The sequence below is a fragment of the Dipodomys merriami genome, unplaced genomic scaffold (genome assembly GCF_024711535.1).
Source record: "Dipodomys merriami isolate MVZ:Mamm:240054 unplaced genomic scaffold, mDipMer1.0.p SCAF_7, whole genome shotgun sequence".
NCBI lineage: Eukaryota > Metazoa > Chordata > Mammalia > Rodentia > Heteromyidae > Dipodomys > Dipodomys merriami.
The window spans coordinates 21537367-21609455 of record NW_027206290.1 but is presented as its reverse complement, the minus strand read 5'-3'; positions in this window follow the sequence as shown (position 1 = coordinate 21609455).

The following is a 72089-nucleotide window of genomic DNA, read 5'->3' as shown; positions in this document are numbered from 1 at the left end:
TGTTATTGTATAAGGCTATGGGGAAACACATATGTGTAACTAAGCCTTATGAGCACACTTAGACAATGATATTCACAAGGACCAGCTGTGACCTTGATTGTCATGAGGCTTGCTCAGCCTCTGGAACTTATAACCATCGATGGGACTCCAGTCCTGGAACCAGTCCTGTTCAGAAGTGAGGAACCAAGAGGAAGGATACATAAAACTAAAACAAGAATCGTATTTGTGGATGGAAGATGACACCATATGTTTAAATGTTTCAAAATGCACTAAGACAGCAACAATAAAAATCATGTCTTATAAACTGCCAGAAAAGGACATTCTATGTCCTGTGGAGAAGGCATAAAATCAAATTTTGACGTGACAAAAATGTGGATTTTTTTTTGTCCTATAGTTGGCAAATCAAGCAGCAAGCAAATGTCTGTGGCTGGAAGAAGGGATGGACAGATATACATGGAGGGCTTCAGCAGACACTTGCCAAGGCCCCACTCTGAGCAGGAGTTTCCAGATGCTTCCAGATGTTGTGCAATAGGGACTTCCTTAAAGACAGCTGCTTGCTGTCAAGGTGGAAGCATGTTGGGCCTTCTTGGAGTTTAGGATGGCTTAACCATGAAGGGGGACAACTATCTTGATAGGCTTCTCCAGATGCTCAGGGGATAATAACAAACATAGAAGGCTTAGATATTAAAATGGGTTTCTAGGTCTGTTCATATAAATGAATTCTGTCTCAGAAGGAGATCCTCTTATACAAAAGTTTAGAAGAGATAGTTATTGTGGCTTTCCACTTTCTGTTTTATGATGAATTCCATCTCTGTGCTTTACGGATCCTTTGTCCCAGGTTACCGCTCTGGTATTTGTTTTTTTTCTAGGTTGTGATCTCTAGTTAATTAAAATTTAAATATGCTAAAGTATTCTTTAAATGCCACTGATGATAAAGGATTCAATAGTAGTAGAGATGAGTAGATGGATAGATAATAGATAATAGATAGAGCATACATACACACATAAATACATATATATATATAACATACATATATACATAAATACATACTTACATGGATTGACATAGGAACAGGATGCCCCAAACAGATAAATATCTACCTATCCTTTCTCTTTTGTGGCTTCATTCCCACAAACCAGCCTACTAGATAACTTTATCAAGAATATGAGCTTAATATAGCTGTTCAGAAAGCCATCACCATCCTGTTTACTGAGTTTATCGACAATTCGTGAAGGGAGAGACCAGAAATCAGTCTAATTACCAGGTCCGGTTGTGCTTGTTAACACAAGCTTTGCGACCAAATGTTATCCCACAGTTGTCACATCACACGAGGGTTTCATTACTAACATAATAGTGAACAAGATCACATGAAAAGCTATTGATTGATCTGCCACACAAAGGAAAGACACACTTGTCTCTATTAAAACACATTACATCTTTGACTACATGCAGCTCAGATGTAGCCTGGCAATTCTGGTGAAATGCAATTTCAGTACCATCCTGCTTTTTCTTTAAGTGTTTGCCCCAAAGCATCCTCCTTTCTATTTGCATATATCATCAATGGGCTGAAGAAACGAGAAATTATCTTGCCCTTCCCGATCTTTAACCAAAGCTCAATCGATTCTCTTGGATTGATTCCAGGGGAGGCTTAGATTGTGCCGTGTTTGCTTTTATCAGTGATCATTTCTGGCAATAAAAACAAATGACGACTTTGTGTTAGTTTGGTGTCATGTGTTGTCTGAGAGACTCGGCTATAATTAGGCTGCCCACAAAGGATCATAACAGAGAAATCCAGCCTGTCTTGATGACTCTCTGCCCCAAATTGTCAGAGGTACGAGACAGCAGGGACCCTGATCCCAAATACAGTGACCCACAGCTACCTCAGCTGTCCTGCAATTTGGGTTGTTTCACAACAGCTCCATCCATTCTTTCACTCTCCATTATTTCAAAGACGCTGCTGCTTTTACTTTTAAATCAGCTCGGTGAATGCTGTAATGTGGAAGCAGATCCGTTTATCACAGGAAGCGAACATCTAAACCAGCAAGAGGTACCCTCGCATCTGATGCTGAGCGACTGATCCAGCCCAATGTGGGTCTGCTCCTCACCAACTCCATTTTCCCGTTTATGCTTGTTGAACAGATACAATTTCATGAAGGCTATGAAGTACTTAAAAATCTGTCTACCATTAATAGTTTAATTAAACTGACGCATACTTCAAAAACAGAGCGACGGAAAACATTAATTTTGGTTATAAAGGGCATGGCATTATTAAAGTACAATTAAAAACAACATTCACTTACAGTGAACAGCTAAAACAATTTAATTAGTTAACACTGGATTGTCACTTGTGACTAACTTCACCTCTTTGATGTGGGGACACTCTGACTCCCTGTTGAGTGTGAGGGTTTGTTCTCTCGAATTTCAAGTAGAGTGGCATTCTAGGAGCATCAGAATCTACATGCAGAGGCAGTATGCATGGCAAAGGATGACAATTTTACCAACAGACTGCCTGCTAGTAAATCGTGATTATGCAGCACGTGTGAAACTTTCACCTCCTCTGGAAACATTAGCTCAGGTTGAGAAACTCTGAACAGTAAAACACAAAGTCAAATGAACACAGGAGTGCTGGACCTGTGCTGCCTGAATTCCAATTAAAACAAAAATCTCGAACCTCTGGCTAGGTGTTCTTAGGCCAGGGTTTTAGGGTCTCTGGTCCTCAATAAATGGTCAAGAGACGGAGGTAATTGACATCTTGGATAAAAGGATTGCTTTGGGATTAAATGACTAAAAGATCCCAGGATGTTTCACAAAAAGTGCTCAGATAATGTTAACTCTGATTATGATTACAATTTTGATTATGATTTTTGATGATGGCTCTAGGGCTTGAACTTGGGGTGTCACACTCTCACTTGGTTTTTCCACTTAAGACTGGAGTTTTGTTCCACACCTCTACCTTCCAGCTTTTTGCTGGTTAACTGGAAATAAGAAATTAATTGGAGATCTAAACTACAAACAGTATGACTAACAGCATATAGGAAGCTATATATCATACACCTGGATCAGAGGTAAGCCTTGTAAAACATCCCATTGAACAAAATGACAAATGACATGTGAGCAGCAGCAGAGTTCTACCAAGCAGTGCTGGTCACTTCCAAATGAACTTCCCCAGATGGCCACTGGACTTGGGCTAAAATTTCAAAGTGTTCAAGTTTCTAGGGAGACCAGAAAAATGGTAGGTATTAATGTATTAGTTGAACGGAATACATGTGAGAGGAATAATATACAAAATAAGGCTCAAAGAAAAAGGTGGGGAGAGAAAAAAATGAGATATCCAAAACAAAGCCCAAAATTGATACTAAAAAGTATGATTTAAAATTGGACAGGTTATATGAAGCAGTATAAGGATATATGAAGCAGTCTTTTAAATCTCATCTCCATATTATATAATCTAAGACAATAGTAAGATATCAGAAGAACTGGCATCATTGCATTTCTCTTACAGACCTGGCTTTGATCTACACAGTTACTCTACATAATGACAAAGGCACAGTAATCTTGGAGAACAAGACGCACTTTCTGGAGCTTCCTTGCTGTGCTGTCTTTTCCTGCTTTGCCTTGTGATGTATATGGAGCTGTTAGTCTTGCAGAACCCAAATGCTAGCAAAGGAGACTAGGTCAACAGATTCAATTTCACCCAGACAATTTCACCCAGCTCATTCAGTGGATCAAACAATAATCCTTAAGTTAGTAGATCAATAAGAAATTAAGAAGCAATTAAAGGGAAATGGAAAAAAAAAGAACTTTCAACATTTACATTGACCTGGCTTTGAGGTCTTTTTCCACCCAGAAAAATCAAGAATTGAAAATGATCAAACGTATCGCATGGACCTTGAATTCTTCCTAGGAGTTTGAAATTTTTCAAAAAAAAAAAAAATAAAAACAACAGTAAGAGGCATAAAGAACTGTGGATTGTAGAATCCAAACTACACATTTATACTAAGACATAAAGTATCTCCTCCTCCCACTGATTTAAGCAAATAGCTGAAAAGATACAACCCTAGTTTATGGGAATCGCTGTGACTATAAAGAATTGCAATTGAATAGGAGTCCGTTTTTCAAGCAATCATCTCATTTGCAACACTGAGGCATTTCAAAATTAAAAAGTCACTTTCAACTCAAGTTGCTTCAGTTCCAAAACCCTCCGAATAACTAAAGCATAGATAGTTTACTTCTTTACTTCAATTACAGAAGTAAAACAAATACAGGATTTCTTTTCAACAAGAACCCTTTGTATGATAGACGTTTATATCTTTCTCAAGTGTAGTAATTATAGCGTCAAACTGGGAAATAGAAGTACATGCTTTGGTCTGACTTTTTCCAACTGAAATATTGGCTAACCTTAGATAAATTGTGTAGCCCTTTGTGTCACTGGATCTACCCCTGTTGAAAAGGTGAGGAGATGTTGTTGCTTATCTATGGTAAGTGTCTGGGACAGATATCCAGAGTCAAACACCCAGAATAGAAATATGTTATAATGATGAAATAGTATGATTATTTTTTAATATTGAATCTTTGAGGATCAAACCTACTGAATCCTGATCTTCTAGAAAATATTCCCTGAGGACTGGGAAGGTGGCTCAGTGGTAGAGCGCTTGCCTTGCATGCATGAGCCCCTGGGTTCTATTCTTCAGCACCACATAAACAAAAAGAAAAAAGCCAGAAGTGGTGCTGTGGCTCAAGTGGTAGAGCGTTAGCCTTGAGCTGAAGAGCTGAGGGACAGTGCCCAGGCCCAGAGTTCAGGCCCCACAACCGGACCCCCCCCCCAAAAAAGAAAATATTCCCTGAGCAAAAGAAGTAACTAGCAGCTGGGCGCCAGGGGTTCATGCCTGTAATCCTAGCTACTCAGGAGGCTGAGATCTGAGGATCGTGGTTCAAAGCCAGCCTTGGCAGGAAAGTCCATGAGACTCTTATCTCCAATAAACCACTAGAAAACCAGAAGTGATACTGTGGCTCAAGTGATAGAGTGCTCGCCTTGAGCTGAAAAGCTGAGGAATAGCACCCAAGCCCAGAGTTCAAGCCCCATGACCGCCAAAAAAAAAAAAAAAAGTAACTAGCAGAAAAAAGGAAGAAAGAAAGAAACAAAGGAAGGTTGGAAGGAAGGAAAGGGAGGGAGGGAGGGATGGAGGGAGGAAGGAAGAAAGAAAAGGAAAGGAAAAAAGAATACTTCACAATAACAAACACAAAAGCAAGATGAGGTGGCAAGAAAGATAATGAAGTAATCAAAAGTACAGAAGGTTGGAGAAGTTGTAGATCTTGAGATTTATTCTCCAGCACACACACCCATTGTGTACTGCTGTCCTTGATTTCCTGCTGTGGAATCACATGACAGACATTACTGATCACCACCTTTCTTGATGGGCAGTGCACGCTGTGCTGTAGGGCACTGGCTCAGGGCAGGCGTGTGTTGTATCCTCTAAGCGACTGTATTTTCTCTTCTGATTTAAAAGTGTTTTTGTGAGACAATATATGCCATCTTTTCTTTATGTTTCACACTTAATCCCCCAAATAGAGAGGTATTATGTGAGGAACTGCGTGGGGCGCCTTAAAGACCTGCACGCTATTCAGTAATGCAATTAAAATTGGCATTTATAAAAGTATATTTTGATTCCTAATCCTGTTTTTACAAGTGCAGGAATCACATTAAGAAACAATGTGATGCTAATTAAAGCTTTGTCACCCATAAGACCTTAGTGAATTGTATTTGTAACAGGCTCTGATGCAGAAGCAATTTGTGCAGGAGAAACTTATGCAGAGTATGTGGCTGGTTCTCCTGTTCCTTTATTAAAATCCCTGCTACAATTCTGTATGCTACTGTCGGAGGTTTTAATCTCTAAACTGAGCTTGAAATGTCATGTCATCCGAAGTTAAATGCAGAAGCTGAAAAAAATTACTTTATATTTGCATATTTAAAAAGTAATCAAAAAGCCAGGGGCACTGTTGATCCTGGTGAAGATTAATATGACTCATTGATATATCAGCATATGAACATCAAGCTGGATATCACAGCTGAATCCTACCTTGCAAAAACAAGGTGGTTATTGGAGAAAGCAAAGGCATTGGTTCTTGTTTCTGGTCCCTGAGAAACTTATGTACACATTTATAAAGTAAAAATGAAAGGAAATTTTCATTTGAACATCATTTGAGGATATGAGTTTGTTTAGAAATCTTGAAGCCAACTCTAATGGACTCCTAACATGATAATTAGTAAAATTCCAGCCCTAATGGCACACAGGCCACAGTTCCTCTTGATTCCAGAGCCATCCCTATGGCTCTGATTATAGACTGATGATGAAACCACATAAATTGGAATCTGAAATCCATCCAGAGCTTGCCTTGACCTTTACAAATGGCTAATAACCTCACCTAACAACTACATTAATGTGGATGGCTCTGTGTGTGTGTGTGTATGTATGTATGTGGTGTACAATTTAAATGGCACTGAGTATAAAAATGTCCCATTTTTATACTGAAAATGCCATTTCAGTAACAAATAACGAAACCCAAAACATTTTTAATGACTTACCCAGGCATCCAAGTTTCCACCATCAAGGACTAACACATTTTGCTTAGAGGAAGCAAAACGGACATGGATAATTGAGACCTAGAAGAGCAATAAAAGTTTGAAGCTTTTGAACATTCTTAGAGAGTTATATTGCTTTAAAATATTCAGATTGAGTATTTGAGGTTTTTTTTTTTAACATGTATCTATAGATAGAGTTTATCTAAGTAATAAGACTCCAATCTGTCACTCTTGCCAAAAAAATCTATCTATCCTCCATTTATCTATCTATCTATCTATCTATCTATCTATCTATCTATCTATCTATCTATCTACCTACCTACCTACCTATCACCTATCATTTATTGGTTATCTACCTACCTGTCATCTATTATCTATCTACCATCTATCTATTTACTTACCCATCTACCTTTCCATCTATCACCATCTATCATTTCTTCTTTATTTACCTACTTACCTATCATCTATTATCTATTTATCTATTATTTACTTAGCTATCATGTATCTATCATCCATCTATCATCATCTTTTTATCATCTAACTATCTGTACAACCTAATTTTGATTAGACAGAAATATGGGTGAGATGGACAAAAATTGAAGGGAATAAAAATGTTTAATTTCCTACAAAAGAGTACTCATCATAGATACAACAGAAAACAAGTGACCTTTCCAAGTGACCAAGATATAAAAGACACAATGTATATGGCTACAGAACTGTAAATCAGAGAGTTGTACACAAGGAAAATAAAGAGGGGTCAGAGTCTTAACAGCAGCATATGAACAATAGGCGAGAAAGAAGGAAAACATCAAATGAATCCACATATTTGAGAGAAAGAAATGATCTATGGCAAATGAAGAGTATTTCAGGGAACCAGGCAGAAGACCAAAGGGGGGGGACGTATTTCATCGTGCAAGGGAGTGGCAGCCATTAGAAATGCAACCCATAATTACAGTAAATCCAATAAGCAAAGTAAATATGATGAAAAAGAGGACTGGGAATAGAAAAAGGAAATTACGTGGTTATTTTCTTCCTTTAAAGCTATACTGTACTTTCTTTTGTATGCTGTTCTTCTCATCCTTTTATTTCCCTTTGAGAGGCACAAACAAGCAAAAATAATTCACCATCATAGGTGATCAGTACCCTGGTCCATCTGTTTAGTTTCAACACAACAGAACGTGTGAGTGTTTGTACTGGAGAGGAGAGACGGGTGGGCACTAAGAGCCTCCAATGAAACGATCCAATGCATAAAACCCGGATTCGGCTTGGTAAAACATTCCACTGTCTGTGTTGTAATCCTGCTTAAAAAACGCTCCTAGGAATTCAACTTAAAGAATCCCTCCTTCTTCTTTTGATTTTTTTTGAAGAAGTCAATTGTTTCTGGAATGAATATTCACAACCCATGTCCCCCACAAAGGACAGTTAATGTATCCAAAAGGGAAAGCAGCAAACAGCCCCTGGCAGTGGAAATTTATGGAATTAGTAAAAACTGGACTGGGTAAAATACATGACTGCATTCATTGTTGCAAAAATGATTGGATTCGTGTCTCATCAAATTTACATTGTGAAGACTGAATATAGAATGATTAGGCATTATTTTAACAACTACATTAAAATACAATTTAAAATAAAATGGTCCTTCATATCATACTAATATCAGTGTTTTAAATAACAAAGGGGATTTTTTTTAAAAGAAAGGATTAGCATTTCGTTTCAATCAGTACAAGCAATGAGATTCCAGTTGGGGTCTCAAAGATTCAGGATTTTATTAATATTCCAGAGATGTTTGTGTTACCTCTGGGTACACTGAAAAGCCACTTAAACCTCACTTAAAACAGCACTACAGGACCAAATTGATGTGCATCAACCATTTACAATAAAACTTGATTATTATAAAGGCATACATATTTGCATAATTACATGTTTGATTTTTTTTGATAATGCAGCATGCAAGACAAAATGTTGCCTCATGTAGAAAGACATCATCAGAAAGCACCATCTGCTGTAGTATTAAATGCACTGCACGCTGATCAAAAAAATGTTGAAGATGGATTTCTGGATATCAAAAAGAACAGAGAGCTAGTGGTATTTACACAGGCAGTATGGCTCACTGGATCGTGTAGGAAGAAGAAATAAAATGCAGGCAAAATGGAGAAAATAAGAAGAGAAGAGAAAAGGACCCCCCCCCCACATACATACACCCACACACCCATCTTCACACACAGAAACACCCTCTTTTTGCGTGCATACAGCATGAGAGGTTTGGGTGTCGATTTGGATGATGTCATCTTTGCATTTAGTAAATTTTCAGATTCGAGATCCTATATTTAGAAATGAGACACTTTACAGTAATTGCTCCTGAAGAGGATTATCCTTGGAGAAGCTCCCATTGTGTGTGTGTGACAGGGCACAGGAAAAAAGAAGGCAAACATTTCCCATCGAGCACTAATCGTAAGGATGGTAACAAGCGCAGATTATCTTAGTCGAATCGCTAATGGTTTCTTTCTTTGTCTTTCATTGCGTTTGCTTATTGAATTTTGCTTCGATAACTTTCCAGATTTTCATAGCTTAGGAGTTTAAAGATGTACAGAATCCCAACTAGAATATAAAGACTAAAGATCCCCTTTTAAGGACTACTCATAGGAAAACAAAGCACAATCAAGAGATAGCCGCACAAAACATGCTAAAATGGCAAAAGATGTTTTGTGGAGCACTTGGTCTAGCAGAGGCCCCACACCTGTAAGACGGCTAGAAACCACACAGTTACAAGTTGTTGTGATTGTAAGATTGCCCCGGGAACAATGGTGACAATATGGTTGCAGCTCTCAGAAGGAAGGGAGAGAGGACTTCTTCATTAGAACCTAGCTTGGGGACAATGAGACTTATTTAAAACTACAAGTATTTCCATTCAGGTTTTATGTCACACGAATCTCAATGTGTCTAACTTAAATAAAGGTACCCTAGAAAGAAAGGAAAAATGGTGAATTCAGGAAATTGAGAAACAGCGAGTTTGAATTAAACCAGAGTCCGACTGTTAATGTTAAATAGATTAAAAAAATAGATATAAGCCAGGAGCTCTGGTGTCTCACACCTGTAATCCTAACTATTCAGAAGGCTGAGATCTGAGGATCCTGGTTCAAAGCCAGACATGTTTAGAAAAGGTTGTGAGATCCTAATGTCCAATTAATGACCAAAAAACCCTCAGAATTGGAGCTTTGGCTCAAATGATGAGTGCCTTGAGTGACAAAATGTCAAGTGAGAGTAAAGACTCTGAAAGCAAGCCCAAAGACCATATACACACACAGTCTCTGTATGTATATGTATATGTATCACACTATATATATATCACACACTCTCTCTATATATATGTATTACATTATATGTATCACATATCACACACACACTATGTGTGTGTGTGTGTGTGTGTGTGTGTGTGTGTATATATATATATATATATATATATATATATATATATATATTCCCTTCCTCTCTTCTTCCTAAAACAACTTCAACAGGTTTCCTTTTTCTATTTTCACACATTTAAACTATTTGGTTTATCCTCATCCACTCCCTTGTTATTCCTCTATGCCCCATTACCAGTTCCCCCCCACATCTTTTTCTTACATTTTTCTGAGTATGAAATAGCCTACATTTTAGAGTAGAAAAGTTCACATGATAAGAAATACTACTTTCCACTTATTTAACTGTTAACTTCCCATAGAGAAACTATAGTATATGAGGTTGAAATGTATAAACATCTGCCTGTTACCTTTTTATAGATCTTCATTTTAAACTCCATGAATCCATTATAGTCTAGGTACTTACATAGATTAAGACAATATTAATAGATTAAGACAATATTAATCTTTCAGCACACAGATAACCCAGATATTATTTCTTCTAAGAGTGAAATTTTTAAATGTCAAAATTCAGATATCATGATTCCAAGTCACTTTCTATTTTATTCTTGCTTTAAAAGGCCAGTCTGGGAAGACCTTAAGGTGCTAAGAAGACTACAGCAGATGACAGAGGAATCGTCCCAGAAATTCTGTAAATGTCTCTTGAGGAATTTCTGCCTTCCAACTTAAAAAAAAATGTATTCCAATAAGTTGCTATCTCTTACTCCTCATTTGTATCCTTCATGTCACCCCAGGCAATCTATGCTAAATCACTAAAAAAACCCCACTTATATGACTGCAACAATCATTAAGTTATTCAATAAATAATTACTTAGTTCTAGTTGGCAGCAAGCCTCTGACAAACACTATACATGTTGACCAAATACTGAGAACCTTCCACAGAGTCAATGAGAAGAAATGTCCAGAAAAACCAGCCACAAGGTAAACAAGACATACAATAGTAACAGATTGTGGGAACAACTGTTACATAGACATACAGGAAGGATGGGAAATTGACTACAATAAAATCATCAAGGAAGCCTCTGAAACAAACATGAGCGCTCAGACCTTAGGAGTCATTCAAAGAGAACATCAGAGAGGATAGAGTCTAGACACAAACTAGTTAGCATGGGTGAAAGACTCACATGAGAAGAAAATCAGCTTGCTGGAGAAGATGGCAAGAATCAGTGCACCAGGTGCATGATGGGAGAGGGAAGGCTGGTGTTAGAAAAGCTCCGTGAGCTGGGCAGAGACCCAGGTGCCCTGACTTCAAAGAGCTGCCGGGGTCAAGCTGAGGTTGACGATTTCCATGGGAGTGGCTGTGTTCTCTGTGCATGGAGATCCATTTAGAGACACAGTGGTAACTAAGTTTGAAAACATGGAGACTCACAGTGGAGTATGGCAGAGAGGACCAAAGAATATCGTCATAATGAGACACATTTAGGAAATGGAGATAGCTACATCAGCTGGCTCAGCAATGTAGTCCTGTAGAGAAAGAGGATAAAGAGGAATCATGGGAACTCCCAGGTTTCAGGCCTGAGCAACAAGGTAGAAGAGGGTGGTAATGAAAAGAAGAGGGAAGAATGATCAGATTTCCTGGGTAAAGCCTCAGTCTTGAATGCATCTTTGTGAGATACCATAGTGTGTGTGTGTGTGTGTGTGTGTGTGTGTGTGTGTGTGTGTGTGTGTGTGTGTGTGTGTGTGTGTGTGTGTGTGTGTGTGGAGGGATTATAAACAGGTAGATGAGTCAAGGTAAGACTGAAGACATAAAGGTGGAAGTCATTGGTTTGAATAAGATACTGTCAGCCAGCAGGATAGATAAAATTATTTATGGACACCTAAGGTTTAGGACTCAGACCAAAGTACCAAGGAATTGAAATGCCTCTATTTTTCCAGACAAAGGGAGAAAAGCTGCAAAGGAAACCTACAGGAGCAACTAGAGAAAATGGGATCCAGGGAAATATGGAGTCATGGGAGCCAGGAACAGACAATTTTGTAAGCAGACTGAGCCGTGAGTGAAAGTTCAATGAGATAAACATGAAAATGGCGCCACGCGGAGGTCACTAGGGACCAGGTCGGGTGTGATGGATATCGGTTGGAGAAGAATGGCAATAGTTTCTCACAGTGACCATGCCATGGACTTTTATTGTGGAAGGGGAAGAAGAAAGAGATCGCAGCTAGAGAGAGATGATGGATCAGTACAGAGTATAATTTTTTTTTAGGATTGTAATCATAGGTTATGTTCAAGAAAGTGTGATGCAGGGCCAGAGGTCTGTGGCTTCTACCTGTAATCCTAGCTATTCAGGAGAGATCTTGAGATCTCAAGATCATGGTTGGAAGGCAGCCCAGGCAGACAAATCCAAAAGACTCTTAACCAACCAAAAGCTGGAAGTGGAGGCGTGGCTCCAGTGGTAGTGAACCACTTTTTTGTTGTTGTTGTTGTTGTTTTTTGCCGGTCATGAGGCCTGAACTCTGGGCCTGGGTGCTGTCCCTCAGCTCTTCAGCTCAAGGCTAGCGCTCTGGAGCCACAGCGCCACTTCCAGCTTTTTCTGTTTATGTGGGGCTGAGGAATCGAACCCAGGGCCTCATGCTTGCAAGGCATGCACTCTACCGCTGAGCTACCTTCCCAGCCCCTAGTGAACCATTTTTAAGTGAAAAATCAAAATGAGAACTTAAGGATTAAGTTCAAACTCGAGTAGCAATCACACACACACACACACACACATACACACATACACACACACACACACACACACACACACACACACACACACACCACTAATGACAGGAGTATTGCAGAGCCTGGAAGAAGGAGAGAACAGCACAGAAAAGTCCATGTACTGAGGGGGGAGCCCTGGACTACAGGAGGAAACAGTGATAAGGGAAGAAAGCAGGCAGAATTCAGGGTAGGAATGTCTTTTTTTTAAAATGTGGAGTAGGGGTGTTACCTGAGCAGGCTAAAGGGAAGAGTTGTTCACAGGTCTGTGGAGGCTCATGGGATGGGGAGTGGGAAGAGCTAAAGGAATGGAATAATAACATCTCTGATGAAAAAAAAAATCAGCTGACAGAGGTACAAAGCTCCCACCATCTTGGAAGAGCAGAAAACATTAAAGTGATTAAATCAATTTATATCGTTCTAGCCAGAGCAAAAAGTGTGAGCTAGGATGGAAGATCTTGCATGCAATGCAATGTTAGATAATGTTCTCGAGTGAATATAGACCCACTGGAAATGGTGAAGAGCCACAAGAAAAAATATTACTCAGACCATGTGTCAGCCAGCTTTCTATTACTATGACAAATACCTAGATAATTCCATTAGAAATAGGCACAGTTTATTTGGACATGGTTCCAGAAATTCCAATCTACCATTAATTGGTCCTATTGCTTGCAGGCCTGTTGCTAAGTAGCAGATCACAATGGGAGCAGGTGCTAGAGCAGAGATGCTCTCCACAGGGCTAGGGGACAAAGAGAGAGGAAGAAGAGACAGAAGTCTGAAAATCTCCTGCAAGAGCACACCCCTAGCATAAGCACCTCCAGTTAATACTCACCTTCTAAGGGTCCCATCACCTCCCAAGGGTGCTACTCTTGGGACCAAGTCTTTAGCATATTAAGATGTGAGGACATTTATCTAAGATATAACAGAACCTATTGCAAATACAGTCATCCCTTGCATTCCTGGGGGGGGTTGTTTCAGAACCTCTGGAGATGCCAAAATCTACATGTGCTTAAATCCCTTCTAGAAAAAAAATGTGGTTTTATATATAACCCATGCACTGCTGCCTATGTATTTTAATTTTAGTTTCTAAATTATTTGTCTGGGCAGAAATTGGATCCCAGGGTTTTAGGCATGCTAGGTGACCAGTGTACTGCTGAGCTACATCCTCAGTCTTATTTTAGATCCTCTCTAGATTATTTAAGGAACCCAATAGATGATATAAATAGTTCTTACATTCCATGATTGAAAGCAATTATAAAAGTTGATAGATGCTGAGAAGAGACTAGATAGTTTTGACCTGCATGGCTGAGTCCTTTCCCTTGGAATCCCAAAGGTGGAGGCCCTACTGGGATGGATCTGAGGGACCCAGAATTGGTGGGAAACATGGATCATCACGGAGAGTATTAGACAGAGTTGGTGATCTCTGGTAATGAGGCAGTGGCTCAAGGACCAGAAAGCACAGATTAGAAACATAGTAAGATTTGTTTGACAAGACCTAGTTATCAAATTGTGATAATTACATAGGGAGAGTAAACAGTGCAGGGAGGGGAACGCACAGGGCATCGTTGTGGAGAGGAATTACAATTACAGTACAGAGATAAAAGAAACAGTTAGAAAATGAGAGAAGAATCAGAAGAAAGACTGGGTTACACAACTTAAGAATTCTAAGAGAATGAAAATGGGAGACAGCCAAGGACGTAGAGACAACCAGAATAAAATATTTTTTAAAGTATCTGCTGTAACTAAAAAGTAAAAACAAGACTTTGTGTGTGTGTGTGTGTGTGTGTGTGTGTGTGTGTGTGTGTGTGTGTGTGTGTGTGTGTGTGTGTGTGTGTACTGGGCCTTGAACTCAAGACCTATTCTCTGTCCCTTAGCTTTTTCATTCAATGCTGGCACTCTACCATGTAAGCCACCTCTGCTCCTGAATTTCTTTCTTTTTTATTTTCCTGGTTAATTAGAAATAAGAGTCTCTTAGACTTTCCTGTCTTGGCTGGTTCAAACCATGATCCTCAGATCTTAGCTTCCTGTATAACTAGGATCATGGGTGTGAGCTACTGGTTCCTGGCTCTTCAAGACATTTTTTTAAACATTTTTATTTGCATTACTTGCTATTATAAAGGTATACAGAGGGGTTACAGTTATGTACAGTTCATTTTCAACATAGCGTCTAGTGAGCACCACAGATTTTTTTAAACATATTATGTTGAGAGAGTGAATTGGGAATAAGGAATTCTGTGATGTGAATAAATCATTTTTATAGGCTCATAATCAAAAATAGAACCAGCACAAAATAACGTGGGTATCGTGACACCTGCATTATTTTCTCTTAGTAAACACAGAACTCAGATGATTGTTTTCTCAGATTCACTGACTGTCTGGCTTCCCAAACTCTGTTTTTTCATGTAAGGTCATAAGTCCCTCTAGGGTAATTTGTCCTTATCTGGACATTTTGGAGCATAACCCTCAAGTTTGAGAAGGGAGTGTGTACCTGAGACTAGATTCTGCATCAGTTAGCCCCCTAACCCTATTCAGACTTTTGTTTCCTCATCTGTAAAATGAAATGTTTGAATCAGATGACCTCTAAAGTCCCCTCTGGGGTGAGACACTGTGAGTCTGAATTTCACCATTATCTGCACATTTTTTTTCTGTGACTTTTGTAGCTTTTTTTGGCAATAGGACTCCAGGGGGTGGAGCTGCCATCCACAGCCTGCCTGGCTGCTTCGTTATTGACTTAAAATGAGTTCTTTTTCCTTTTTGCCTCTCCATTTTCAGCTATGGAAACAGGAAGATAGCTTTGCAAAAGACAAGCCCAGCCAAGTCTTCCTTGACTGGATGAACGTAGAAGAGATGCTCATACTAACATACCAGCAAACACTTGTTTCCATTCTCTAAGATGCACCCTGACCACCTACACATTACAAAATATCTACAGACATTTGGAACCTTGCCAAGGTGCTGGTGTCTCCTTGTACCTGGCATGAGGAAGGACAATACGTGCATAGAAGACTAGACACCCTAACCAGGTGGCCTGGGTATAGGTGGATGGCCATGTAAAGCTGAAATCATTGGGCTGAAAAGACACAAAGTAAAGAGAAAGTAATCACTGGTGACTACTGAGGTGGAAAGCTTTACAAGACAAAGAAGTTTTTCAAGATATGAGGAATTCTTGCTTCTAAGGGAAAGAGAAGTAAACTCATGCTTTATTTTGATACTGCTGAGGACCTTCTGTTGTGGAGAAGATGCCATTCGCTTTTAGATGTCCTCCTGGGGTTTTCCAAAGACTTCAATTTGTCTTCAGAAGAGCACTGCCCACTAGACCCAGCATATTTTCCATCATCCACAGACCCGATCTTCAAGTGTCTGAACATATCAGCGCAAACATTGACTGTGTTTTTGTTTTGTTTTGCTAATGTTTGCTTGTTTGTTTTCTTATAATTACAGCAGCCACCAAAATGTTCTGGGCACATGACCGCTTATGGATTGCCCTCTTTGATTTAAAGAACAAATTATTTCAGATTGGATCCAACTCTTACAACCTTTGTGATGCCATTTCTTTTTCTTCCTAAGGCAAGAAATGCCACCCAGCACCAATTTGCCTTTATCATCCTCATGTGTAGTTTGTATTTTTTCTGCATATGGATATTCCACAGAAGGAGATACATTAAAATTCATTTGAATACTTGACACACTCAGTGTTATGCTGCACCTGACTCTCTTCTTAAAATTCTGCCCCTGCTATTTATCCACATTGCTCCCTGTAGCCTGGGCATGTCCTTCTTCAGCTGGTACCCCTCACAGGTAATGATGTACAATTTATCCCTCTTGTTTCCCCGTTACTTACATGGATGGATTGCCATCTTGGAAGGTGGAAATCTTCAATTGCTTGAACATTCCTGAGTCTCAGAGTAATGTTTTCTCACATGGTGATTGGAAGACTTTGGCTAGAGAGATCTCATGTGTCGTCTTTGGTAAAGTAGAAAGACCATTTGGTGAAAAGTCTCATCAAAGACAGAGGCATTTCTATCTTTCCTTACACTTGTCAAATGGAAAAATTCAAGACTTACTGTAAAATGTAGCTATAGCTACCCTTAATCTTATTTGGGATCTAAAGGAATGTTTATTCTCAATGTGTATATGTGTGTGTGAGAGAAAAAGAGAGAGATTGTGAGAGAAAGAGATGAAGATTTGTGCTGCTAAATATAGCTTGAGTGAGATATAGTTAAGAAAGCAGCCTACCACAGAAAAGGAGGGAAAATGTGAAAAAGTATTTTCCCAAAAGTAACTAACATTATTTCAAGGCAGTTGTTGAATGATCCAACTTTGGGAAGTATAATAGCAAAGGCCTCAATGCCTGAGCTTCACTCATGTTGTATTTCTCAGGGATGTCCTAAAACAGCTGTTGGATGCTTTGCTTTGGAAATAAGCTCTGCATGCATATACTTTTGTGCATGTGTCCTTATATGTACATGATTGTAAACCAAGGTATCTAAAAATCAACTAAAAGCCCATTGAGATCATGGTGGGTTCCTGGCTGATTTAGTTCTTCACAGTCAACACTTGACCTCCTGTGAATTGGTGTTGAAGGACCGATTGGGGACCATACCAGAATGGTGCCGTCCAGCACCAGAATTCCTTAAATGAATTTCATCTGGGAATAAGGAAAGACCACTAAAAGTGAGTATCTTACAAGAATCCATCAATTATGCTCTATGAATCAAGCTATGAATAGAGAGATGATTTGTTTTCATCATAGCTACTGTACAGATAAAATTACATCATTTAAGGTATTAGGTAAGTTCTTTGGTTGGGACCATCAGAGCCACTGAAAAAGAGATCTTTTGAAGAACATAGTGATCATTACTGTAACTGCTTATCATCAGAGGCTGGAGGCAGGGTTGGGCTGGGCTGGAGGCTGGGCTAAATGATGGGAGCAGAGTTGTGTGGAGTCAATCCAGTGGCACTATACATTGTATTCCCCTAAGCCCTGCTTCTCCTGCTTCTCCTCTTCATTGATGATCACACTGCCCAACTTCATGTCCCTAGATCTTTTTATTGTGATTGTCTTTCTCTTTTCTCTGACTTCTTTGTCTTGGAATTTCATCACACCCATTGAATATAGAAACAAAAAATATTCTAATGTTATCTTATTATCTGCCTCCCCACCAAAACACTTGTCTAAGTGGCAGTTGCAGCTTCCTGCCTGTATTATGTATGCAAGATTTTTCTTTCTATGACCAGGATGTCTCCTTGAATCATGGAAACACCTGGGATAATATCATAGGCACCAGCTGTGTGTGATCCTATCCAAGACTCTTCCAAAGTGTGTGTCACAGCTATTAAGGACTATGAGACACTAGAACATTCGAGATTTTGATAATTCCAGTTTCTACCCTGGCAGCTGATCTTTGCCAAGGAACACAACTCATAAGGCAAAGCATTCTGAAAAAGGTAAGAAAATATCTAGCACCTCTTCTAATTTTAAGTTGCCTTGTTGCCAAGAATCTAAGCTTACTACTTACCTCCCAGCTGGCCTTAAGTGAGACTCTATCTATGAAATCACTAGGCCATCTGATCATGGCAGGGCATAAAAAGAAACTGCTTTTATGTTGTCTCACTCTCTGTCGTACTTGGTTGGGCTTCTCCTTGTATCTTCATATTTTGGGTGGATCCTAAACCTTTCAATAAGAGAAAGGAAGAGCTCTGGGGTGAACGAAGAACTCTCACCAAGAACAGGTAGGCAGGAGGAAGGGAAGGTCCAAAAGACTGATCCTGTACTGAGATCTGGTTTATTTCAGGGACACAGTATATCACAAAATGACATCATCACATCAACCTCTGTCCTTATCTTTCAACGGCTTCACCATAGCCTCCTTTGACCTGGTATCAGCAACATAGCCCATGATTAATTACTGGACCTGAGAAAAGGTATTCTTCCTTATATACCTAACACAAAGTTTATGTGCCTACCCACCTCTGCCTCTCTCATTGCTCACCATTTGTCTGCTTCTTCACATAGCCAGGGGAAGGGGTGGAGGAGGACAGGAGGACGCTTCCTATCACATAGGGGGACATTCAGTAAAGAGGTGAGGTGCTCTGTTTCCCTTGAGGCTGCCTGCCACACCACAGGCCTTGGCCTAGCTTTTCTCAGACCCCATCTTCTCTTTGTAGGGAGAAGATGCATCTTTTCCTGTCCTCCCAAATGGGAAGAGAAAAGCTATGACATAATTTTTTCCCCCTCTAGCTGCTAACTCCTTCCCTGAAGGACTGGTGGCTCACATTTCCATTCTTCTCTTTCTTCTTTTTGTTGCTCTGTAACTACTCGGCTCTCTCACATGGGACCCAGGCTTCTCTCACAAACTTTTAAGTTTTCCATGCAGACCTGCATCTTTTTGTAGGTAGGGCCCTTCCTTATCTACTGGCAGCTGGAGCTTCTCTGGGCTCTGTCTTTCACACAAATGAGAAAGATTCAGATTTATTGGGATTTCAGCCCCTTCTTATCACCGTATGGTGGCTGTAGCCCACCTTGAGACTAAAGCAGCAGAGATAAAACACACCCTATGCTGTCCCTCTTTAATTTTTCTCTGCACTGCAAAGTCATTGTCATTGTGTACTTTCCATCGGTTTCTGTTTTATTTTGTGTGTGTGTTTAACATATTTTTTATTATCTTTAAGTAGTTGTGCAAAGGAGTTGCCATTCAACAAAGTAGTTTATGAACATAATGCATCTTGGTGAATGCCACCCCTTTCACCATTCTCTTAATTTTGTATTTTTGCACACATTTGATCATTCCAGAATTGGTCTTCTGGGAGCTCATTCTCCCTTACCAAAAGTAACCAGGCTTGCCTATTTATATTCTTTCCTCCACCTCACCACAGTATTATATAGTTCGGCTCAGCCAATCAGGTGAATGAAGGGACAAAGTTGACTTTATCCTTCCTGCACCTCAAATCACTGTTATCACAGCTCTCTTCCAGATGTGCAATCCCTCTATTGTGGTTCACAATTTCTATTATCTGAAACGTCCTAACACTCAGGGATGAGAGAAAATGAGGATGAGAAATAATGTTTCTGTTGGCTAAGAACTTGTGGTACATGGCAGTGCATACAAAAGAAATCCTAAGGCAGGGCTAGCTCAAATCTGGCAGGAGAGAGAGACAGAGACAGAGACTCACACACACACACACACACACACACACACACACACACACACACACACACACACACACACACACACACACACACACACACACGGAGAGAGAACTTCTAGGCTGAATTGTCAAGAGTGTGTGTCTCAGCAGTACACAGTAGTATGATCAGGAAATGTAAAGAGAGGAAAGCATGGAAGACTAAGGTAGATTAAGTCATTCTCTGGTTGTTTTCTGCCTTTAACTGCAATCTCTTCTACAACAGTCTACTTCCTCTTCTAAACGTTTCCCAGTTTTGTATTCATATAATTCCAGAAAACTACCTCCTCAAAAAAAAAAAACCTCACCTCAAATGGTACTTCTCTCAATAACCTTCCTTTGACACAACCTGATCTTTTCAGAACTGATTTTCTTCCCACAGAGTTTTCTTTATTTCTTTTTTTCTTTTTCCCCCTTAAGAACCATTTCTTTATAATACTTTGAAGTAAGTACCTGGTTAATCAGAAAATCTCATTCAAACCAAATTGTTAATGTCAAAGCAAGGTTAGAGAGTGCTTACGCCACATATTATGTTTTATCAGTTACCCAAGGAGTTGGGCAGTTAGGATTAGACATGGGAGATTTTTAGGCATTGTTTACCTACTTTTCTCCTTGGCTCAACTAAACTTGAACATATATTTTATGCTGCAGTCATATGTCAATTTGCTATCCAAAACTATAATGGTAATTAATCTCAGGAGATCTTCAAATTCTTGTCATATGTAAGAAAATCTGTAAAAAACAAACAAATAATGATCTCAACCATAGAACTCATTGTGTATTCCTCTCATTTGAACATATCCAAAGAACATTTTCTATGCAAATGCTTTTCCATAATAGTTCAATGTTATTTTGCTCACTTTGTTTCATTTAATACCATGCCCTGGACATACCACAGAACTATGTCTTCAAAATCAGTTTAGATTTCTATCTTATTCTATTCTGTCTTATTCTTGTATTAAGGGGAGAGTGACTATATCAGATCATATCTCACAGTGAGGTTAGCACACGTTGGCTTATCCAACCTATTACTTGATTGAATTATGGCAACATGAAGAAAAAGACACTCATAGTTTGGGTTACTTTACATTTCGTTTGGACTAAGAGAAATTTCTACATTATTCCCAAAATTGGGTAATTACAGTAATTGAAAGATATCCCATAATAATTATTCAAGGGTTGTATTTACTGAACATTGCTAAGATTTTAATGCCAAAAGAACCTACAGGGCTTTTGAAATTTAAGTTTGAAGACAGAAGTAAGGGTTTCACAAGCCTAAATTATTTCTAGATTAGAGCTTGTGAACTACATAATTTGACTAAGGGACATAGGTTGCAGAAAGCTCCTGTTTACACTAGATTTTTTTAAATAGAGACTTACATAAATTAAAGAAGAAAGCATTCTGGAGTTGTGTTGTCACTGGTAACATCCATGTCTAAGCCTCAGATGTGATACTTGCTATTAGTAAGTGTAGTAATAATGTAATAACGTGTAATATAATAATGTAATAATGCACTTGGCTGCCCTGTTTCAAATGCATATGGGAATAAACTCCAAGGCATACAGGAATGAACTCCAGAGCATGAACCCCTTGCTCTCCAAATATAGCCTCAGCCTTTCCTTTTATACTTCAAGTGTCACCTCCAATGACAACTATGATAATAATAATAACATTCAGTAAGTACTTACTCTACATAGAAAATGTATTGCTTATTAAATCCTCTAAACTGCCCTTCGAGATAGGCACTTTAATTAGCACACTTTATAGCTCAGAAGATTGACATGCATAGAGGTTAAGAAAATTGTTCAAGGTCATCCAGGTGAAATCAAGGAGACAGGATTTGAATCTACACAGTCTGACTCCAAAGGCCATGCTCTTCACCTGAGCTAATCATTTAGAATAGTCCTAGCATGTTAATCAGTATTGTGGGGAGCTTAACTTTCAGGAATACATCAATTAAATTGTTTCTCAAATGAACATCTGACATATCTACTATTTACCAGACACTGTATTGCTTTATAAACAGCTTTGCATACAGTGATTCATATACAAAAATGGACCTCTGAGGAGTTAAATAACTCATCACAGACCATGTTACTAATGGGATAAAAAAATAAAAACAAGGTATTACTGACAAGATTTTTTTCTACTTTACTCACCTGCCCATCATGGAAGGAGCGAGCAATCAATGAGTAATGCCCTGGTCCAGCCATGCTATTGAGCTGGTTGGGATTTTCCTTCTTATGTGTAGATGACGTTAGGAGCTATAAGATACAGACCGTCTCAGCATTAAAATCTCACCTCAAGCTTCAGGAATATGGATGGCCAACCAACATTAAGAAAACTTAAGATATCTCCAGAGACATAAGACAGACAACATTAATCCTTCTGGTTGTACTTCCTTAGAGCCAAGGCCAGAAATGGCAATGCTGTCCATCCTCTGCAAGATTGAGGTGAGGTGTTTTCTGCCAATAGTACTTCCTTGAGGGGCTGGGAAGGTGGCTCAGTGGTAGAGTGCTTGCCTTGCATGCATGAGGCCCTGGGTTCAATTCCTCAGCACCACATAAGCAGAAAAAGCCAGAAGTGGCGCTGTGGTTCAGGTGGTAGAGCGCTAGCCTTGAGCTGAAGAGCTGAGGGACAGCGCCCAGGCCCAGAGCTCAAGCCCCATGACTGGCAAAAAAAAAAAAAAATAGCACTTCCTTGAACTCACCAGCTGGATGATTTTGGTGACAGGTTTTGGAAACTACCAGAGAGGGAGGTAGACTGACTCTCTCTCTCTCTCTCTCTCTCTCTCTCTCTCTCTCTCTCTCTCTCTCTCTCTCTCTCTCTCTCTCTCTCACACACACACACACACACACACACACACACACACGCGCACACACACACACACACACACACACACACACACACACACACACTGGCTCACACTGCAAAGTCATTAGCTGACAATGGTGGTCATTTCTCTGACTCCTTAACATCCTCCCTTTGGGGAAGCTCAAGCCTCTGGCAAATCTTCTGTAAGGACTTCAAAAAACTGCAGGTGAGAAGGGAGAAAATAATCTTGTTCTGTCTGAAAGTCCACTTTTATTAAAAAAAAAAGAAAGGAAAGAAATTTCATGATCTCCAATTCTGAATCAGACAAGAACAGGGCCCGCCTTGTACAGTCAAGTGCAAGTGTCTCTACCGACTGACTATTTCAGATTGTGTATCTATAAACGTCATTATAAATGTTGCAGGAGGTGTCACCGGTTTACACCATCATCTACACAAATGAATCAGAATCCCAATGAAAGCGTTTATTTTTACCTACGTGCTCCATTGGCTTTGACTTATTATTCTTGCCGAATTAAAAAGGAAAATGGCACATGTATTATTGAGTCACTGTCTATAAATGTGTCCCAAGTTTGTGGACAGAAGAGGATGTGGTTTTTGACACGGAGCATTTGTTATTTGAGGAACAGGCGTGTTTGTCACATGGGGGGGAAGATTTAATTTTTATTATTGCTAATAATGGTGCCTCCTTGGCTCCCTGGGGAAGTAACTAACTCCTGCTCAAGAGGAGTGAGACAAATGTGAAGAAAATTGAAAAACAGAGAGACAGAACATCATTCCCTTGAGTCTGTGTGAGCCGCCAGTGGAGTTTGTAGAAGCCTCCACGCAGGACGTTGCTGTCTCCACCAAGCTCGACTTTGTTCCTTGCTCTCTGAGCGTGAGGTGGGCAGGATTCCGTACATCACACGCAGCTGCATCGGAGATGGTGCAAAGACAGATGTCTGTAGAAAGTTAATGAATGGGAAACGTGCTGCTGCACTGCTTTCCTTCGGAGGAGTGATTGGAGGTCTGCCTACAGAGTCGAAGGCTGGCTACACCAAGCTGTTTTGCACGCACTTGCCACCACTGATTTCCTTTTCATTGCACGCTGCTGACAGGTTATGATAGCAAAGCCATTCATCTTAAGTTAATAAATCAGAAGGAGGGTTAAAAAAAAAACTGGCTGTGATGTTTCTTGCAGCAGCTTGGGGAAGTAAAAAGGACACTGGGGGTTTTTGCTTGATCTTGCTTGGTGCTAAAGAGTAAAATTATTTATCATCAAGTCATTAATTAAGAAAGAAAAGGAATAGTCTTTGTCTGACTATTCTAAAGTTTCCAAGAACCTTTTATAATAAGGAACTGCTCCGAGCTATTGCATCCGAAGCCATTCACTCACTCAAACATTTTTCCATCTACTACAGCAATTGTTCCCTCCTCCCCCAAACAGGAAGCACTTTGTGATTATTCCTGAAACCGGAAGTACTTTTCCGCTGATTGTCTGGACTAAGACTATTCAGAACACTGACAAATGTAGCCAAAGAAGAAAATTCCAAAGAAAGAGATTGAGCCAGATATTTTCACTTTTACTTTTAAAAAAGAAAATCTTATTCTTCTTCTTATTATTATCATTACCTTTGAGAGTAAGATTACTGCATTCTCCTAGTTTACTGAATGGGTACAAAGAGAAACAGTTGATAGAGGGACAGGTTTTTCATCCTCAATTTTTTATGATTCCTGGAAGAATTCTGTGTGTGCAAATCACACCTTCTACTTTCTTCACTGTAGCTCATCCTGCTATTATTTTTAACTAAACCCAACACTTGGAATGTGCCGTCTACTTCCAGGAAAAAAGAAGAGGGGGGCTGCTAAGTCACTACCTTGGTAAATCTGAAAGATATCAGAGCAAGTTCTTGCAGCTAAGCCTACAGCCTTGTGACACCAATGGCTCTTGGCATCATTGGCAGAACAATGTGTGTGGACAAGACAGAGGGAGAGAAATGAAATAGAATGCTGAAGCTATTGAGAGATATTCTGAAAACTGGCTTCCTTCAGTGAAATAACAGATCGCAGCTGGGCTGTCTACCACTTCTATTTCAGCAATTAACTTTATTATATGGAAATGATATTGTGCTTGAATTCAGGAGCACAGGGAGTTAGGCCCTCCTTCAATATCCTACAAATTCAGGGCAGACCCTGAGTATTAGGATGCTAGAAAATAGGGCAGGGCAGGAGCATGAAGTGAAAAGTCTTTTATAGCATTTTTGTTATGGGGACTCTAAGGGAAATGTGTATTTGTTAGAGCTCTGAGCTAGTTTCTGTCAGATGCTTGCCTTGGAAGCTCTCTAAATATAAGAAGAAGAAATCTATCTTGAATAAGTCCATGTTGTTTTGGAGGAACCTCACAAACTAAAAATTATTTATAATATGATTATAATGTGCTGAACTATAAGAAGTTATGATGAAAGCATTGATTTGATTGATAATACTCCTATTGATCTATAATACTATTGATTTATATTGATTTATAATACTCCTGTCTCATCTTTTCCTCCTTGCCCCATTTTTCTGCTTTTCTTATTTTCTCCCCTTTTCTTATTTTCTCTTTTGATTTCTCTACTATTAAATTCTAATCTCTGTCATTAAAATAGAAAAAAAGTCTTTGGGAACCATATTTTTAAGTAGGTACCAAAAGTGGGATACAGGGTAATATTGGTAAACAATATTTATAACTCCTTTGCATTGAAACAAATCATTAGAAAGTTCTCTGTAGAGAGGGGAAAAGGCCAATGATTTCAATCCTGCTGCTATGTGCTAGACCTTTTCCCAGTGGAGCCTTTACTCAGGCAAGTATGTTGTGTCTGCTTTATGGAGAATGAAGTCTTAGAAGTTAGACAATTAGCTCAAATGCAAACTCGGGAAGTTTGGGTACATTGGGGATGGTGAGGCAGGAGAATAGAGTTTCAAGCCAGTATGGGTTCTAAACAAGTTTAAGCAGAATAGGGCTGCCCAGTGAGACCTTAAGCCAAAAGAAAAGAAGCAAAGCAAAGAAGGGAGAAAGGAAAGAGGAAAAAGTGGGAGAGAGGGAAGAGACAGACTGAAAGAGTGAGAGAAAGAGGGAAAGGAAGGGAAGGGAAGGGAAGGGAAAAAGAGAGCGGGAGGGAGGGAGGGAAGGAAGAAGGGAGAGAAGGAAGGAAGGAAGAAGGGAGAGAAGGAAGGAAGGAAGGAGGGAGAAAGGAAGGAAGGGAGGGAGGGAGGGAGAAAGGAAGGAAGGGAGGGAGGGAGGGAGAAAGGAAGGAAGGAAGGAAGGAAGGAAGGAAGGAAGGGAGGGAGGGAGGGAGGGAACAAGGGAGGAAGGGAAGAAAAAAGAGAAAAAGAAGAAAACACACACCATACACATACACTCTTACTTCTGAACTCAGAACTGTGTAATTCCTAAATCTCTTCTTTGTTCTACAAGACCCATCACCCTGCTATTGCTTGTAAAATCTTCTTGCCAGTATGTGATAAATGCCAGTGAAGTTAATAAAGGATCACTTGATTCTTTCACCAAATGAGGGATTACAGTGGAGACTCACTGAAGAAAGGTGAGGGCAGATTCTATGGACAGAGCCACCTGCCAAACCTCTGAGTCTTCCTTGAAGCTAACTTCTCTGCAGTAATGCCCTCCCTCCCGTGGGCTTCCACAATGATTGCATGCAGATCTTTACACAACCAAGTGCCTGATTCTCTCAGAAAAGTCTGTCCACTGTGAGAGAATCTGGTGCCCTGCTTGCTGCTTTTTGAGACCCTATGTGAGCTATGACTGACAACTCACTTGCTAATTTTCCTATCTGAGATTTCCATCTTTAAACTGGGAGCTGATCCCTTCAGGACAGGGCCTGTGTCTTGTTTATCTCCTGCTTAGAAGCCATAGGGCACACCTACTGGGAGTTTCTCTGAGCTCTGCAATGATCGCTGACATTTAGTGATCTCTTCTACTACGTTCCAAACACTATTTTGGTACTTTTTGTGACTTAGGTTTTTAATCCTCTTGTTACTCATCAAGGCTTTTGTTAAACCCAGTTTACAGGTCAGGACCCTGAAGTACAGAATTAAATTGCTCAACTTCAGACAGTGAATGTAGATGGATTGAGACATGAACTTGTGCAATCTGACCCTGCGGTTTACATTTCTAACCACTGGTTTGAATTATGGTGACTTTCATAGAGGTGTAAAAACATTTGCTGAATTAATAAAAATCCTCCTTTAACAAACATTGGGCTGTAAAGGTTGAATTGGCAGGAGTAAGGATCTGAGCCCATCGGCATGGCTCACTACTGTAATCCCAGCTCCTTGGTAGGCAGGACTTCTATTCAAGACCAACTCAGGCAAAAAGGCAGGTGAAGAACCTACCTCCAGCACTGTCAGAGGTGGTGACTATGCTTTGATAAGCCCAGCTACTTGGAAGGCTGTAGGTAGGAGGATTGAGAAAAGGCAAAAAAAAGGAGAAGGTATCTGAAAAATAACCCAAAAGCAAAAAGGGCTTAGAGCATAGCTCAAGTGTTAGAGCACTTATATGAGGTCCTAGGTTCAAATCCTCGACCACCATCACCAAAGAAAAAGATAGTGGGGAAAAAGACCTTCATGATTGTTCTGAATTACAGTGAATAAACTAAATTATTGTGAATAAAGCTAATGTTTCTAAGTGTCTATGAGAAGCCTTACCCTCATGTTCCCCCACAGCCAATTATGAAAGAGAACACACCAAGAACATGCATCTACCCCTCTTCTTCACTGCTTTTGCAGATGCTTAGTGAGCTTTTGGCTTATACACTTTAGTTAGCCATGGAAATTGTATTTATTTGTTTATTATTGTTATTGTTATTATTATTATTATATTAGTAGTAGTAATAGTAGTAGTAGTAGTAGTAGTAGTAGTTTTCAGCCATGGGGCTTGAACTCAAGGCCTGGATACTGTCATTGAGCTCTTTTGTTCCACGCTAGTGCTCTACTACTTTGAGCCACAGCTCCACTGCTAGTTTTTCTAGTGGTTAATTTGAGATGAGTCTCACAGATTTTCCTGCCAAGGTTGGCTTTGAATAGCAATCCTCAGGCTCCTGAATAGCTGGAATTACAGGCATGAACCACCAGTACCCAGCAGATATATACATTTTAAGACAGCGCTAGTAGCTATAATAAAACTACACTGGTTCAAAGCAAAGACTAAGGTAGTAAATCAGCTTATCAGAATGCACAGGCTCCTCTGATGTCTGGGGATTCTGAGCCTCTCTTTCCACATCTCTCCACATTGTCAGCACATCAGTTTCTTGAAGACTCAGATGTCCTGGCTAAATGAACCTCTCTGCTCATCACAGCCATGGTCAAAGGACTAAAATGGAGAAGAGAAAATAAACTCAGCATCAATTCTTGCAGCCCCAACTTGAATTCTCCCTTTTTGTGTACATGACATGTATACATGTTTAGTGCTGAAATTGGGTTTTAGACCTCAGGGCCAAACCCTGGGATTCCTATCTGTCAGGGCCGGCCACTTGTCCTAAATGCCAAATAAAGAGAAATAGTAAAGAAAAGAAGAAGGAGGAGAAAAATGAGAGATTCCGCAGGCATGGGAAGACAGCCAGCCCTTCAGTACATCTTCAGTCATGGTCAGGGCTACAGACATTCACCTATGTTAAATGAGGATAATTGTGGGGGGGGAGGGTTGGGGAGGAGAGTATAAATGGCTAAAACAAGTTATTGTGTCAAGTGGATGCACTGACTGTTATTTCAGTATTTATCTGGAGGACTCCCAGAGTTGTAACCATTTCATCACTGGGAGGGACCAGGAGCTGGTCAGTCACTTCCTGATGGAGCTTTAGGCTTTTCTCTTATTTTGGAGTAAGTTTACTATGTGTGTGTTTGTATATTGCATGTGTGTGTGTATGCCAGTCTTGAGCTTGAACTCAGGACCTGAGTGTTATCCTTGATCTTTTGTTCTCCAAGCTAGCACTCTACCACTTGAGCCACAGATCCACTCCTGGCTTTTTGATATATTGGGGCAAGAGCCTCAGGAACTTTACTGCCTGAACCACCTTTGGACTTCATTGATGCTCAGATGTTAGCCTCCTGAGTTACTAGGATTCCAGGCATGAGCCATCAGCACTCAGCTGGTATTACCTTTTGCCACAAGATCATAAGAAGATGACTATTGTCTGTCTAAAAGGCCATTTGCCTTTTATCACAAGATTCTTTTTGTAATTACATTTTCATTATCATTAAATAGTGTACAAAAGGGTTACAATCCAACATCTTAGTATCTGGGTCCAATGCATCTTAATTAAAACAATCTCTCCTTTCATCACCTCCCTCTTCCTTCCCAATTCCACCCATCCCCCCAATTTTCCTCATCTCAAAGGATATACACTGAATATTATGTCTGGTTCTCCTCCCCTTCCTCTCTATATTTTTCTACCCTTTTCCCCTTAAACTCCCTCCCCCGCCACCCCCCCCCCCCCACACTCCTCAAGTACAGCTTTCCCGGTATTCTTTTTGTTAGACCGTGTCACAAGATTCTTATAGAAAATCTTGTTCTTCCTGAAGATGATTGCAATATGACTGCAGGAGAGAACAAAATTCAGAAGACACATATTTAATGCTGGGGAACATCTTTTATCCTGCTTTTAGTTAATTCACAGGCCCAGCAAAAATAGCCTTTAAGTTACCTCTTACCACACCAGAGGAGCAAAAGTAAAGCAGTCCTCTGTGTGCCCTAAGGGAGCCACTAGCTTCATAGGGAAGGTGATTGATCGGGCTACTTAGCCACATTAGCAGGCGATGTCATATACTTGCTCAGAAGGGATATAAATGAGGTTTTCTGAGGGGAGCAGGGCACGTGTGGCTCCAATATAATGAAAGGGACAGTCATTGGGATAAGAATTAAAGTGATTACAGATTAAATGACTTTATTAATGTTTACATAGTCTATGGATGAATGCATGTCTGGGGAATTGCAAGTGGGATCCTTTTAATCTGTAATTTTAGAACTGGTGGAACACTTCCTTTACAGGTTGAATAACGAGAAACAACTCTGTGTGAGCATTTCTTGAGTGCTTACCATGTTCAGTCTTGTTTCATACCTGAAATGCTGAGTATATTGTAAAATGAATATGAAAATAAATGCATTGGCTGGGAATGTGACTTAGAAGTAGATTGCTTGCCTAGCATGCATGAAACCCTGGGCTCGATTCCTCAGTACCACATAAACAGAAAAAGTCATAAATGGAGCTGTGGCTCAAGTGGTAGAGTGCTAGCCTTGAACAAGAGAATTAGAGAGCAAATTTGAGGCCAGCCACAGCACAATTTAGCAAGATATTTCCATTAATAAGCTGGGCATGGTGGCTCACATTTGTCTTACAAAGTTCGAAGGAGGGATAAATGGACCTTAGTTCATGGCAGTTCCAGGCAAAAAAGCCATACACTAACTGAAAAACAACTAAAGAAACAAAGAGAAAATAAAAAGCTAGGGTAAGGCTTCAGAGGTAGAATACCTATTTAGCCCTGAGTTCAAATCCATGTACATCAAAAATTTAAAAAAAATCTTTAGGAACAAAACCACAAGCACATCTGTCTCACGGAGTTAGGAGTCAAGTAAAAGAGAAAAATAATCCCTTATGCAGAGAGAGAGAAAGAGAGAGAGAGAGAGAGAGAGAGAGAGAGAGAGAGAGAGAGAGAGAGAGAGAGAGAGAGAGAGAGAGAGAGAGAGAGAGAGAGAGAGAGAGAGAGAGAGAGAGAGAGAGAGAGAGAGAGAGAAAGAGAAAGAGAGAGAGAGAGAGTACTGAGGCTTGAACTTAGAGCTTCACACTTTAATATGGCTTTCTTGTTCAAAGCTGGTACTTTACTACTTGAGCCATATTTCCTCTTCTGCCTTTTTGTTGGTTTATTGGAGATAGAAGTCTGCCTGATTTGTTTGCTAGTGCTGGCTTTGTACCACAATCCTCAGATCTCAGCCTCTCTAGTACCTAGCACTATAGGTCTGAGCCAACAGTGCCCAGCTTGAAGTAACTAAATTGTAAAACAATTTTTTTCTTTTGCAGAAAGGGAATAAAGGGGTCAAATAGAAAATAACCGTAAGGTCTACTGAAATGAAAGAAGAAAAACAAAGAGGTACCTTCCTGTGTGACATTTTAAAGATAACTATAATTTGGTACTATAATTGCATCAAATATACCTCTGGGTCCGATGGAGAAGGATCAGTTGTTAAAAGTGACAGCCTGCTGACAGTGACTGTCGCTGAAATGAAGAGAATCATACAAGTCAAGGATAAACTTAAAATCATGAAAACATTTAATGATGGTTATGATTTTATTAAGACATCGATAGGTGAATTTTAAAAGTTGAACCACTCACACCAGGACAGTTGTTTCTAAGATTCTCAGGTGGCAGACTGTGCTCAGCACCCCAATTTTGCACATTTGTCACACTGAAATCTGCTTAAGCTCAACAGGCACATTTGCTAATTCCAACAACCCTTTTGCACCCAGCAGAAAGAAATTGAGAAATGTGTTTTCTGTTTTTTTTTTCCTCTAGAAGGAATTTTGTGTCAAGAAACTTTCAATAATTCTCCCTTTTAGACTAGTGAGTGTGGTGGGCAGTAGACAATAAGGATTCTCTTCCTCGTGAATACCCTTCAGGTCATTCAGGGGCTCCTAGTATTCCTGCCAAGATCTTTATGTCTTAGGTAGGCTGGTTCACTCACTTAAGGACCACACTTTGAGAATACTGGACTGAGACATTCAGTTTGATTTTTTAAAAAAGAAAATCAGACACCATGTGTGTTAGAAATAAAGTCAGTGATGGTCCATTTCCAAGACAAGGCATTTGGCCCTGAGTGGAATATTACCAGTAGCTTGCTTGAATGGTGACTTGATGATATGGCAGAATTCATGCATTGGAAAATACTAGACAAACAGGATGAATTGGAAAGGAGTTGATTAACAAAGGGAGGAATAGATGATAAAATGAGAAAATACAGAAACTCTATGTGTTAGAAAGCACATACCCAGAAAATCCTTTGTTCTACAGGAGAACAAAAGGAAGTGCAGATACCCCAAAACCTTCTTCTGAAATGCAACGATCTTAAGAAATACATGTACGCAAATTACCCAGTAGAAAGTGTTGTAATTTAGGCACCATCTGGGAAAGAATATACTCAGCCAATGAGGAGTAGAAGAAGGGACTTCACACAGTAGGGATATATTGTTTGTTCTAATTGGCTAAGGTCTGCTTGTCCATCAGACACCCAAGCTTGTGTGACCACCAAGATCTCACTTTTGCTGCACTTCTCTCCTAATTTATCCTTTCGACTTTGGCAAGTGAGTCTGTTTCTCAGAATGTTTAACCTTACTTTAGACTAAAGACTACAAGTAAAGCCACAGTGCCTGTGGCTTTCTAGTTCTGTTAGTGAGAACAATAAGTGTGGAATGTTTTCCCATTTCCTTCCTGTCATTTTCATTACTATGTCTAGATCCAATTTTTTTTTCTGGCTACTGTTGAAATGACTGCTTTACCATGAAAATTTTGAGGTGGCAAAGCTGACTTCTATTCATTCTTGAAAATCATGAGACATTCCAAATAAAACTTTTTTTTTCTTGACAGATATAAATAGAATTAAATAGATAAATGGTAAATAAAATTCTGAGGTGTCATTTTCTTTCTTGTTCTAAGAACTCCATATCTAACCATGTTAATAAAGGTTAAAATTATGATTTAATTTTATCTCAATTTTTTTCTCTATTACTTAACTTTCATGATATGTTCCACCTAAATTAATTTATCCAACTTTTTGTTAATATGCTCAGAAAACATCAACTTTCCTGTCTTATTCTTGAAAAAGCCAAAATTGTGTTTATATTTTCTCAATAACTATCAATTATGGAACCATTTCAACTCTGTTAATAGTCAATATGAAGTGGAGATACTGGGTCTAACTGGTGCCATCTTGGCCAGATGGTGAATAGGAATTGGGTTTAAATGGCACATCTTGTCTTCATGGTGGAGGAACATGAAGTCCCATCTCCTGGGTGATGGGCACGCCTGAATTCCTAGAGGCAGGGGCATGGACTTCGGTGATAGGTTACTGAACCTGTCAGTCCTGTACCTTGAACTCAAGCGACTCTCAAGCTTCCTGTGACCTTGCCCCTGATGAGCTGGTGTTTACTCCAAGACCAGTTCAGTCCCATTAGGTCATGCCTGGTGTTGATCTGTCTCCTGTCTCTCCTCTAATCAACATGGAGTTCCACTTCAGCTCTTCATTGGGGTTGATCTGGTTTATTGGTATTGTTTTTCTGCTCATTCTTTCCTCACTTGCTCTCATGGCTCAGTCTTCTGACAGTGTTAAGTGTATTCAAGGGGCTGCAGGTCTTTGAGATGAGAGTCACCACCCAGCTTTCCAATAAAGGCTTCCCATTCAACTCTCAAAATGTGACTTCTCTGTTTCTCACAACTGGGATAACTTACATATCCATTTAAACTTCATTCTTAAGAATATTACAAAATTTAGATTAAAAAACCCTAAAGCCTGTAGCACACAAATTCTACTGATGCATAGTATCATGGGTTAATACTAAGAATTCGGTGGAGGGCTGGGAAGGTGGCTCAGTGGTAGAGTGCTTGCCTTGCATGCATGAGGCCCTGGGTTTGATTCCTCAGCACCACATAAGCAGAAAAAAAACCAGAAGTGGTGCTGTGGCTGAAGTGGTAGAGTGCTAGCCTGGAGCTGAGGAGCTGAGGGACAACCCAGAGTTCAGGCCCCATGACTGGGGAAAAAAAAATAAGAAAAGAAAAAAAGAATTCGATAGAAAAAAATATTTTTCCAGAGCTAGAAATTTGCTTAGCGTAGGATTAGTTTAGTTTCAAAATCATTGAAACCAATCATCTTACATGACAAGAACAAAAGACATTACATAAAAGAGCAATAGACTTTAACATACCTAGGGAAAAAAATAATTCTATCAGTCATAATCTGAGGCCAGGGAGAGGACGAATGAAAGAAGAAATACAAGACCAGAAGAGAGGAAAGCTCCAGTCCAGATGTTCGTTCTGTGGTCTCTGTAATGTTCAGCCGAAAGGAGACTACCTTGCAGTTCAGGCAGAAAGGAGTTTATTGGGGGGAGAGCAGACTGTCGGTCTGAACAAGATGGAGGTGTGCAGGGGGTGCAAAGGATGCAGAGGAAGGGGACAGAAAGGAGGGAAAAGGTGAAGGGGCAAAAGGGGCAGAAGTCACCTTGGAGATTGATATATAGGGAGAGGGCAGGGAGGACGTGTGGCCTGGGGGACTGCCCACTGGCCCCTGTGTGCCAGTTACCTGGATTTCCAATGCTGGGGGGGGGCGGGGACTTCTAGGGAAGGGGCCACGGGTACACCCCAGAAGAACAATGAGGAAGGAGCCATTTTTTCCTGGCGGACCTAGCACTCCAAGGTGTCTTTTCAACAGAAATGGAAGGTGCCCAACACACCAGGTAAAATTATGTTTGTTTCTGAGGCAGGAGGCTTTCAAGCACTTAAAATTCACTGCTTGTGCCTTCCCAAAGAACTGTAGGCTCCTGACAATTGTCTGTGCTGAGTACCCGTCACTAACCAAAAGGAATTTGCTGAAAACCTCAGCCATCCCCCCCGCAAGTCTACTTACGTAGTGAGTGAAAATCTTTTTCCTTTAGCAATGATATTTTTTTTTCTGCTGCTTTAACTCCACAAATAGTTTTTGCTTAATGGTCAGGAGAGGGTTAACTGATAATTACACCAACCCATGCTGACCTGCAATTTGGCCATCTTCTCTGCACTGATTTCCTGCCTCTTCCAATTATCTAGCCCCCTGCACTACACCTGGTAGTAAAGGTCCTGTCTCCACAGTGCAAGATGCTGGTAAGGCTGCCCTAAAATATACCTGTTGCTGACAGATTCCTGCAGGTTAATTTCCACTGCCAGAGAAATTGCTCTAAATTGCATTGACTTTCAATGGGTTCCCACTGGCAAACAGCTGGAGGCAGTGGCCTACAGATGACTGCCCAGAGACCCAGGTGTGTTTCCAGAGGCTTCCTTGCCCCAGTTCATCCTGATGGAACGTCTTGGGGCTCAGAGAGCAAAACAACTACCCCAGGTTAATGAGTCGTGAAGACATTACCATTCAAAAAGCTCACAAAGAAGAGGCAGCCTTCAAGGCAAGCAAGCCTGTCTGTCAGCCAGGGAAAACACTTGCTCCAGAGAGAAGCAATAGCATGAGGTTTTACTCTCACAGCCACGCCTGTGCCTTTCAGCAGCCCCTTCCCCTTCAGAGGAGAGGAAGATTTTCGGTACTGGCAGTCCATATGGTAACCATCTTTTCTGGATATTGCTTGCTCATGAATACACACTTCAAGATATTTTCTTTCCTCTTTCTCTGCCCTCTTCCTGCATCATTTCTGGATCCTCTGATTTCATAAGGACAGATTCTAAGGAAATATAGATGAAGGCTAACTAGGCTCTCTAAACATATCTGAATACCATCATGCCTTTAAGAAACATTTTCTACTATTTCACAGAAACATGCAATTCATATATTTCCAATCGTATTTTCTTTTCATATTGGCCACACTGAGAAATGACACAGGAACTGAGGCTAGAAATGCCCAAACGAAAAATAATAACAGAAAACTATGAGATTCAACCACTTTTAAAGGCTATCTTGGGGGGAGGGGGGAGCAGGTATAGTGGCATTCTCTTGTAATCCCAGTTACCCAGGAGGTAGATAAAGGAGAATCACTCATGGATTGGTTTGAGCCCAGGCAAGGGAAAAGCACAAGACCCTATCTGAAAAATAACTGAAGCCAAGGGTTAGAGATGCAAGTGATCCTGTGCTTGCTTAGCAAACACAAAGCCTTCAGTTCAACTCCAGCATTGTAAAAAAAATAAGTAAATAAATACATAAATAAAGATTTCTTGTACACATACAATCTGGTATGGCTATTTTCTGTTATGTGAAAGCCATAGTTTTAATTTGGATCTTAGCCCCATATTGGTTTCGCTCTAACAATGTTAATGCTAATAGCTAACATTTGCTCATTTTCCATGTGACCTGTATTATTTGAAGATGTTTGTGGATAAATCTCATTTAGGTAGGGAGCTGTCTTTCCAGGGTCAGTGCAGATCTGACAGCACTGTGAACTTGGAGAATAAAGAGCATTTGAATGGTAAAACTGACCAGCTACTGTTTTCCTTATAGAAATGAGGTGGATGAGCTCCAACACCTGACCTCTGCGGATGGCACTGGCTGTACGGTCCAGAAGTTTTGATTTCCTCCGAGTCCACTGTGCCTTGCCATTAGATTTCCATCTTCATTAGGTTCGCTGTGGTTGGGTTTTCTCCATTCACAGTGTGCTGCTTTGGCTCTGGCTCAGAAGTGGGAAAACCCAAGGTGCTGGTAGGAGATGATGAACCACACACAACCAGTGTAACTGTGCATCTAGTTGATGGCAAGAAACCAGGACTAAAGGGAAAAATTCAAGTCTACCAGCTTACTCTGGGACTGACTGTTGGCAGTGAACTTGAGGCAAAGGGGAAAAGATCAGGCAGATGGGGAGAAACAGGGATAGGGTAGAAACAGTGATAGGGTAGAAGTGACATCCTGTCCTCCTCTGTACCCTGGGGAACAGACAGCCCCCTGTGGAAACAACACCCCTTCTTCTTCCTGAAGACAATAGGAAACCAGGATAATAGCTCTGACAAAAACTGGGGCCAAGTGGGGCGCCGGTGGCTCATGCCTGTAATCCTCCTCCGGATGCTGAGATCTGAGGATAGCGGTTCAAAGCCAGCCCAGGCAGGAAAGTCTGTGAGCCTCTTATCTCCAATAAACCACTAGAAAACCTCAAGTGGCGCTATGGCTCAAGTGGTAGAGCACTTGCCTTGAGCTGCAGAGTGCAGGGACAGAGCCCAAGCCCATAGTTCAAGCCCCATGACCAACCAATAAACAAACAAACAAACAAATAGGGGCCAATCATGACCCTAGAGCAGACCCACACTGGGGACTCTCCCCTTGGGGTGAAGGAAACAGTGACCCAACCAGATGCCGCATGAGCTGAGATGCCCCAAAAGGGCTATAAAAGAGGGATCCTAGAGGCCTATATCAGGCTGCCAATTTGGGGGCTCCACTTCCTACTCTCTTTCACCAAGAAGTCTGAACTTTCCCACCTAACTTGCCCGGCAAGTGGATAGAGAAGACCTAGGATGGCATAATGTCCCCATCTTTGTCAGGACTACAGGCTAAGGGTTTATACCAACCCACCAATAGCCAAGAGGCATTTCCTTAGTTTCCCCTGGCTCATACTTTCAAATAAACTTTGTCTCTGACCCCACTTTTCTTGCCTTATAACTTTTTATTTGATGGAGAAAAGAGATGAGGAGCCCTGCGTGATACCAAACTCTTATCTTCCAATTATTTCCCTAGCTTACTTTCTACTTTCTGAGAAGTCCTTTATCGCTACTATTTTTTTTTAATTTTTCATTTTTATGCTGTGAAACTTCATCTGTACTCTGAGAACTATGGCAATGTGGAAAGAGAAAGCAGAAAACAAAACAGGGATTGTAACTAGGCAAAAACAGTTGAGTTTTTCCAGTACCAGTGTTTGAATTCAGGGCTTTATGCTTGCTGGGCTTGCTTGTTTGCTTTGCTGGAAATGGAACACTTCAGCTATGTCTTCAGCTCTGATTTTGGCTGGTTATATTGTTAAAATAATCATCATTATCATTCATGGGTTCTCAGGAACTTTTCTGCCCAGGCTGACTTTGAACTGCAATTCTTTGGATCTCAAACTCCTGTGTAACTAAGATGACACACATGAGCTACTGGTACCTAGACAGTTTGAGACTTTCTTTTGTAAAGGAGCTGAATTTGTTAGAGTCCCTTTTATTCTGATTGTGGTTTTTCCAGCATGTAGGTACCGGTTGTATTTACTAGTCAACTGTCCTATGGAAACAATGGCAGGTCAAACCACAGGGCGACATTTTGGCAAAGTCTAAAATGCTGTCCTTCTACTGCACACATGACACCCAATAAATTTCCCTTCTCTGCTCTTTACCCGGTCTCTTAATTTGCTAGATAGTGCTGAGTGGCAAGGCCTGACAAACAGACCCGCCTGGGACCTAAAACTGCACATCAAAAAAGTACAAGTGCTCTGAATAGTATTTATTCCATTTGAGTTGCTATAACCAAGAGAAATCAGTTCCACACAGTTCTAGAAGCTGAGAAGAGCAAGAAGAAGGCTACTAGATTTGGTGTTGGATATGGTACCTTTCCTGGTGAACAAATGGTGCCTTCTTTCTGTGCCCTCATAGGGTAGAATGATTGAGTTAGCTCTTTTATTTTTTTTAAAGACATTAATCCCACCATTGGAACAGAGTCTTGCTGAACTGCTCACCTTTGACTCACATCACATTGGTTGTTAGGTTTCAGTGGATTCGAGTTGAGAAGGAGCACCAATGTTCAGACCATAGCAATTGATTTCTTAAAATGAAGGAAGTGTCAATGGGATTCTGTAACTTATTCCCTATGATGCTTGTAATCAACCACAAGTATTTGTGTATAAACAGAAGACATTCATATCACAGCTATTGTCTGTTTCCAGAATGAAAGCACATTGAAAAAAATGGCTTCTTCCAAGCCTTATTATTGAGCAACATTTACTCTTTCATTTCATTCACACTTAGTGAACATCTCTAATGGCCAATCTGGGAAAATGGCAGACCTAGTGTTTGACTTTAGGAAGTTTATCATGACAAACAAGAGTCAAGGGAATGGTTTTTGAGGATAGCTTAGTTTGTCAGTGTTACAGAAAGAAGAACAACAACAACAACAAAATAAACAAAAGGAACCATCTTCATTATGTCTGTAATCCAATTATGAAAATAAACCCTCTTTTTTCAAAATGGCATTTTTACTTTTTTTCTCCTAATCTTCTGTTTAAAAAAGAAGTCTATGCTTTCTTGAGAACATAATAATAAAGACCCTAAAGGAAATTAACTAAGACAAGGTTAATTGTAGTTAGGTATTTCTAGGGAGCTTGGATTGGAGATTGTCACAGGCTACTGGAAGGAAGTGAAGGCCCACTAAGCAAAATCATTCAGATGGATTCTCACACAAGAGAATTAAGTAGGAAGGAGATAGAAATTTTGATTTCACAATAAACGAGGATAATTTAAATAATGATAAAGATTATTATAAAAATGTTCTATAGAGCTGGGCACAGGTGGCTCATGACTGTAATCCTAGCTACTATGGAGGCTGAGATCTGAGGATTACAGTTCAAAGCCAACCCGGGCAGGAAAGTCCATGAGACTCTTATCTCTAATAAACCACCAGAAAATTGGAAGCGGCTCAAGTGGTAGAATGCTAGTCTTGAGCTGAAGAGCTGAGGGACAGCACTCAGGCCCAGAGTTCAAGACCCACGAAAAAAAATGGTTCTGTAGTATTTAGGTTTTAGAAAGACTAAGACATTAAATTTCATAGAGGAGTCAAGTGGTTTTAACCTTATTTTCTCTTGTACTAAAGATGTCTATCATATCAATAGTAGTTGATAGCACATAAAAGCTGAGAAAAAGAAATGTCTCAATATATGTTTCATTGCATATGAACTAAAGATGGCCAGAAAGACAACCAGAAGTAGCCAGTGTGTGTCACGATTCACTGCTCTCTTAGAATTATGCTAGGAGAAAATTTGAGCCCACCACTTCTAGCTTCTTTTTGAATAAAACCCTGACTCGTACACACACACACACACACACACACACACACACACACACACACACACACACGTCTGTTTTTATTAACTTGAATATAATTAATAGCTAACAATCAAAATTAGCAAATGTGAGAATTACAATTACAGTTATACCTCTAAACTGACAATCAGTCGCTAACACATACTTGATTGAGAAGATGTCTTTTAAATTTCCCAAGTCATTTGCTTCATGTCAAGAATATGTCTTTTTCCTATACTTTGCTATGCTTTGGCCCTAATTGAGTTTACTCTCTGACAAACCTTCATTTGTTTCCAGAGGTGTTAGACTTTGTTAGATTTAGAGCCCAAGCACCTCTCCTATGGATAATTAATATTTCTTCTTCACCTTTGCAGTTCTTTCTGACTCTCATCCCTGATCAACACATTATTTCCTTTTGGATTTTACATAGCTCTGGTTTATGGAGAGAGTAATCTATTCTCTTAGGAAATGAGAAATTTGTTGCATATTTAATAAGCTCTGGTAGTTTAGAAATGTGTAAGAAGACAAATGAAGTCAAAGCTGTGTTAAGCAAAGTATTCACTATGACCAAGCAACACATCTGGCAAGACCTTATGGAGATTACAGTCATACCATTTCTGGTCTCTGTAGTCTTGCCTTTGCTTTCTTATTTTTGATGTTTGATTCTTCTGAGCTCTCATAGTATTCAGTAGGGATGGTTCTGGTAATTACTTTTCTGAGTATGCCCTTTGCCACTTAATCTTGCATTGTGTATTTATAAATGCTTGAAAATTTTCCAAAGAGATGAGTTCTTTAGAAATTCATCTACATTTTAAAATGGTTTCTCTATTAACCAAAAGCAAGTGAATTCTCACTAACTCTTAAAAAAATAGGAAAATGTACATATCCTGGAAGTATGACAAGCAATAGAGAAACAAATCTAAACAGGACTTGGAGAACAACAGGGCTGTGTCACCTTGCAATGGGTTGAAAGCAAAGTCTTTCTCCATACAGTCAATCCACTCATACTTCCTGCACCCAATCATAGCTCCCATAGGCAGCTGGAGTGAGGTGGGACCAGACATACTTCACCTATAGTCAACAATCTGTGGTTGGACATTATAGGATTCTTCCCAGAGCTGGGCCCTCTGAAGTAGCCTCAAGTTCCTCATTGCTATGGGCAGCCTACTGTGGAGGAAAATGTATGACCTAAAAACAGCAATAAGTAATACTGACAAAACTAGAAGTATAGCACATATCTACCTGGCACCAGAGATGTTCCAGAGCTTCTGTCTGTGGGCACTGTTCTGAAAATAGAGGCCATTTGGATATATCCAGTATTAACTTTCTCCAGCCTGGCAATGAGTTCCAAGGCAAAGTTATATGCTAACTACCCTCAGCAAATGGATCTTTGGTGAATGCTATACTACCTTTGGTTGGCACAGTGATGGTGAAGGTAGTCTCTTGACCACTAAAGATGATACTAAGTGGGGTCACTCTTGAGTCTCACAGCTGTGGAGACTTACATAGTCTGTGTATAATGAGACACATAAAGATTGACAGTGATGAGGACAAAACTCAAATCTGTTCCACCAATGTATAGCCACTTACGTCAGGGTTTGGCAAATGCTTTCTATGCAGCAACATTTTAGTCCTTGCTTTATACATTATCATAGCTACTGAATTCTGCCTTTGTAGCACACAAAGCAATCACAGACAAAAAAAAAAACAAACAAGTGAGTGTGACTGAGTTCCAGTGAAACTTTATGAGATCAGGCAGAAAACAAGATTTAGTCCATGAGCTATTATAGGTTGTCCATCCCATAATATACCCATAGCCTATAAGCTCACTGAAGGCAGATATGTGGTGTGGTTTTTTTGCTATTCTTTATAAATTACCAGGTACATACCAATATGAAAAGGCATGGCTTCTCGATATATTCTCTTTGGGGGTAATTTAAAATGACCAATTATTGCTCATGACTTATGGATCAGTTTCAAGCAATTGTATGCTTCTTTAACTTCACTTCAATAATAAAACCTGCTTGATTAAGCTATTGGGACGATCAATTAAATAATTCCTTTAGTGTATTTAGCATAATGTCCTGCAAGTATTAAACTCTCAGTAAATGCCAGCCATTACTATTGTGTTTACCAGTAGGTAGACATTGTTTGAGTAAATCTACAGTAAGATATTATTTTGGGTATGTCTTTAATGAATCCAATATTATTTGAAGATAATAAGGATAAAATAGTATTAAAATGTTTCTACAGAAATTTTACTTGAATTTTACTATGCTTAAAAATAAAAAACATTGGGGTTGGGAAGGTGGCTCAGTGGGAGAGCGCTTGCCTTGCATGCATGGGTTTGATTCCTCAGCACCACATAAGCAAAAAGAAAAAAAGCTGGAAGTGGTGCTGTGGCTCAAGTGGTAGAGCGCTAGCCTTGAGCTGAAGAGCTGAGGGACAGTGCCCAGGCCCAGAGTTCAGGCCCTATGACCAGACCCTCCCAAAATATTTTTTTTGAAAACATACAGAATATAGATAGGTAAGTCAGATCAAGAGCACAAAAAGCCAGTGCTTAATTTCATTTAAGTAAACAAAGAACAGTTGGAAAAATTACCATATTTTGAAAACGTATTGAAATAGCAATAAGGTAATTCAATCAGAAACAATAAACATTTTTAGAAACAAATCAATATTCTTCAAATGTTCTTAATGTCTTTGATTATTTAATAAAGTCATTAAGTAGAGTTACTTAATAATATTCAAAGCTTAGTAGATACATAGGTCTACAAAATCAATATTTATCTTAATTCTTTAAAAAGTTAATATGTTGTCATAACTATGATTTCAGCATTGAGTCTAGCTAAATTAATAAAGATCTGTATACCCAAAAGCTTGCTGCATGCGTGAAAGGAAAACAAGTTGAGAAGCTATTCAAATCACATTTAGCAAAGGAACTTTAGAATTTTTGTTTTTACTTTTCATTTTCTAAAAAAATTATCTTTAAGTAGTTATACAAAGAGGTTTCAGTTCAACATGTCAGGCCATGAGTAGAATGCATCTCGGCCAATGTCACCCATTCCATCCTTTCTCTAGGATTTTTAGATTACAATCATTCTCATTCTTGGTTATATTAATATAGAAGAAATGAAAAGGTTAAGTAAGAAAGCTAAACAATGCGACCAGCATGAGGAAATGTCTCAACTTGTGTGTCCCATGTATTCGCTCTTATCTGCCCTGACATAGCATCTATGAAGTCAGTCTTTGTGAGCTACTTCCCTGGGTTTCCTTGCCAGCCAGACTGGAGTTCTGGGGGGCAGAGGAGGCACTAGAAGAGACTGGAGTGTTTCCTCCATGTTCCCATCTATTTGGAGTTTGCTTCCCAGGCCCTTTCACAACTTCATCTCCAGCCACACACTCTTCCTCTATTTTCTGCACTAAATAGACATTGGCCATGCCCATCACCCTTAGGAAGAGAACACTTTCCTGCTCCTTCTGGGACTTCTGGTACCTCAGCCTTGTGTGTGGGCACCCTTGTCCTGCCTGGGCCTTTCATCCGCATCTCCTGACTCTGCTGCAAGAAACATCTCCTAAGGATAGCAATCATTTGAACAAAGGTAAATGTTAAAGAGAAACAAGGAGGTAAGCATATTCCTTCCATGTATTTTAAGTTAATATGCTGCACATACTTACTAGAAGAGGTAATTTTATTAGGAAATAAAACCAAAACCAAAACCCTACCAGGACTTATAGTCTGTGTCTCTTTTCTGCTGCTTGAACCAAGACTGGGTAACTTATGAAGCCAAGAGGTTTTCCGGAGCATGGGACGATCAAGGTGAAGTGTCACCTCTCTGGAGGGCCTTTGTTGCTGGGTCATATCACGAGAGCAGGCATCACATGATGAGATAGCTGGACAGGAGAGCCTAGGTTTTTCTTTTCCTTCATTTTTCAAGCCACTAATTCCATGAGGCCCCACCCTCATGACCTCTTCTAACCTTAATCACCTCCCATAGGTCTCATCTCCAAAGGCCATCAGTACATGAATGTAAGAATTACATTTTTAACATAGAAACTTTTGGGAAACATATTAAAACCAGAGCAAGTGATAATGGCCTTTTCTTTCAGCAGTACTGGGGTTCAAAGTCAAGGCTCCATGCTTGCCAGGCATGCATTCTACCACTTGGGCCATGCATGCCTCTACCCCCATTTGTTCTGTTTAATTTTGAAATAGGATCCAGCTGTTTGCTCTATCTGGCCTTGACCTTTTTCTCCTAATCTCAATCATCTGAGATAACAGGTGCATGCCCCTATACCCTGCTTGAGATATGGTCTCCAGAAATTTTCGCTGAACTGGCTTTGAACCTCAGTCTTCCCAAGCATTGTCTCCCAAGTAGAGAAATGATCTTTTTGTGTTTATACCTTTAGTAAAATGAAGCTGTGGGCTTTGTAGAAAGCAAGAAGAATGAAATGTAAGAATTGATGTGTAAACTCTATTTGTAAACAATTTAGTAAACAATGATAATCCCCCCCCCCTATTTTTTTGTGCCAGTCCTGGTGCTTGAATTCAGGGCCTGGGTGCTGTCCCTGAGCTTTTTTTTGTCGGTCATGGGGCTTGAACTCTGGGTCTGAGCTCTGTTTCTCAGCTCTTCAGCTCAAGGCAAGCACTCTACCACTTCAGCTACAGTGCCACTTCTGGTCCCTGAGCCTTTGTGTTCAAGACTAGAGCTCTCCCACTTGAGCCACAGCTCCACTTCTGTTTTTCTGTTTTTGTTTTTGTTTTTTGGTAGTTAGTTGGAGATAAGCATCTCATGGACTTTTCTGTGCAAGCTGGTTTTGAACCTTGATCCTCTGATCTCAGCCTCCTGAGTAGCTAGGATTATGGGTATGAGTCCCAGGCACTCAGCTGTAAGACCTCTGTTTAAAAGGTGTAAATACAACATCTTTCTCCTTCATTAGAGGATGAAAAAAATCACTGGGATTCAGAAGGCACACTTGAGACATAGCTCCATCTTCCTGAAGATTTATTTCACTGGATGACTTTCGTTAGTACAGAGGTCCTCAGCTTCTTTTCCTCATGCAGCTTCTATACCAAAGATGAAAAGCAAACACATCCTTTTGTGCATGTTATGCTGATGTATAAGGTATTACATTATAAGTTTTGAATAAATTCATTTCTGATGATGACTACCAAGCATTCATTGTTACTGGTCAATATTTATTAATACAACTTGACAAAACTTATCTTAACTACCTCATTAAATAACTCACCAGAAGTCTCATAAAAACTATATTTGTCTTATTCGATATGTACTCAAAGAGAGACAAACCCAGACTTAAGAAATGACTGCATTTCAAAGACTTTTAGAAAAGGAAGAATATTCTGCCCACAAGACCAATAGGTGTCTCAAAGACCCAACCCGTGGCCCACATTATAATCCTAGCTTTTCAGAAGGCTGAGAACGGATATTTTCCAATGATCTTGACCATATTTGATTTCCAATATATTTTCAAGACTTTCTACCCCTTCTCCAACCGCATACACATGCACACACACAGACACACACACACACACACACACACACACACACACACACCACACATACACACACACACCCCAAACTCACTCACTAAAGTTCTGTACAGAACAGGTGCACTTACAACACTTTAGTGTGCAGTCACCTGATTTGTGCATAATTCACACAAGAAACACCTCTATTTCCATGAAATAAAAGTATATCCTAAACAGCCCAAAGTAAATGAGCCTCTTTATCTCCAACTGAAGACAGGGTGAAATAATGTTTCAGTTTGGGTGCCCAATTATCAGAGTGATAGAGACACATTGAAAGTGATAAAGATCCCCAACAGGGATGGAAAAGATGGGAGGTGGTTGATTTATGAGGAGAGATTAAGAGAATTAAATATGTATGGGCTGGCAAGACAGAAACGACCATGGAACACAATAGCTGCCTCTGATATCTGATGATGTAAATAAAAAGGCAGAGGGGAAATTATTTAGCTGCGGAATGGGATGACTATGACTAATAGGGTAAAATCTTAAAATGAAGGAAGGCACTATTTCCTGCTAAAATTCATAAAAATAATACCTGACTATGTTTGTTAGCTTCTAAGTGTCTCACAGCAAAACTGAGGAAATATCATCCCTTCAAATATTTATAATGAGGGAGAGAAGGAACGTGGTAGTTTTTTACAAGAAACAATTAGGCAAAAATGAGAAGAGAGCCTGGATGACTTATTAATGACCACGTTTAGTGCTTCTAATGGTAAATCTTACATTTAAAATTTTTATTACATTAAGGAACAAAGTTACAGATCCAATTATTTTGTTTACTTTTATATTCCTATTTACAATACCCAGTCCCAATGATTTCATTAAAATTGAACTGAATAAATATTTTATGTAACTTCTAATAATTTCAAAGTACAAGCACTGTAATTCCAAAGTGTAAAAATAAAAAACTATCTCATGAAGAGAAAAGGTAGGATTAAGCTGTATTATCTTTAAAAATACTGATAGGCATTTAACCTCCAGTAACAAGCAGAACAAAGCACACCTTGTGTTATGCTAGGATGTGAAGACTGTCGATCTTTCTTTGCTGCATTCAATCTGCATAAGAGAACTGAAATTAACAGAGAACTACCTAATTCGGAACTTTCAGGACCTGGACTGCTTAATTTGGGGATTACTTACTTGTGGGTGGAGGGGAACCTTTGTGGTTAGAGAGGTGGTATTTGTTTCTCTTTGTTTTGTTTTTGCAATTGTGATTATCTTGTTGCTAAAAAAAAGGACTAAAGGACTAAAACTGATGTCTGGTTTAGTCTATGGATGACAGATCAGAAATGAGGTAGATGATGAAGTATAACCAATGAGGCAGAATTTCAAGACCCATTCAGGCTAGCCTATCTTCTCCAAGACATCAAGACCAAAATGAAAGAAACCCAAGGAGTCCTCTGACTAAATTGTGTTTGAATCCTTAGGATAAGTACACTCTTCTTTGTATCTGGGTTCTACAAACATGGGTAAACCTAAGAGTCAGATTATTTCAGTGGCTTCTTGAGGGCTCACCTAGGCTGATTCAATTTTGCTTCCTCTCATAGGATTTCCCCTTCACAGGAAACTAATATTTCACTTCTGGCTGATCTGTATCAGCCTTTGGATAACAGTTAGTGGTATATGGCACCTCCTTATTTATTTATTTATTTATTTATTTATTTATTTATTTATTTATTTATTTAATTTTATGGGGTTTTTTTTTGGTTGGTTGTAGGGCCTGAACACTGTCCCTCAGCTCTTCAGCTCAAGGCTAGCGCTCTACCACTTGAACCACAGCACCACTTCCAGCTTTTTCTGCTTATGTGGAGCTGATGAATTGAACCCAGGGCCTCATGCATGCAAGGCAAGCACTCTACCACTGAGCCACCTTCCCAGCCTGGCACCTCCTTATTTAAAATGCTGACTTGAAACTGTCTGGACTTCAGGAATGGTGGCCAAGCCAGAAGGTACTGAAATGCTCTCTTCCTCCAATTCAACCAAAAGACAACCATAGGCACATCATCAATGCTTTAAATCACCATGCCTTGTGGCTGCGGCAGTGCCTGGCCTGCTAATCTTGCTGTTGGCTCAACTTCTCTCTGATGACAGAAAATAGTGTCAAGGAAGCCTTAAGGTTGAAATGCACCACAAGAGACAGCCAGCTGCCCCCTTTTCTAGACCCTAGCTGCTCCTTTCCTCCTGACACTTTGGATCCATGACCATTCCCACCAAAAACATGATCGCCACTGTCTGAACTTTGCCCTTGGCTCATATTTAGGCTGAGACTTGCTGCTAGATGCCACATTAAGCACTTCTGGAAACACTAGAGTTTTCATTTGGTGCCTACTTCTCATGTAATGCATACAGCCACTCTGGGAAAAAAAAATGTTCATTGTACACAACTCATCCAGCCCTTGCCGTCTGATATTGTTGGGCCCTCCTGGGGCTAAGTGGCAAAGCTGAACTCCTGAAGCTGAAGTTCCATAGCAGGAGCCAGTTTTGTTTCTTGGATGAAGGCATTCCAGGGCTGAGAACACGTTTGTTTCCGAGATCAAGGGCGAGCACGGCAGGTGCTCAGGAGTAAACCCTACAAAAGCTGAGTCTCTGAGCACTCCCGCTGCCTGCTCCTGTATTTTGAGCCTCAAAGGAAGACAGAAACAAACTAAACACATTTTACTGGGTAGAATTTACACCAAGCCCTTGAGAATTGGAGTAGAGTGTAAATAATATTTTCCTTCGTTATTATGTTGCAGCCTCTTGTGAATTATGTCATGGGGTGTGAGGCAACCATCCAATCAGGTTCTGAGTAAATAGCATCATTAATTCACATAGAATAAAGTGTGACACATGACCCAATATAAACTATTATTATGACTTATATTTTTTAGGAAATTAGAATGACCTCATGTGGGAATGACAGGGAATGTGATGTAATTTAGAAACACATATGAACCTTCCAGGGTTCCCAAGATAACTCTTTTATATGCTGATGAAATCTATGTAATAGATCTTCTTTAAAAATATAAATCTTCTGTTCATTAAAAAAAAGACCATTTCTTATAGTTTACTGAGTTTAGCAGAAATAGCAACTAATGTCTGCAATGGCTATTAAAGTGCAGGTTATTTGTCTGATACTGATTACAAATCATATTATTAAAATGTGCATCCACAAAATAGGAATAATTCTAATTTTCTATAAGTATGCACTGAACATAAAACTTTTAAATGGTGGTGATTATCTACCCAATGAAGTATTTGTTGTTGCAGGACTTACTCTTCAATAACTAGTCACATAAATGAAAAATTAACCATGGTGGGACAGAAGAGTTTAAGGTTCTGAAGTGAATTCTTACACATATAAAATAGCCTGGTCTTGGGTGCTGTAATGTAGAAATACTTCCTTGAAGAAGATGTCATTGTAGCAAAGGGTTGACAGCAAAACAAAACAAAGACCAGCCCCGGACTTGAATGCCAACATGAGCTACTCTGAATAATTGATATTGGAGCATGTGTATGCAGCTAGAGAAGATGATAAAATTTCATTGATGGTGTAATGGTATCTGAACAAAAGAGGTAGGTGTCTATTAGAGTGTTTGGAAATTCTAGACAGATCATATACTTCCAGATGAATTTCTTTTCATATTTGGAGATTAGAAGAAGAACAACTGATTGTCTTATTCAGTTCTTGCTTTTAAAACCTCTCTAGAGACGTAACCCTTCAGTCTAAAATACTACTCTCAACTAGTTTACATTTTAATGTTAATCAAAACATTTTCCTCAAAAACAAATCTCTGAATTCTCTTTCCTCATAGCTTTTTCTTTCTTTTTTTCCCTCTCATAAAGAAACAAACAAACAAAAAACCCTGAGTGTTACTAGTTTCTTTTAGATTTTTGAGAAGTAACCATTTCCCTCTATGTGTCCTGGGAATTATTTTTTTAAGCGATTTTACTTTGCTGTCTGCCTAAAACACTTAATTGAGGGCCCAAAGCACCAGATTTTCACCCCTCTGCTACTGAAGTAGTTTAAGACATTGATGTGAGCTAGAAGCCAACAGGGAAGGAAATCTCACCAGCCAGCAATTGCCTAGCTTTGGACGCGTTTTCCTGTGAGGCCTTAATTAAGTTGCTGAATCGGTTTTCTGAGTTTCTGCCAGGGAACAATGAAGGAGTCTGCACTTGACAGCACTGACCAAGTTAACTTTTGTCTTGATTTTTGAAACAAGTTCCAAATTCAGGATTTAGATTGAGTGTTTTGTAAGATACCTCATTTTCATCAGCACTCCCAGGAAGAGGACTGTGTTTACGTCGGAGCCACGGTTAATCAGCAAAGCTGAATTAATTTCCGTATTAATTCATTTTTATTCACAATATACCCAAACTATAAGCTGTCTAGGATCATACAGGATTTGAAAGAATGAACATCATACAGGACTTGAAAGAATGAACAACTTCCAATAGCCTTTAGCTTGGTTCAAAACCTGCCCCAATTTTAGGTCTTCGTTTTCTAAGAAGTATGAAGATATAAGATACATAGTACTTAAAAAAATTATTTGGGTGTAGTGGCACACCCCTGTAATCCCATCATAGGATGTCTGAGGCAGAAACACGGTAAGTTCAAGATCTGCTAAGATTATATAACAATCCCTGGACAGCCTGCATTACATACTGTCTCCAAATGTCAATGACAACAAAAATGATATGTATTTCTTAGCGTTAATTCCCATATACTCTGATAGAAATGGCTGTGAGGTACCAAAAGTACTAAAAGAGGTACTAAAAGAATTATGGGATGGGCATGCAAATGGTTACCTATTTCTTTTCTATCCATACTGATGTTTTAGTTGGGAATAGCATCTAGGAAATACATCCTGAAATGGAGGGAGGGGAAAGGGGGTGCCTATAAAAGGGTAGCTCATACTTCCTTAGAAAACAAAGCTTAAAGGAACTCATGACATGAATTTTTCTAGAAAAATGGCAAAGTGACATTATGTTCACTGACTAACTTGAACAAAATCATTTCTTCATCCTTAAGATATTGGAGGAAGGCGTTAGGGAGAGGGAAATGAAGGAAAACAATATGGGAAGGAGCTTCTGGGAAACGTGGTTCGGAACTTGTCAAATTTGAATTCTCACTAGCCACTGCAGTGTTGCTTTGCAAAGTGGGGTTTCTCTCCCAATTTGTGTGTGTGTGTGTGTGTGTGTGTGTGTGTGTGTGGTGGCATTTAAGCCACCATGGAAGCTACACTTCTGCCTTTTCATTGGTTAACTGGAGATATGAGTCTCATGGACTTCCTTACCTTGCCTGCTTTGAATTGAAATCTTTATATCTCAGCCTTCTGAGTGGTTAGTGTTACAGGCATAAGATATCCATACCCATCTTCTCTTTACCTTTAGAATTTACAATTCAAATGGCTCAAATTTACTTCTGCTTATCTGCAATCACCAACTTTCTCGTGGACAAGAAATGGACATATTCTATTAGAGAATACAAGACACTTTATACTCAACCTTAAACAGAACTGAGGCCCTGGAGGAAAGTCTAACTACCAGAACATTCTGAATTCTAGGAAATAATCTCTCTGTCTCTGTCTGTCTCTCTCACACACACACAAACACACACATACACATATACATACACACATATACTTTCTCACCAAAACAAAAACCAAAAAACATAAAACAAGAGAGCAGTGGGAAATCATTTCATTGAACTCAGTACTGGAATGGATATTCCTAAGAAATTTCCTGATAAATAAAGATACCAGGTTCAAATGTGGCCTCTTTCTGAACCTGCAAACATTGACAGGCTTTGTGATATGATACATTACATAGATACAGGGGCTGCTGTCATCAACCTGTCCCACAGGGAACAACAGCACTTCTAAAGCTCCAGTTGCACTGAGCATCTGACAGATGTAATTATAAGCTACACATGCAGATACCTGCATGTGTATAATGAGGCAGATCACAATCCTGTTGCAAGCCAATTCATTTTTTTGCCTGCTTGTTGGAAGAAGACTTTACTGAGTTATTGCTTTAATTGTATGAGGCTATAGATAACAGGACACAAAGTATTTCCACTTGGCTTCTTTTCTGTGAGTGTTTGTAGTGATACCAGAGCTTGGACCCTTTTGCATGAAAGAGCCTCTACCACTTGAGCCATGCCCCTAACTCTTCTATTTCTCCTATTTTTTTTGAGATTTGGTCTTCCTATTTTTGCCTAGACTGGCATCAAACTCATACTCCTTCAGCTTCCACTTGGATTACAACACCCACTACATTGCTTAGCCTTCATTATCTAAAGTAAGGGGATTACACTCAACACACCTTTCACATCTAAATACTTTCTGTGGTCATGTGAATCCACAGGAAATGCAAGAACATTCTCTTTCCACATAAATGGCTTCCAAGGTGTCAGATTTGTGTGTGGTGTCAGTGTCCACTTTAGTTTCCAGGAATAGATGTGAATATATATTTGCTATTACCCTGAATCTACAACAATTTTATGTAGTCATTTTTTAAAAATTTGTTTTTGTGTCAGTACTGGGGCTTGAATCCAGGCCTGAGCACTGTCTGTTTGCTGGTGTCCAACCACATGAACCACAGCTCCACTTTTTTGGTAGGTAACTGGAGATAAGAGTCTCATAAACTTTGCTGCCAGGGCTGGCTTCAAACCACAAGCCCCGGATCACAGCTCTCTAAGTAGCTAGGATTACAGCTGTGAGCCACCAGCACCTGGCTACAGCAAGTATTTTCACAGAAGAAAAAGCAAACAGCACCCTTCTCATCTTAGAATGAACCCATGCTCATAAGGAGGAAAGCTGAAGATCAACACACATACACATATCTTACACCTCATATTGCCTTTCTTCAAATATCATAACAATGGCAACGCAAAACAGCTTGTGGACTTGATTCTTAGGCTTCCACGTCTGCAAGAGTCTTTAATCATGTAGCAAAATTCTGTTAAAAATATCCCTCTAACTTTGAGTAGCAGCTGTGCCATACATTCTGCTAGTAGTAGCAATTCATAAATTAAAATAACTGGCAATTTTGCACTAAATTTATGTCAGCTAGTGGCTGGTCAATGTGGGATAGGATGTTAAATCGTAACATTGCTTAAGTCTCTTTTAAACAAAATGCTAGCCCTATTAATTCCAATAGTTTAAATAAATAGTTAAATAAGCCATGTGGTGTATTGTGAAGGACATATATATGTACATTATATATATATATATATATATATATATATATATTCTTCTTAAGAAATGTGAATAGATTAGTCTTAATGCACTACTGAAATTCTCTTGGATTCTAGGTAATAGAGACAACAATATAACCTCCAAATTTGACAAGTCCTCTGCAGATCTCAGATACAATGCTACAAAGGTTGTTCTGTGACAAACCTATGAGAGAAAGCAACCAATGATCTTGGTGTTTATTTCTAAGTTTGTGGTGTCCTCTAGAAGGATCTTATTATAGTGCCCTTGCACAATCGTTAGCCAGCATTTATTCCTACAGTCACTACTAGTAGTCATTGATAGTGAGCACTGGTAGTCCCCCATATCTCAAGTAGTGCAATAAAAATGCCATTCTAGCCAGGTGCTGGTGGCTCATACCTGTAATCCTAGCTACTCAGGAGACTGAGATCTGAGGATCACAGTTCAAAACCAGCCTGGACAGGAAAACCGATGAGACTCTTATCTCTACTAATACTACCAAGAAAAAGCTAGAAATGGAGCTGTGGCTCAAGTGGTAGAGCACTAGCCTTGAGCAGTAAAGCTCAGGGAGAGTACCCCGGCCCAGAGTTCAAACCTCAGCACTGGCAAAAACAAAAGAGGCATTCTAAACTTTGTACATAGATATGTATATATATGATGTCTACCTATTATATGCATATAAATATTAATTTGGATGGAATGAAAGAACAATGAAATGGTTGTGTAAAAGATATTGAAAATATATATAATTGAAAACTATCAGAGTATCTTCCTGGAAAAGGAAAATATTTTAAGAATAACTGGTATCTCCTTGTCCCTGCATTTCAAGGTGATTTAAATGTCTTTTTAACTTCATGACATCTAGCTTATCTTAAGGTATATTCTCCACTTGAATACCCTATCCTAAATTGCTTATATTTTTATTATATCATCAATACTCTTTTACATTTATCATAAGAAGATATCCAAAGGATTAAAATAACATAATAGAGGTGGGTGTTGTGACACATACCTGTAATCCCCACACTTGGGAAGTAGAGGTGGAGGGATCAAGAGTTCAAGGACAACTTGGGTAACATAGTAAGACTTTGTTTCAAAGACACACAAAAAAAAACCTTAATAAAACAGCAACAATTCCTGATCTTGCCTCTCCCTTCTTCCAAGCCTGAGACCATCTTATCTTAACCTTTATAATTTGGAACTTATTTCATATTCCCTCAACAGTTTCCCCCAACTTTAAAGATTTGTTTGTTATTTTTACAAGTGAAAACTTCATATGTACGTATCCCCTACTTCCTGAATTCATTGCTTACCTATGTAATTTTATAACTGTTAATAGTTTTGTTACTAGGTTTGTTCTTTTTACAAGTGAAAACTTCATATTTACTTATCCCCTACTTTCTTAATTCATTGCTTACCTATGTAACTTTATAACTGTTACTAGTTTCTCCACCACTTTTGTTACTTTTACCTTTAGACAACAAGCCCCAGTAGTGGGGCTTGAACTCAGGACCTTGTGCTCTTATTTAGCTTTTACTCTCAAAACTAGCCTTCTACCACTTGAGTTACAGCTCCACTTCCAGCTTTTTGCTGGTTCATTGGAAATAAGAACTATGGACTTAGCTGCCAGGCTGGTTTCAAACCTTGATTCTTAAATCTCAGCCTCCAGAGTACCTAAGATTACAGGCATGAGACAATGGTTGACAAGTGTGTATTTTCTTTGGTTTGTTTGCTGCTCACACAGCATGTGGCAAATACTGAAGATTGTATTCACCCAAGACACGTGTGTTAAATGTGTGCTGATGTCTTTTTTAGGCTGTTTGGGGTTTTTTTGGATGTTGGGATAGAAAAAGCAAGCTTTTCTAAGGTTTTTCATTGGTTTGTTGGCATTCATTGTTTCTGGGTTTCTGGCTGCTGCAGCTCCAGGTTTAGCATGTATAAAAGAAAGTAAAAACTAAGAAGGCCATGAATGTGTTATTCATTAGGCCAAGTTATTCTCTGTTTCCACCTGTCTTATGTTTATCTTTTATATAATATCAAAGGTTTTTAGATACCTAGTCAGAAGACTATGGAAAAGTACATAGACTCTGTTTTCCCCAAAGTTGAACTATCCAGTTAACTTTTTATTTCAGCCTTTGTATTTTCTAGTTCTAAAATGGCCATTTTTCTTCTCCTTTCTTTGATTCCATTTCAAATCCTTCATCTTCGCATCTAATATGTATTCCTTTAATATACATAATAGCCATTTTAATGTCTCTTGTCTATGAATTCCAACATATACATCTATTTCTCTGACTGCTTTATCTGTTAATTAGTATTTATTGGGATTTGGGGGGAAGATATTGGAATATTCTGGAAGGTTATTTAAAAAATAACTTTATAAAGGAAGTAAATACTATTTCCTACCTGGGAACTTAATGACTCTTTTTAAATCTAAAAAACACCCACAAAATTCTGCAATCCAAACAGGTTGAACTGGGTTGGAGCTAGACAGCAGTTTCAGATAGTTTCAACACTCCTTTTACTTCATACATTTTTTATATATTTTTTTTCGTTGTAGACATTACCTTTCCTATTACAAAGCTTACAGGGAATTGGGAGAACACACGGCACTTTTTTCCAGCCAAGACTCTTCAGTGCTACTACAGCCAAACATTCAACACAGGTCCCGTGGGAAATAATCCACAAGCCTAGAGAATCAGCTTTGAGCTTGGGGATCCTGGGGTTCTAACATGTCAGTCACACAGCAAGTCCACCACGCCATTGAATCTCTTCTTTCTCCTTACCCCCTGTCTGTGCCTTTGTAGGGCCTATGTTTTTGCTCTGTGTATACCTTGCCTTGGAATGGTGGGGAGTCACAGTTTATTTAAGAATCTCTTGTCTCAGATGCCATCCATTCGGCTTTGTGTCCACAGTTCTCCAAATACATTAGCATAGGTAATTTAAACCTTCTATTTACTTTAAAACAATAACATAGAAAGCATACAAGAAATTTCTAGATCCCAGTCAATGCTAATGTCCCAAGATTATAGTTTAAGACCTCAGCAAATTCTCGTTTTTTATATATGCGTTCAAACAGTTAAAAAAATCAATAAACTGAATTTGTATTATTACTATGTAACAGGTATTACTCCACAGCCACATGATGTGGAGAATTATATTGTCTTCTCTTAGGATTTAAGTTTTTCCAGTCATGAGAATATGTCTGGGGCTAAGTTCAACGAGTTTTATTCTCTACATAATCCTTTTATTATATTTTCAGTGGATCTCTCATTTTCAAGAAAATACCGAATTATTTTTCCCCGATGCTTCTAGCCCAGACAGTTTGCTAATTCAGTTAATGAGATATAATTCTTATTTTTTCAGTGTTTTTCTGAAATACTTGTTAGTCCAACAATGAATCCGAAAGATTAGCCTTGTCTTTGCTACTTTGTATTTCATTTAGTCTGTCATCCGGCATTTCTGCAGGATTTTGCTGGAGATTTTCTTGACTTGATCACCCATATAAAACTTCTGTAAATATCTGAAAATATCTATGCACAGTTTCAGATTCAAGTATGTACTCTAATTTGGGTTGTAGTTCTTCTTTTATAAGGAAGCCTGCTCTCTTTTTATTAGAGCAGTATATCTACCATCTCTCTAGGGACATTAATTAAAACATTTTTCTAAGACTTTTTTTTTCCTGTGCTCAAAAATATGATTTTTTCCTATGGGAAGATCTTTTTTCTTCTTTCTTTAAAGTATACATATATATTTTAGGCGTGCACACACAAAACTATATATACAGCCAGGATTTTTTCCTAACTTTTCTAGATAGTTGCTGTCCATTTAATTAAGAGACTGCAACAAATATGACCCGAACGTTGTATGGACTTGGCTTAAATGAGTTGGCAGAGCTAGTATTTAAGTTTCTGGATACCTAATTAATGACAGGAAGGATTCATGTAATGCTGAGGTGCACTCTCCTGCAGTAACTGCTCAGTACCCTGCTCCCCAAAGCTAGTTTAATTTATTTGAAGAACCTCACTTAAATTCTTGGACACTTTGCTTTTCTCCATGTAAATGTAACCTTTGTCTGCCAGACAATTGTTGTGTATACTTAGGAGCCAGCAGGGAGAGGCTGACTCTTCCACAGAGTTAATTCTATCTCATTGTTGCTCCATAGATACAGAATTTTCCAACTTCTAAGCTCTACTGTGATTCTGTAGTAAAACATGCCCTTTCTTTCCTGCTTATTTATTGATTTATCCTTGTACATATCTATTTTGTTGTATTTGAAGTAGCATCAGTATAGGAAAGAAAGACAAACAAGTATTCATACTGCTATCTTGAAAGAGAAGGTTTGTTTATTTGTCTTGTTGTTTTGTTTTTCTTTGTTTGCTGTGCTAGTACTGGGGTTTGAAGTCAGGGCCTCAAGTTTCTGTTAGGCTTTCTGGCTCACAGCTAGCTCTCTATCACTTAGCCACAGCTCCAGCTTCAGGTTTTGTTTATTGTATGTGGTTTGTTTTATTTGTTTGTTTTGGATGATCAATGGCAGATAAAAGTCTCAAAGATTTGTCTATCCAGGCTGGTTTCAAACTTCACATTTAGTCTCTAGATCTCACTTTCTACATAATCATATTGAGATAAATGAAGAATTATGTTGAGATAAATGGAGGTAGCTAAGGAAGTAGGGGTTGGATCTATGGCTCACTCATAGAGCACTTGCCTCTCATGTTTGAGGCCATAGGTTCAATACCAACACTGCTAAGGGAGATGGAGGGAGAGAAGGTGAGAGAGAGAGGGGAGAGAGAGAGGAGAGAGAGAAAGAGAGAAAGAGAGAAAGAGAGAGGCTGAGCATTTGCCCCTCATATGTGAGGCCATAGGTTCAATACCAACACTGTCAAGGGAGATGGAGGGAGGGAAGTAAGAGGGAGGGAGAGAGAGAGGGAGAGAGGGAGAGAGAGAGAAAGGAAGACAGGGAGGGAGGGAGGGAGGGAGAGAGTGTCTTTTAAGAACGCTGACACATCAGCAATAGTATCTTTTGGGGTTAAGAGGAGGTCATCAGGAGCAAGACAGTACATGGTGGCTAAAGCTGATGCGTGGAAGAATCTAAAGTTTAGAATTGTTGGACGCTCGCCATGGCAGAGGCATTGGCTGCAGATGTCATTAGAGATGTTCTAGATGGTGAAGGCAGATGTCACAAAACTGTCAGGGCTTACTTTCATGATTCTCTTTTGGGACAGGACAGATCTGGATTACAGTGGCATAGAAATCATATTCTTTTTAGAGATGAGAAAAATCTCCTGCTATCTTGCATCTATTGAGTGAAGATTTTTCTTCTGCTCTCTGTCAGTTTTTTTTTTCCCCCAACCAAGTTTTATATTGGCTTTATAGTAAAGTAAATGTTTGTGTAATCCAATTTTTACTTTACTTCTCCAATTACTAAGTGGTTTGTGATCGCAGATTTAAGTAGGAAACCACAATACAAAGAAGTTTCCATTAACTGTATAATGATGTACAAGATGTGTGTGTGTGTTTGTGTGTGTGTTTGTGTGTGCTGCACACACTTGCATGGATGTGTGTGTATGTGAGGGAGGACAAGACCATACATAGCATTGTCAGAGAAAGTATAAAGTAAGTAGACCAAAACCAGATGCATTTACAGCTTACAGTGATATACTGTCCTGTGAAAATGGCCTGAACACAAGGTAGGTAGTTGACCCAGTGCTGCTTGTTATTCCTTGACATGAAAGAACAGGCTATTTACCCAAGGTGGACCATTTGCATCACATTATGGCATATTTGAAACATAAATATCCTTGCATTCATTAAATAAATCCTGTTGAGTGCAATGTTTAGTGATAGACCAAGCTTCTTCTTGGAGTTCAATAAATCAGCAGTACTGAAGATTGGCTAAATCTGAGACACTGCAGGATCAAAGTTAATCCAAAATATTAAGCATTAATCCAGGTGCCAGTGACTCACACCTGTAATCCTAGCTATTCAGGAGGCTGTGATCTATGGATCTTGGTTCAAAGCCAGCCTGGGCAGAAAAATCCCATGAAACTCATCTCCAATTAACTGCTTAAAAACCAGAAGTGGTGCTGTGGTTCAAGTGGTAGAGTGCTACCCTTTAGCATAGAGAGGCTCAAGGACAACTCCAAGACCCTGAGTTCAAGCCCCATGACCAACCAAAAACAAGTATTTGAAATTTTGATATTTCAAGGAAACAAATCACCGTAGGAAGAATAAGAAAAAAATTATAAATGTTGCAGCTTTTAAAATATTCTTTAGTGTGTAGGGATATTTACATATGTCTATATATCTACAAATGTGGGTATCTATGCATATGTTTTTAAGGCAATAAAAAGAGATCTGTGCCCCAAATTTTTCTAAATCTAGTTTGTATAAAAATAATTATTTTTTCCTCCTCCTCCTCCTCCTCTTCATCATCATCACCACCCACCACCCTCATCTTCTCCTCCTTCTCCTTCTCCTATTTCCTCTTCTTCTTCCCCTTCTTTCCCTCCTCCTCCCTCTTCCTCCTACTCTTTTCCTTCTCCTCCTCCTCTTCTTTCTTTTCCTTATCCCATACTTCTTTTTTTTTTTTTTTGGTCAGTCGTGGGACTTGAACTCTGGGCCTGGGTGCTGTCCCTCAGCTCTTCAGCTCAAGGCGAGCGCTCTGCCACTTGAGCTACAGCGCCACTTCCATATCCCATACTTCTTTCTCTTCCCTTTTCTACTTCTTTCTCCTCTCTTGTTTTTTTCTCCCTTCCCTCCCTCCCTCCTCTCTTTTCTTTCCCTTCAACTTAACTCCACAGAACCACTTTGATTCCTCCTTTTATTATGTACCTTTGTTGTTTCTTTGTTGTTTGGATCCTCTGAACTTTTTTAAAATTCTCCCAAAATTTATTAAAAAATCATTCAATCTTCTAGAGCACATCTGTTTGGGTCTTTTATTGTTCAATGTCCTACAGTAAACAGTGTATTTGTATACTTCTGGTTGGGTCTTTCAGGTACCCTAGAAAATACAGATCAGATTCTTATTTATTTTCAGTAGTGGGGTTTGAACTCAGGCCTCACTTACACTCTACCACAAGAGTCATTCTTCTAACCTTGTTTTTGTTGTTATTGTTGTTTTTAAGGTGTGTGTGTGTGTGTGTGTGTGTGTGTGTGTGTGTGTGTGTGTGTGTGTGTGTGTGTGTGCATGCATGTGTGCACACACATGCAAATGGTACTGGGGTTTGAACTTGGCTATTTTGCTAAAGGGTGGCACTCTACCACTATCGTTTATTTTTGTAATGTAGTCTAACAAACCTTTCTGCCCAATCTGACCTTTAAAATCCAATCTTCCAGCTAGAATAATAGGCATGAGCACTACTGCCTGGTTAAGATATTATTAGTCTCATTGGACAAATAAGGAAAATAATACAACAATACAGTCTACATGGTATTTCACATGACGAAATTGCTGTACTGACATCATATTCAAAGCATCTGAGGTTGATAACCATGTGGATAAAACATCAGAATTTACACAAAAAAGGTTCATTAGATCTAGTTAGTATTTTATTACTAAAAATTCTTTTGATTGCAAACAACAGAAATTACCTCAGACATAGTTAAGAAAGAGGAGGAAGGAAATGGGCTTGTGAGGGTCACATTACTAGTTATATAAACATACTACCACTAAATTACAAGCCTTATGATCCTCAGGTAGAAAACAAGTTTGTTGCTCTCTCTGTTAGTCAAACCAGCTGGTTTTGAAAGGTGATGAAAGATAATACCGATACTGGAATTGGTGCTGTGGCTCAGAGTGGTAGAGCAGTATCCAGGAGCAAAAGAAGCTCTGGGACAGAGCCAAGGTCCAGAGTTCAAGCCTCCAGAGTGGTCAAAAATAAAATGAGAATAGAGATATCAAGATAGGAAAAAGATATACTTTCTGGAGTTTAGTTCAGACAACACTTCAAAGCCAATATTTTAATTAAATTAATGTGAGGCAATTTCTGTTGTTTGTAATCAAAAGGTTTGCTAATAATAAAATACTAAATAGATCTAATTAGATCTGTTGAACCATTTTTAACACATGTTTATCCACATGGTTATCAACTACAGATGCTAACAAGAACGATGCCAATATAGCAATTTAATGCTGTGAAACATCACCAAAATTGTAAGGTGGCTCCTTTATGTCACTGTATAACTGAGATGACATCTGACTCTAGAAAGAAGGTTTTGACTTAAAGGGCTGTTGGTAAGACTAGGACTTCCTACCCTTTAATCAGCATAACACAAATCTGTTGGCTGTTAGGTTATTCCAAACAATAAATTTATCTGCTATATAGAAATTTTACTGAGTTTTAATAGCATTTTGACAAATGTACTTCTCATCAACATGCTTAAGTGAAAATCATTTAATTCTTCTCCATCTTCTTAGTACTCTCCACAACCCCAAGGCTCATAACCAAGGCCAACTGTTTAAAGTCAAGGATAGATGTGACTTAGGTGGCCCTAGAGTGAAAAGGATGTATAGAGAACCAATGGCCCCATATGTACTTCCTGTGCTGAGTATCTATAAGCAGATCTGCCAGCAAGATAAAACCGAAGATACAGAGCACACTGCTTTCTTGTGATGAGGTGCCCAGTCAAACTTTCAGTAATTCCATTGACAAGAGTTCAATGCCACAGATTTTCTTATAGCCATTCAAGATGTGATAATTGTGGAAGGACTCCAAACACCAACCAGAGTAATTGTTGTCTTTCTCTCTCTTCCTAAGCAACATCTTCCTGCTTCTAATATTGGCCACTGCTACTGATTTATGACTTCAGATACTTTAGATATTACTAATAACTTCAGGGTCAATAGAGCCTGCAGAGCATAGCTTTGTTAATCAGTTAAAGTGATGTCATGTGTTTCCATACAAGTCCCAGAAAGGGCAAAGGCTTTATAGGTGATACAGTTTTATGTGCCACAGTGGTGTCCGGGATTGTCTCCACATGTTAGGACCAGAAATGGGCCTCACTCTCCTCTGTGTGTCCCACCCCATAAATGAATAAAAAAAAATCGCAAGGCATTTTTTTTATATTGACTTCAAAGACTTATAATTTTTAGAGGATTTTTTTCCCCATAGCCCACCAAGATAAAATGCCACTTCTCATTGATCATATGTTTTTCTCACTAAAATTCCAACAACAACAACAAAAACCACTTAAGGCTACTGAAATGAGTACATTTTAAAGAGGGAGGGGTTTCTGATGGATAGCCACTATGGAAGAACCTTATTTACCTCATTTTTTTCCTTCCTGGAATATTTTGTTTGTATAATTTTCCTTAAGACTGAGCTTACATTTTGTATGGTGATTCATTCATATATCAGAAATTTAATAAAAGTTCCATAGCCTGGGAAGATAGACTTCCAGCAAAGGAGCAAGAGAAGGATGGATAAGCTCATACAGAAACATGTCAGGGCAGCTTAGGTACCTCTTCGTCACCCTTAGCTTAAGCTGGATTCCCTACTCCTAGCACTGACTGCTTTAGCAGAGGACACAGTAACACCCCTGTCTGTAGGGGGAAAGGAAGCCATTTCTCCTCTCCTTTTGTTTTTATAAATTAATCATTTGTCGACAGTTATGGAATCACACGTAGGGTCAGACACAATGCATCAGGGAGATACTGGGGGCTTCTGCTTGATGACATTATAGCCTACGAGAGAAGACAGACAGACATGAATGGCCTTGGTAACAGACAAAGAGACTGGGCAGCTCTGTTTTACCAGGTTTCACAGAAAAGCTTTTCCACACTTTGTGTTCTCCATGGGGCAGTCCCTTCTACAACTAGTGTGTTACAGGCGGTGGTACAGGCACACAGGGGGTGGTTCTCCATTTCACAGAGGTTCCCACAATAGTGGCATGCCCTGTAGCATTCCTCTGTTGCCTGTCTGTCTTCATCCCTACTGGAATTACTCATGTAACAGACACCAGAATCTGGCATTTGATTGGACATCTGACTTTCAATGGTTCAATTGTAGCACCTCAGCCTCTTGGCCACAATAATCCAAGAAGTATACAGACCTAGATGGAAAAAACTAAGGGTTCTTGGTTACTCATTTATTATGCTTAATTAGATAAAGAGATCATTTTAAGAGTTCTCACATTCCGTTCCTAACACCTAACATAGTGCTGAATGTTTAGATGTTTAGTGGGGCTCTCTCTCTCTCTCTCTCTCTCTCTCTCTCTCTCTCTCTCTCTCTCTCTCTCTCTCTCTCTCTCTCTCTCTCTCTCTCTCTCTCTCTCTCTCTCTCTCTCTCTGATACCTCCTACTTGCTTTTTTTTTTTTTACCAGATCTGAGAGAGGTAGGGGCTCTGTGTTGTGAATTTTAATGTGTAAATCTGAAAGGCCTGCACTAGTCTTAATTTCAATACCAATAGAGATGAGTTCCTACCAATATTCCGGCCTTGAGAACCAGAAGTAGCTATTGGTCTTTGTAAACAGTGCTTATAAATACTATACACTGCAATGTAATCATTATATTGCTACGGATACCTTCAATCGGGAGGGCCTGTGTAGAGAGTGCATGCATGCTACCACCTGGGAGTTGTTGAAAATGGTTAGCATTTATTAAGCAATTAATAAAAAGGCAGCATGGCTACAGTGGTCTGACAAATAAAGTTTAAAGCTTATGGGAGTAACAAAAATAATCACCAGAAGAAACCACTAAATACATCCTATCTATTTACTCTAGCCCTGATATTCTTTAATAAACACATTTTATTTTAAATGGTGGGGACTGGGCACAGTGTTGTTGATCATTTACAAGGGCCTCTCTGGCTTTATAAAGTGACCAGAAGACAATGACTAGCACCAGAAAATATGGGGTAGTGAGGGATGTGTGATTTGAAATGCTTACAGTTACGAATTTTTAAAAAAAAATTAAATTTAAAATTTAAAATGCATACCCAAAGAAAACTTTAAAATATTCATATCGAATGACTGAGTTCACATTGCTTTTTTGTGTGGTGCAGATGGCTCTGGGATTCAGGGCAAACAAAGCACCAATTTCTGCATACTTTAGCTGCTCAGCCATCATAGCCAGAGGCCCCCAAACTCCAGAGCTTTGAGATGATTCTACCAGAACCCTTTACGTACCGAACTCCAGCAGCTCTCCACAGCCTCCATCACAATCATGAGGAGGAAGAAGTAGTAGTCCACAACAGTTGCTTTTGCTTCCTCATGCATCCAGAAACTGTGGTGCTGAGAAACAGCCAACTTCCAGCCACCGCGAGCACCATAGAGCATCATTTTAAGGGGAAAGAGGGACACAAACATCTCTTTGATGAGCTGATGCCAAAATTTTTAGGTAAAAATTAAGCACATGGAAACTAGTGCACATTTTAATCAAGTTGAAATTGTGAGGTGGTGATAGGGAATGATTCGAGACAGGCAACTTTGAAGAGGCAGCCTGTTTCTTTGTGAGCCAAAGGGGTACGACCTCATCACTCAGAGCTTATTTTCCACATAAGGGCTTGGAGGAAAGAAAGAGCCAAACTAGTATCGTCTTTCTACCTCTCCTTCTGTCAGGAGAGAGCTAATACTCACATAGTATAATCAAAAAATCATTAAACTTCATCTTTAAGAATCAAAAATAACCCACAAAATGGTATTGGAATAAAAGGCTAAGAGCTTTTTCTTTCACAGAAGGTCATTTTGCCATCCACAATGTATCAAAGTGATAGACCAGGCATTCATCCCCACAGATATTTTATTGAGTGCCTATTACATTTCACATACTCTTACGGTGCTCCAGAAAAATGCAGAAGTCAGTAAGACAATACATTTGTTCCAATTCTAACAGCTAAGCTAAAATAAGAAACATTACAATAAAAAAAAACCCTTTACGTGACATATAGGAAAAGTTTCAAGCAACATTTTGGAGGCCATTATCATTGTAGGTGGAAGGTGTGAGAGAGGATTTGGTGAAAGGAATCTTGTACAACAATTTGAGCTGAGAAATGAAAAAGAATCTCCTGTAGAAACTAGCCTGCAATGACAAGAGAATAGAAGGCAGAAATTAGATGTCAAGTGCATCGATTAGCTGGAACTGGTTCAGCTAGAACTCACAAAACATGTCAGGAACTCAGAAAATACGCCTGGAAGGGTTAAGTCAGAGACATGTGGACTTGCAGACCTGTAGCAAACTTTAGAAAGCCTCTAACTTAATTCTCCATCCTACATTGAAGAAAGAAAGTCTCAGAATGGGGAAATTATATACAACCAACAATATATTATTTGTGTCTCCTGTCTAGTCATGGTATTGTTTCTATGTGGGTTTTTTTTTTGCAGGATGTTCTTGAAGTTCAAGACAAGAAGGAGGCAGACATTATTTAATTTGATTAATCTTACAGAAATACTAAATTTCTCTGGGAATGGGAATGACATCATTAATCTTGGCAAAGAGAAAAAGAAAAACAGAAGCATTTGTAAAAATGTACAGACTAGACTAAGAATCATCTAGATTATCCTGCCAAAGATCAGTTTAGGCTGAGTGCTGGTGGCTCATGCCTGAAATCCTAGCTACTCAGGAGGCTGAGATCTGAGGACTGTGGTTTGATTCCAGCCCAGGCAGGCAAATCTTTGAGACTCTTGTCTCCATCAGAAAACCAGAAGTGGCACTGTGACTCAAAGTGGTAGAGTGCTAGCCTTGACAGGAAAAAGCTCAGGAACAGTACCCAGATCCTGTGTTCAAGCCCCATGACTGTCAAAAAAATCAATTTAGCCTACATAAAACATCAAATCTACCTTTCATATTCTTCAAGTTTTGCTCCTCTAATCTTTAGAATAGCTAGACATAGGTGTTTTGGAAATCAAGTTGTAGGAATCAAAGACTGACAGAACTACAGGCCAGTTGAGATATAAAGCCTTCTTTCTTTCTTTTTTTTTTTACAGCTTGGTTTCAGGGATAGTGATACAAAAATCTTGGGTAAATTGATCATTCAAGAAATCATAACAGCCGGGCACTGGTGGCTCATGCATATAATCCTAGCTATTCAGGAGGCTAAGATCTGAGGATCATGGTTCAAAGCCAGCCCAGGCAGGAAACTCCGTGAGACTCTTATCTCCAATAAATCACCAGAAAACCAGAAGTGGCACTGTGGCTCAAGCAGTAGAACACTCGCTTTGAGCTGAAGAGTGCAGTGACAGCACCCAAGCCCAGAGTTCAATCCTCATGACTAACAAAAAAAAATTATAACAAAACCATCAAAGACTGCTGTTGTAGCTCAGTGGAAAAGTGCTTGCCAGACACAGAAGAGGATATAGGTTCAATTCCCAGTACTTAAAAAATTACATATATATATATATATATATATATATATATATATATATATATAAACACATACATGTACATATGTACGTGTGTGCAGGTATACGTGTACAAACAGTCCAAAAAGAATTTCTAGCGTGAATTCATACTATTCTCTCAAACACTATAGCATGCATTGTGAAATGCACAAAAAACATAGAATTTGTCACTAACTTTAATAGCAGGAAGAGAAACTCACAAATTTGAATTATTAAATATTAAAATTGGAAGAATTAACAAGTATTTCATTCAGTTCCAGATCAAAATCATGCTCATATATAATTTTGATATTAATTTCACATTTTATTGCCTTACTTTGGATTTTCACAAGAACAGATAAATGAATATTTTGCTTATGATTTTCACTAATAGATGTCCTTTGTTGCTTGAGTCCTGTTTACTCTGACTTATCTCCTTGCATTTTGAATTTAACATTCACATATCAGGGAGACCATGTGCTGTCTGTCTCTGATCTTGGTTTACTTCACTCAAGATGATTTGTTCTAGTTCCATCCATTTCCCTTTGTCCTTTGTTCCATCCATTTCCCTTTCCATTGTCCTTTCTAATGGCTGTATAACATTCCATTGTATATAGGTACCACAGTTTTTTTTATCCATTCATCTGTAGTGGCGCATCTGGGTTGTTTCTATATCTTGGCTATTGTGAACAATGCAGCAATGAACATGAAGGTGCATGGTTCCTGTTGCTCAGGGTAGATGCCTAGGAGTGGTATGGCTAGATATGAAATATCTATGAAATACTAACTTTAGTGAATGAAATACCTTACTTATCCCTTGAAGATATAGTATCCAAAGACCTTTGTAATTGAGCATATGTGTTAATTACAACCGAAAGGAACACTAGGAGATTTGTAAAACACTTATACCACAATTTCAGTAAAGGATCTCAAGACTCAAGTAGTATGTATTCTAGGAATCAATGTTATTTATTAAGTACTTTTCCTGTATGAGTTCAATCATTAAATGATCAGTATGGAATGGTTATAAAAATTGCCCCAATATGTACACCTAGTAACCAGGTTTCACCTGGCTTCATGCTTTTGCTCATCCTAACATGTATCCACTGTTTCCCAATGGTACGTAATACTCAGAGTGATTCATCTGCCCAAGAAGCAGCACATACAAAACAGCTCAGGTAGAAGCGATGAATGGTCTTATGGTAAGGAAGATTATGGATTGTGTAATGGTGAGAAAGATGCATCATGTTTGGAGAGGGAAAGCAAGTGAAAATCTCGGCAAGGTGGTAAGTAGACAGAGCCCCAAAAGCCTGCCCAGAGGATAGAGTCAGGCACACAGCATAGTGGTTAAGGCCACTGACGAGTGGAAAGCTAGATAGACTCAAACCCCAGCTTCCAGATGGATGATGAGCAACTACCTAATTATATAAGCAATAATTTCTATATTTCCTCTATAAAATGTATTCAGAACAGTTTTCTCAAATAAGGGCATGAAGTGGAACATTCATCACATAGAGTGCATAATAAATGCCAAAACATTACTGATTATTATTGTTATTATGACACTTGATTTGATATCATCATCCTTTTATGAAACATCCCAAAATATCATTGACAAATATTTCTCTAATGAACCCCCATGAAGAGCCCAGCCAACATGGTTTCTGTGAGAACTCCTCTGTAGGAGAGATGCTTTTCTTCATCTAGAAAGGGATTCCTGAACAAGTAGTGTGGGTTTTTTTTAACACTAAGCTAGATACTTTCTTAGCTTGGAGGAAGCTTGCATAGTAAAAGCAGAGAAGAAAAATAACAATGGCAGATATAGAGTGATAAAATAACTTGGACTGGGCATCTGCCATATTCCTAGCATGGAACCAGGTGCTTCCAGACGCTGTTGTCAGACTGTGGCCTGTAGCAAAGCCTTGTGTATAGAAGTCTGTTTGTTTATTCTTATAATAGAGAAAGAAAATAAGCTCACAAAAGTCAAAACACATTTCCATGTTTAGGCATTTCCTAACATGTTACGTCCTCGTTTGAACTCTCCTTCTTTTCACTTACCAGGCTTCCTTTCCCCTTCTCCAGTTCCGTGTGTAATAAAATAAGTAGCAGAAAGTGATCTTTAGGTTTCACAGCATGGACTTCACTGGGCTTTTCATGAAGACAGCTTGGAAAAACATGGGGACATGCTAGTTGAAGGAATTCCGCAAACACTGACTGGGAACCCACTGTTTATACAAGGCTGTCCAAGAGATTTTTTAGCCCTTATTTTATTAGCAGTCTTCAGCAAAGTTTACTTAATGCCTTTTAAAACTATTTTCTTTTCCAGAAGGTCTTAATGGTTTCTCTTTGCTCCTTATCCCTTAAATAGTAGGGTTCAAGGATACCCCGGAAGCCAAGCTCCAATAAGGCAACTTAACCCAAACATAGAGGTTTATTAAAATTTCTCAACAATATTTCTGGTCCACACCAAACAAAAACAATCACCTCTCCCAAATCCCTGAAACTTAAGAAATTTTCCTTTCTGAAGTCATAGAATAAGTGATGGTGAGAAGATTGGAAAAAGCAAAGGTCATTTGTCCATTTGAACATATCAATTGTCACGAGTTCTTCCACCTCGACATTAGACATGCGTGACTTCCTTAGAGCTCTGGGGACGCAGCCTGGCCACCAGCTTCTGTGTGTCAGTTATGGAAAACAAAGGCAAAGCCTTAACATTACTGGAGATCGGCACTTTGAAAATCTATATGAATTAATTCTACTGAAAGCCTTGTTAATAGTAGAGGTCAAATCATGAGTTAAAACAACGAAATCTAAGTGGTCAGGAATTGATCTCCCCTACTACAAATTTATTTATTTGTATATTTTATAACTCTTGAAAGTATATTATATATATGCATGCACATATATATGTATATACATATTCATATGTATATATGTATCTCTGTGTATACATATATATGTATACATATATTTACATATATATGTATATATTTATATATATGTATACATGTATATATATCACAAATATGCTGGCCATTTGATTGTTGGAGCTAGTGAATATTAAAAAAATCTATCATGTTATGAATCTGACCATAAACTGCTTAAATTTACTTAAAAACACAAATCAAAACAAAACAAAATAAAAACAACCAATTGAGCAACAACAACAAAACCCACCAGTCTCTCTCTCTCTCCTCTCTCTCTCTCTCTCTCTCTCTCTCTCTCTCTCTCTCTCTCTCTCTCTCTCTCTCTCTCTCTCTCTCTCTCTCTCTTTTGGGGGGGCGGAGGTCATGGGGCCTGAACTCTGGGCCTGGGCGCTTTCCCTCAGCTCTTCAGTTCAAGGCTAGTGCTCTACCACTTAAGCCATAGCACCACTTCCAGCTTTTTCTGTATATGTGGTGCTGAGGAATCGAACCCAGGGCCTGATGCATGCAAGGCAAGCACTCTACCACTGAGCCACCTTCCCAGCCCTATATTATACATTTGACCAGCCTTGCTGTAATGCAAAATTCAAACTGAGAGTTTCCCAGGCCCTGTCAGTCCACGGTGCTGACCACCCCTCCCTTCTCTGTCCCCTCATCTCTGCGCATGTGTGTGCCATTTGAATCTTCAAAGGTACAAGGTGTTCAGTGGGAAGTTACATACAGTATATGCAAGTAGCTGGAAGAGAGATTTTTCAAAGCTTTAATTTCTCTCACCTTCCTTGAGCTCTGTAGAAATGATTGAAAGAAACCAGGGACACTTTTCAGTGGCAGAATTAAGACCTCTCTTCAGAGGAAATCCTTCTTTACTTTGCCTCCTTTCGAGTGCAGAAGAGCAGCTAGACAAGTTTATTTAATCACTGGGAATATGTCATGTTAACTCAAGGAAGAAGCAAAATGCCTGAAAAGCCAGGATAAACTGTGCATAACTCCCCCCCCCCCCCACACACACAAAATCTGGTTCCAATAAAACCCATCTTTACTGCCTGAGGCTAATGTGTAAGTTAGTGTGAGATTATGGTCTGGTTTTTATAGCATTTTATGCAGTATTTGACAGTCTATAGGGACCTTGCCTGTTAGTCCTTTACAAATATAAAATGTAATTTTAAATTTCACTTCATCATGCTAATAGGCCATATAAGCTCCCTTCCTAAAGCCTACAGACCATCCTGCCTCCTTCGGGACCCTCAAACAACCTGACTTAATCGCCGTGGGGTAACTCCAGCACCATACCTACTCTTTTGAAAATGCATAAATCCTAATTATTTTAAAGCACTTTTCTAGAAAATGAGATTGATTTTTTGTACACATTCAAGCTGAGCATGCAGAGAGAGAGAGAGAGAGGGAGAGAGAGAGAGAAGGCAGCAAGAGATAGTCTTTGAAGAATTTGATTTTCTTCCTATATTCCCTCCTATCCCCTCTCATTCACATTTGTAAAGGTTAATTCAAGCTTAGTTCAAGCAAGTAGCCAATTAGCTAGATTCTAATGGAGAAAATAAAATCATAAGAATCACTTATAATGCAATGCAGTGTGAACAGTGTAGCAACCATTACATGCAACGGGCAATTTTTTGATCAACTATCAGATAGAAAAAGTATTTTATAACACTTTGTAGATGAGGGAAAAAATGCATAGAAATTGGATTCATCAAGATGTCAAGGGTTAACCTAAGGTAATATTGGGTATCTGGTATTTCTCCTAAATTCTTCCTTGCTATTAAAATTGTTAAGCAAACCACATCTTGCTTCCCATTAGAGTCATTTCTAATTTAATCAGATGCTTTGATCAACCAGGACATGGTTATTGCTGGGAAGAATTTATATGAGTGTATTCATTATTCCTGTCCTTCTTCCACAGTATTTCAGCTGGTGACCACCATGAGATATTCTCTGTAGGGGCTTGGCACCCAAAAGAACCCTAGCCAATGAACTGTGGTGGTCTCATGCAAAAATACCTTCAGGGACCCATGAGCTCAACAACATAATCATGGCCCTGAGACAAGTCATTTTAGGAGATGGGCCACAATTAATATTGAGACTTGAGGTTGCTAGTCCAGCATTTTTCTCCTTCATAATGCCACATTTCTCTGGATCTCTGTTCTGAATTAATTTTTACCACTCAGAGATCAGAGATAAAAATCACACCTCAGTTAGTCAACCTGTTCCTCAAAGTCAATACCTCAACACCTTGAAGTTCCAACCATATGATTCTAATACACACCTCATCGGCTGATTTCTAATTTGCTTCTTTAGATGTGAATGCATTATAACTTGCAGCTGAATACTTCCATAAAGATAATTACATATGGCAAGACAGAAAAAACTTTTTGAAAAAAAAAACCCACATTCCCTTGAATGTGTGCCTGAATTCATTTACAACTGTTGCTGCCTTAAACACTTCAGGCAGAATAAGTGGATGGCACTAAACAGCTTAGCTGCAATTATTATGGAATGTCTGAGGTATAATTTCCCTTGCGGTTTTGTTAGGCTTACAAAATTCATAATTCTGATTTGTGGCAGGTACTTATTACCCATCACAGGTGGGGATATGCAAATATTATTCTAGTAAGGGTGAACAGCCTTTATTTCAGTATTCAGCTATTAACGAGATTTGTGAATCTGGTACTCTGGGGCCATTTAATTAATTAGATGGTACAGATAAAATATAAATTGTTTTGTAGGCTACACAATTCCTGTCCTAGGAGGTGCAAAACTGAAGCTAAATGAACTTAGGATTGATTTGTTGTTGTTGTTGTTGTTGTTGTTTGTATGGCTCCCAGTAAATATAAAGCCTGCTCATTATTCGACTGTATTAATTCCACTCATGATTATCACAGCCTCTGAATTAAAATAGATGGTATATATTTGACTATTTTGTTGAGTTACTTTATCGCTTACTCTCCATGTCCACTTCAGTGAACATATCCTCTGTAGGAAAAAATATAACTATAGTAGGTCTTCCCAAAGGTTTTCACGTGCTTAAGTGAGGTTTTTGTCAATTAATATGATAGATGTGGAAATAACATCTGTGATAAATTCCTCAGGGAATCACATGGTACTTACTAAGAGTTTTATTGGGGTTAGCCAAGAAATAATGCAACCAATCATAATGAACCCCCTTATACTATTAATATGTGCTAATAAAAATAATGAACGAGAAACTGCCACCTATACATGCACATAAAGAGAATGATTGTCACACATTGGATATCTCAGTTAGAGAGGAATTATACATTCATGTAGTCAATAGCAAATAAATTCATTTTTTATACATGTAGTCAATAACAAATAAATTCATTTTTTATACATTTGGCACTGATTGCCCAGCGATGCTGTCACAAGTAAGACTGGGGATTTCCACTGATGGTGTGAGAAAGACCACTGTGATTGATTGGTGATGTCTGTTCTGCCTGTTTGTGCTAGTTGTTTGCTTATGTGGCTTATACCTTTGGTAACAAATTACTTGAACACCTTTAAAAATATTTTGGATATACTTAATCTGATCATTAAGAAACAAAACGCACATTTCATTTACTTTAGCTGAGGTTCGATTGTACTTATTAAGTTCTTTACAAGTCTCA